General features: G+C 40.4%; 3 protein-coding genes across 10 annotated transcripts in view; 2 read left to right on the forward strand and 1 right to left on the reverse strand.

The window, feature by feature from the left end:
* Nucleotides 1-1,933: 1,933 nt before the first annotated feature.
* ZNF229 (zinc finger protein 229) lies at nucleotides 1,934-29,947 on the forward strand. Of its 5 annotated transcripts, none has more exons than XM_037819163.1 (7): nucleotides 1,934-1,977; nucleotides 2,827-2,914; nucleotides 6,782-6,826; nucleotides 7,031-7,089; nucleotides 21,446-21,572; nucleotides 21,817-21,903; nucleotides 23,142-29,947. In XM_037819163.1, the coding sequence occupies exons 3-7, from the start codon at nucleotides 6,793-6,795 to the stop codon at nucleotides 25,379-25,381; spliced, it is 2,547 nt and encodes an 848-aa protein (XP_037675091.1). In that variant the 5' UTR covers nucleotides 1,934-1,977; nucleotides 2,827-2,914; nucleotides 6,782-6,792; the 3' UTR covers nucleotides 25,382-29,947. The 5 variants fall into 5 exon arrangements, with proteins under 5 accessions (XP_037675091.1, XP_037675089.1, XP_037675087.1 ...); XM_037819161.1 differs by lacking the exon at nucleotides 1,934-1,977 and adding an exon at nucleotides 2,003-2,155; XM_037819159.1 differs by lacking the exon at nucleotides 1,934-1,977 and adding an exon at nucleotides 2,220-2,310.
* A 6,603-nt stretch (nucleotides 29,948-36,550) lies between these two features.
* On the reverse strand, nucleotides 36,551-37,240 carry LOC119521508 (60S ribosomal protein L9). The gene has a single exon (XM_037819851.1). It carries the CDS (start codon nucleotides 37,217-37,219, stop codon nucleotides 36,641-36,643), a length of 579 nt encoding a protein of 192 aa, XP_037675779.1. The 5' UTR covers nucleotides 37,220-37,240; the 3' UTR covers nucleotides 36,551-36,640.
* Nucleotides 37,241-48,993: 11,753 nt separating this feature from the next.
* ZNF285 (zinc finger protein 285) overlaps nucleotides 48,994-53,819 on the forward strand; it is a 10,948-nt gene continuing 6,122 nt past the window's right edge. Inside the window, exons 1-2 of one of the 4 annotated variants that reach the window (XM_037819783.1) lie at nucleotides 48,994-49,077; nucleotides 50,641-50,729. Coding sequence is in view for 1 of the 4 variants with exons in the window: in XM_037819781.1 (XP_037675709.1) it covers nucleotides 49,652-49,656 (5 nt within the window). In the remaining 3 variants the exon portion in view is untranslated. Of the gene's footprint in view, nucleotides 49,078-49,117; nucleotides 49,657-50,640; nucleotides 50,730-53,819 lie in introns of those variants that run through there. The other 3 variants (XM_037819781.1, XM_037819782.1, XM_037819784.1) reach the window with 3 other exon arrangements.

Below are 53,819 nucleotides of genomic sequence, written 5' to 3' on the forward strand. Positions count from 1 at the left end.
AAGATAAGAGATGAAGCCCAGAGTTTGCCCCAGAGAATCTAAGAGAAGACCCCCAGATGCTTAGAGAGAAACACCCTGGGAGAACAAGCAAAGATGCACAGGAGCTGAGAGAGAAACTAAGAGAGACAGAAGTTTAGAGACACTTTGTAGAAAGCCATTTTGAAGCCAGAACCTGGGAGCAAAGGACCAGCATTCACCAGCCATGAGCCTTCCCAGCTAACAGAGGTGTTCCGGACACCATCAGCCCTTCCCCAGTCAAGGTATCCTCTTGTTTAGCCTTAATTTGGACACCTTTTTTGGCCTTAGAACTGTAAATTTGTAACCTAATGAACCCCCTTTATAAAAGCCAATCCATTGTATTTTGCATAATGGCAGCTCTAGCAAACTGGAACACTCCCTCACACATACACTGAAATAAATCATGCAGCAAGTAAATCAAACAATATACGTGCTAGAAGTGAATGGGGGGTGAGTTCTTATTAAGAATCACAGCAAGGAAAGTCTTTGTAATTGTATTGGAAAATAAAGAACCCAAAGAGAAAAGACTGACTGATACATTTGACCAAAGATTTTTTTTAACTTCTTTACTTCATAAAAGACCAAAGTTGGGGAAAAATTCTTCATATAGAACAGAATCAAGGCCATTAGTATACTGTTCCAACCCATCTCTTGAAGGGCTTGGGTTGGCGCACCCCTAAGGCCAAAGAGCACACTAGGCATAGAGTCAGACATGGGTTTATTAGGACTTACAAACAGGAGACGATTCTTCCCATCAGTGGCCATTTGGGAAATGGAAATAGTGCGCCGCAAAGGTCGGGGAACAAAGGGGCAGCTTGTAAGGGTTTGGGACAAAGACATTCCATAGGGTATGAGAAAAGAATTTTATCAGGGTCTCATGGCACTGTGGTCTGGAGATCCATTATCAAGACTGATCAGCAGTGGGGAGTTTCAATGCTTTACAAGATAAATAGTTTACAATACCGTCTGTACATACTTTCTTCCCTGAGGAGGTCTGTCCTGGTCATGCAGGCTGCTACATGCTGCGGGGTCTTATTCCCCATTAGGGAGAGAAGGCCAGGGTCCTGGTTCCCACATATACAAAGAGAAATTATAAATGAATAAATGAAAGATAAAAATGAGCAAAGAATATAAGCAGCAAGTCACCCACCACTGATAATTCAACATCTCCATGAGCAAAGAAATGCAATCAATAATGAGACGGTATATGTGGTCTATCAAATTGGGAAAATTAAAGAAAATGATGTTTTCTAGTTTTGATAAACTTGAGAATGGACGTATAACATCACTGCAGGACGAGGTGGTAATGTATCTAAAACAATAGTGACCACTTTAAAATGATTTTATTATTTAATGACATGGAAATCTATATGCAATGAGAGAAAAAAACGGTTACACAGTATTATGATGCTAGTTCTGGGGGGATGAAGTATACATATTCTCTCATAGTGGTCAGAAAATACATAAACCACGAAATTAGCGATGCTTGTCTACGGGTGCTAGGATTTCAGGGAACTTTAATTTCGTTCTTTGAATTTTTTTTTCCTATCTTCCTTTACACTGAACATGCACTACTTTCGAAGTAAAGAAATTAAATATAATTTACACTAAAAATATCAATGATGCGCTATATCCCCTGGTGTTGGGATTATGGATTTGTCTGTCTGAGAATACTGTCATTTTCTACAACGTGCATCTATCATAACTGAAAAACAACTTTTGTTGTAAGGAAAGAAAATAAAGTCCTACGATGCTAAGAAACGCCAGACTTCTCTAGCCGAAGCACTTCCGTGTCCCTAGGCGGTGGGCGGGGCTCGAAGTGGACGCTCCTTTACGTCATCTAGACCCCGAAGAAGACCGCGTACCGCAGAGGGTTCTGGGAAATGTAGTCCGATTCCTCCGGAGTCGCCCTTTTCCTCTTCCGGTCAGCACACCACTCGCATCGTTTCTTACGCGGTGGTGAGCTGGTTAGGGGGCGTGGGTCTTCGTATGGTCATCGGGTCACTGGAGGAGGGACCAGCTCCCTAGTTTTGGGGGACGGTGGCGGCAAGTGGCGGATGGTCGGAGCTAGGGGATTTCGGGAAGCTCGGCCCTTCGAAGGAAGGACTTAAGGAGACGGCTGCATTGAGCATCCCGGGTGGGGATGGGAGGCGGGACTCGTGCTGGGCAGCCCCGGATCTGGGGGGGGGGGCGCTGCACCCGCACCGTCAGGCTTGGAAAGAGAGGTAGCTGCAGTTCCGGCTTTAGATGCGCATATTTCAAACTTCATTTTGGGAGATTCTACTCCGTGCAGTTAAGGATTGATGATATCTTACATTCTTTCAGGGCAGCCTCCCACCCTCTTCTGTCCTAATATCAGAGTTTGCTTTTCGGTGAAGTCATTTCTATAAAGAGCTGCAGAAGTTGACTCCTCATGTTCTGTATGTAGGCCTGTGAGAATTATTTAACACTGTACAAGTTGTAAGAGATGTTTTGGCGTGCCTTTTTTTGTAGTGTCTGAGGCACACACAGGTTGCATTCCACTCTAAGTATCATACTGAATGAGAGAATCAGAACTCTGAATTCAGATCTTGGGAATGTGTCCTGATTCTCATGGTGTCCTGGAAGCTACAGTGAGTGCAGGTTGCGGCCAGGGCGTCAAGCAGCAACGCCTTGGGCCCTTCTCTCTGAGTCCGCTAGGGAGGGACTGATTCCTTTTTTTCAGGAAGGTGTAGGTTACGTCCACCTGGTTCTCAGAGATTTCCTCTTGTGATGTGTTGGGAATTGTGATAAAATCATGTTATCTCATGGCTCGTTTTTCTTTCACAGCCTTGCTTTCTTGGGACTGTTCCTTTCCCAGAGAGAACTAGCACAAGAGGAAGGAATAAACCCTGGTCTCTTGCCATTAGAGTTCCAGGTGAGTAAAGAGAGCTTTTTTGTTTTGTTTGGGTGCTTTTTTAAATGGCAATGTCTGTTCTCTTCTCAAAGGGAGGCCAGCTTTCCTGACCTCATGTTTTTCGCAAATACCCATCCATGCCTCTTACCCACAGCTGCCTTCTCCCAGAAAAGTGTTTCTTCTAAGGCTGAAGAATTCCTTGTCTTTATTTAGTGTTTTTTCTCTCTAGTCCCTAAGTAGTTGTTCATGTGATCTGTAAAGCACTCAAACTTACACTGTTCCAGGGCTATGCTAGACGAGGAGAAGATATAAATCCAGCAACAGTAATGGAATGCATTAACTGAGTACTTATTATATGCCAGGTGTCATGCTGAGGGCTTTCCCTGCTGTATCTCTGGTGCTAGAAGAGTACCTGACATATAATAGTCCCTCAGAAATTTGAATCAATAAATACATTTCTGTTTAATTTGCTCAGCAACTTTGCAAGTTAGATATTATTAGCTCCATGTTACAGATGAGAATGCTAAGGTTTGGAAAAGTTAAGGAACTTAACAAGTGTCACCTGGCGAGGAGGTGTTACAAAAAAATCAGGGCCTTTGTACTTGCACTTCCTCTGCACTCTTCTCTCCCCTGATCTTTGCACAGCTGATTTATTTTCATTCAGGTCTCAGAGACTGTTGCTGCCAACCTGATTTAATGTTGCTGTCTCCCACACCTGCCACCTATGTTTTATCTGATAGACGTTACATTCTGGTTGGTGAACAAAAGTTTGCCACGTTTGTTTTTATTTTTCTTCATAGCAACCTAAGGTCACCTTATTTGTAGACTTGTTTACCCACCAGAATCCAAGCACAATAAGATAAGAACAAGCACCTTGCTGTATTCCCAGAATATTTATTATAAGGGGAGATGTAGTTAGGCATTGTATGTGTACATGTTAAATGAATGAATGTTTGTGTTTGGTGCTGAGATGAATAAATAACAGCAATGATAATAGTTTGGTGAGGATTTTCTATATTGAGGTACCTCTAGAAGCTTTATTCAAATAGGTGTGTATGTATACGAGATAGAGAGAAGAGAGAGAGCAAGAAAGACTTGATTTTTTCAACTCTGCATGTAAGAATTATCTTCATTTAATAGAAGAAAGGACAGACTCTTGCAGAGATTTGAGTCACTCTTCCATTGTCAATACAAATGCAAAGTGGCTGAGGCGAATTTGAACCCAAGCCTTTTGGCAACTCCAATATTAAGAGAGAAGAATCTGAAACTTTCCATTTCCCTCCTCTGAAAATCCTGCTTCTCCTTTTGTTGTCTTGATTAATAACTTCATAATCTTCCCATTTTCCTCAGACTTCAACCCCAGACTCATAGTTGATTTCTCCCCCTTTTCCATCCCCATATATAATTATTCATCTGTTTTTCCCATAAGAAATTAGGTATGGGGGAGTCAGATAGTGTAAGGTCTTTTGGCCATTGAAAAGACTTTGGTGAAGGTTTTGAATGAAGTGAAGATTTTGGGTAGAGGAGTAACATGGCTATATTTTAGAAGGCTCACTCTGGCTGATGAGTGGGAAATAGACACTTTGGTGGACAAAGGTAGAAGCAGAGACCAGTTGGGAGGCTGTTGCAGTAACTCAGGAAAGAAATGATGGTAGTTTGGTTGAGTGGCAGTAATAAGAATTGGTCAGATTATGGCTATAATTTGAAGGTATCTGCTGATGAATGTGGAGTATGAAGGGGAGATATCAAGGATCATTCTAAAATATTTGTCTTGCTCAAAAAGCAGAAAGATACCTCCAGGGGCAGATCTAGGTTTGGGTTTTGGACATGGTATGTTTGAGACACCTGTTAGACATACAGGAGGAGAAGTCAAGTTGGCTGTTGGATATGAGTCTAGAGTTCAGGAAACAGTTTCCGCCTGGAGACAAAAATTTGTCATGGGCATATAGGTGATGTTTGAAGCCATGAGACTGAATGTGATCACCGAGGGTGTGAATGAGTACAGATAGAGAAAAGCTATGCAGACTAGGTCTCAAGGCAGTCCTGACTTTTAGAGGCCAGGGATACGAGGAGGAACTGCATTGAAATTTTGTACAGATTGGAATCCCCTGGAAACCCTGAAAATCAGCCACATAGGAAGCTAGAACTACTTAAAGTGTGGTCCCTGGTTCAGCCATATCACCATTGCCTGGAAACCCATTCAAAATGCAAATACATGGGCTTCACTGCAGAGCTACCAAATTAGACTCTTTGGAGGGGGTCTCCAGCAATCTGCTTTAATCTCTCATGGTGGTTTTCAAGCACATTAAAGTTTTTGCAGCATTGTCCTAGAGGATCCTGAAGATTTTAGTTTAAACAGCATTTGCATAAAAGGGTGGTTGCACATCTGTCTTCCTCATAGGGGTTAGTGTGTTCCCGAGTATTCAACACTTGCTTCAGAGAACGATCCTTAGTTGAACAGGGTGGATGGGACGGTGCTTGTCAGAGTGGGCTGTGCAAAGGTCTGGGACCTACGGTTAGAGGATACATGGAGACTTGTGCTCTTGAAGCAGTAAAATTCTGGGAATTTTTCTGAGTGGACAACCCAAGTGTTGGTGTGTCTGAACTTGCCCTGTGTTTTGGATCCGAAAATAAAACAGACTAGGCAAGGGAGAGCGAGGAGGGAGCTCAGGCATAGTGTCTTTTCATGACCTCCTGACTAGCTCAGAGCTGATTCCAAGAGAATTTAAAGAAGGCATTGTTGAATGCCAGATTAATTCTGTCTGGTGGTGGCTGGAGATGGCTTCATTGAGAAAATTTTGTTCTTGTGCTGGAGTCCATGGGTATAATTCAGCAGGTCCATGAACTTGAGTGGGAACAAAATTTACACTTAACTAGTCTAACTGAAAACAAGCACGTCCTTCAATTATGATTGTAGGCAAGAAACCACAATAGTATTAGCTGTACCCATGACTTTGTTATCCATATAAATCATAGCTATTTTTACATCATATAGTTTGCACAGATGTTTCAAAATACTGTTTACGCTAATTACTATTTCAAAATATATCAGTTACTTCATCCATGATATTTAATGTGTTAATAAAGAAGCACATATTTGGTGATTTAATATTTTTGAAGGTTGTGTTTCAACATAATTGGGTTTTTAAATTTTATTTTATGCATCTAAAACATTATTCAGAGCAGGAGTCCGTAAGTATTGCCAGACTGCCATTGAGGGCCATGGCACAAAACCAGTTAGAAACCTTACATTTAGAAGTCATTTGCTAACCTATACCCTGCTTTGTAGGATCCTTGAAAACAAGGATATATTATTATTATTTTTTAAAATTTTACGTTTTTGCAGCTTCCATGGTATTGCATTAATAAAGCTTTTATTCTCTAGATTTTTTTTCACAGGGCACAGGTCCCATATGCTTGTGGGGTCTTCCCACCTTTCTGAAGACCCTGAATGTCACTGTGAGACTCCAGCTGTGGGGCTTTCTGCATAGACGCTTCTCTAACTGTCCTCAGCCATTTGCAACACTCTCGTCTCTCTGGACTATGAGCCCCTCCAGTGCAGGGCCTCTAAATACAGCTACTTAGGAACTGTCCATGGAATAAATAGTGTTCAGAAGGTGTGATCCCTGCTGGAGACCCAGAGCTCTGGGGACCAGAAGAAAGGACTCAGATAAAGTCCCCTCTTGAGCCCACAAGTCCCTACCCCATGGCAACCAGTCAGTCTGTGGAGGGTGAAGGTGGAAGCTGGTACTTCTCACCTCAGTATCCATCTGACACTCCTTGCCAGAGCTTGGAGGGTCTCAAATGGAGAAGCCCTGGGTCTTCTGTTTACCCAGCTTAGAAAGATCAGCAAATAAATAAAATAACTGCTGCTTTCTGAAAACCTAGGAGAGGAGACCATGGAGACTTTGACCTCAAGGTGCGGGGAGAGAGGTAAGAATTAATGGAGGATGTGGAGTGAGAGAATCTGAGCTGCGTGTGGAAAGAGAAAAAGTTGGGTGAATGAGGATTGCCTCAGGTGAGAAGAAACCCATGTGTAAAGCTGCACACCTTCCTAAGATGATCTTCCGGGTAGATAATCTGAGAGCCCAAGGCGGGCACCACCTCTTCCTCATGGTTTCTTTCTCCACCCCACAGCTCTTCATTCCCAAGCCTCAGCCCTTTCCCAAGAGGGAGAGGACAAGACCAAGTTTCAGGTGGGTTGAGTTTTCTTTTCCCTCCAGAAATACCACCTCAGATGTCAGACAGTAAACATACCTCCCTTCCTGGATAAAAGCAAAAAGAAGGGAAAATATATCAGGTGAGTACATTACTTTACTCATTGCATTTATCCACAAAATAGCTGTTGAGATAGGTGGTATGATCCTATTTTGGAAATGAAGAAACAATTGATGAATCCTGGATTTGAACCCACATCGGTCGGACTCTGAAATTTGCCTTTCTGTTCTACATTGCTGCCTGTTAATAATAGTTTCATCTAGGGCCTGGGCCCAAATTATGCAGAGGTGAGTCTACACATAATGAAACCTTCTCCTCTGTGGGGCTTTTCTCTTATTTTGAAATGAATTTTTAAAGTAACATTTATGTGTGTTTAGCTATAATTTTTATAGATGTATCTTTACATTTTATATGCAATATTTATAGATGTAATATTCTCCATGTAATACATCCTTACCAAAAAATACACCAGGAACAAAATTAAAAGACAGCATAGTGGGGGCAAAAAGTTTCATCTATGAGAGAATTTTCCTATCGTTACCTTAAAAAGAGAGGTGCAAATAAAGACCTGAGCACTGTGTTCAGGAACAAAGGAAGAAAAATAACTGACCATTGATCATATGAAAAGATGATCAGCCTCACAATTACTCAAATAGAGAGTGAAACAAGGTATGATTATTTTCCTAGCAGATGACCAAAGATTTGACAGATCAGTGTCTACCATTAGCCAGAGCATAGAGAAACAAGTGTCTCCATACAGTTGCAGGGGGAGGGAGAGAAAATCAGTTCAGCCTTTCTGGAAGTTCCGTGTACCTCTGATTGGTATTTTCCACTCTGAGAATTTATTCTAAATCAGAACAAATATTTAAAGAATGATAATTGCAGTGCTCTTCATAACAGCAAAAACAAATAGAAGCAGACTCCATGTACATCCACTGGATTAGTGAAATATGTTCATTCATTCATTCATTCCATTGTCTAGATCTCTGCTGTTATCAAGTGTGATAAAGTGGTTGAAACTATTAGGACGTGGAAATATACTGTTGCTCTCTGTCAGCATCAGATGTGTATATATTAGTTGAGTTTTCCTTTAAATTGACAAAAGACAAAGAAATGAAAGCAATTGCAGAACTTTAAGTACATTTTTTATTACATGAGAGATTATTTTCTAAAGTTTGATTTTATGAAAAGATTATTTAAAAAATTCAAAGGTTTAAGTTGCTTTTAAAACCATATGCTTCAGTTTTAGATATTATTGATTGACTTCCTGCTATGAGAACTGAAAAATTAGCACTTTTACATTCCCATCATCTCCTGATATTATATTGTTATTATTGTCATTATCAGCTTCCGATTTATAACCATCAATTCCCACTGTTCTATAGTGTTAGATCTAAGTATGTAAGTCACTGCTCACCACCTATTCTTTTGCCAATTTGTCCATTCCTGACTTTTTAATTTTGATAAATAAAGAAGTTAGTTGGCTTAATTTTTTTCACGCTTAGTTTTCCGTAGAAGATTTATGGATGCAGTGTCATCTGAGTTTCTCTATGCTTAAACTGTCTGTTACCTATATACCCAAAAGGCAAATTGCCTGCACTGAAAATACTTCAGCCACACTTGCACTCAGGACTTTTCGTATGTTGCTCCATTTTCTTCTGGCATCAAGTGTTGCTTTTTGCTATGGCTTTTCCCTATATATCAGTTGAGTTTTCCATTCATCTTTTAGTGTACTAAGTGCATTCTAGACATCAGGTGAGTCCATTACATTACTCATTGCATTTATCTGCCAACTAGCTGTGTGAGTTACGCAGTATAATCCTGTTTTAGAAAGGAGGAAACAAGTGGTGAATCCTGGATTGGAACCCAGGTCAGTGTGACTCTGGAAAGGCCAGTTGTGTTAATAATCTACAGCAGCTTGACTAGGTGTCATTTTCATGGGTCACACTTTTATTTGCCTTGCTCATTATCTTCTGGCATTAGTCAGTTCTTCTGCCTGGATATCTAAATTATTATTACTATTATTTTATCCATTTGGTCCTACTAAAACTCCTCTTAGATAATCAGTATAACTTCTGAATCTGTTTTCCCCATTCTTTAACTTTCCTTTTGTTCTCTTCTTTGAAATTTTACATTATATTTCAGGAGTTTGCTGTGGTTTCCAGTTCACTAGCCTGTTCTTCATCAATACATTTTATTCTGCTATTTGGCTCACCTGTTGGTTGTTTTTTTCAGTGGTAGCAGCAGTACTATTTTCTATTTCTGAAAATTCAGATGAATTATTTTTCATACAGAGCTTTTTCTCTTCCCTGTTCTTGCCCAAGAAATCTCGTAAATGTAGCTTTTGAGTCCTGTATGTTAAGACTGTCCTCTGAACCTCTTCAAAAGCTGTGTGGTTCCCAACTATGAGACTTTGCTCCTGCCTGACCCACGTTTTATGTGGGGCCATTGTGGAGATGTTTTTGGATTGTCCGCTTTATGAACTTACAGTGTGAAAAGCCTGTATAGTATCAATACAATAATACTAATCTTTAATCTTTTAAGTCTATAGGATAGATTCCTAAATACTGCTGGGATAAAAGGAATACATTTCTTTTTAAAAACCTTAAATAGATTATTGCCAGAGTATTTGACAGAATATCCTAGCATTTCATGCTGTTTGCCCATGTCTTCAACCACAAGGATGTATTACTTGGAAACTTTTGCTGATCCTGGTATAAGAGGGCTTCATCTGATGTGGCAAAGTTCTCCCATTTTGTTTTGCATCTCCCTGGATTTCAGGCATGATAAGCATTTTTCATATATTTATTGGCTATATTTGTATCTCAACTTTGATTCACTTGCAAAATGCTCTTGCCAATTTTTTTCAATTATTTATTTCTTATCATGTTTTAGGAGGTCTTTCAATAGGAAGGATGTTATCTTGTCTGTCAAAAGTAGCACAGTTATTTTCTCTCTGTCTTTAGTTTCTTAATGGTGACTTGATCACAAAGCTTATCATTTTTCCATAGTATAATGATTTATTAGTTCTCTTTAAATATCAGGTTTCAAGTCTAGTTTCTTAAGGCCTTATCCATCCTAAGCATAATCAAAAAAGGCACCTAAATTTTAAAAAATATTGTTCCTGTTTGCTAATGCTGCCGTTATGCAAAACACCAGAAATGGATTGGCTTTTATAAAGGGGGTGTATTTGGTTACAAAGTTGCAGTCTGAAGGCCATGAAAATGTCCAGATGATGGCATCAACACAAGTATATCTTCACTGAAGGAAGGCCAATGGCATCCAGAAAACCTCTGTTAGCTGGGAAGGCATGTGGCTGGTGTCTGCTGACCCCAGGTTGTGTTCCAGCTCCACTCTCAGCTCCTGTGCATTCTTCAAAGTGTCTCTCTTGGCTGCAACAGTGTCTGAGCCTGTGTGGCTCTTTTCAAAGTACTCCAGTGATCCAATTAAGACCCACCCTAAATGGGTGGGGCAACACCTCCATGGAAATAATTCAATGAAAGATCTCACCCACAGTTGATTGAGTCACATCTCCATGGAAACACTGAATCAGTAGGTTCCAACCTATTCAACACTAGTACATCTGCCCCCACAAGATTACATTAAAAAATATGGCTTTTTCTGAGGGACATAATATGTACAAACTGGCACAAATATTTTACGTTTTTAATCTTGAATCTCTAATATAACTTTTTTTTTTTTTAATCATCATTTTATTGAGATATATTCACATACCACGCAGTCATACAAAACAAATTGTACTTTCGATTGTTTACAGTACCATTACATAGTTGTACATTCATCACCTAAATCAATCCCTGACACCTTCATTAGCCCACACACAAAAATAACAAGACTAATAATTAGAGTGAAAAAGAGCAATTGAAGTAAAAAAGAACACTGGGTACCTTTCTCTGTTTGTTTCCTTCCCCTACTTTTCTACACATCCATCCATAAACTAGACAAAGTGGAGTTTGGTCCTTATGGCTTTCCCAATCCCATTGTCACCCCTCATAAGCTACATTTTTATGCAACTGTCTTCGAGATTCATGGGTTCTGGGTTGTAGTTTAATAGTTTCAGGTATCCACCACCAGCTACCCCAATTCTTTAGAACCTAAAAAGGGTTGTCTAAAGTGTGCGTAAGAGTGCCCACCAGAGTGATCTCTCGGCTCGTTTTGGAAACTCTCTGCCACTGAAGCTTATTTCATTTCCTTTCACATCCCCCTTTTGGTCAAGAAGATGTTCTCCATCCCACGATGCCGGGTCTACATTCCTCTCCGGGAGTCATATTCCACGTTGCCAGGGAGATTCACTCCCCTGGGTGTCTGGTCCCACGTAGGGGGGAGGGCAGTGATTTCACCTTTCAAGTTGGCTTAGCCAGAGAGAGAGGGCCACATCTGAGCAACAAAGAGGCATTCAGGAGGAGACTCTTAGGCACAAATATAGGGAGGCCTAGCCTCTCCTTTGCAGCAACCGTCTTCCCAAGCGTAAAACTTATGGTAGAGGGCTCAACCCATCAAACCACCAGTCCCCTATGTCTGTGGTCTTGTTAGCAACCATGGAGGTGGGGCAGGCGAACACCCCCGCATTCTCCACAGGCTCCCCAAGGGGGCACCACATCTTTTTTTTTTTTTTATTCCTTGTTTGTCTTTTTTCTTTTTTTCTTTTTTTTTTTTTTTTTAACTTTCCCTTCTTTTTTAAATCAACTGTATGAAAAAAAAAGTTAAAAAGAAAACAAACATACAATAAAAGAACATTTCAAAGAGACCATAACAAGGGAGTAAGAAAAAGACAACTAACCTAAGATAACTGCTTAACTTCCAACATGTTCCTACTTTACCCCAAGAAAGTTACATAATATAGCAACATTTCAGTGAACTTGTTCCTACTACATCCGTCAGAAATTAACAGACCATAGTCATTTCTGGGCATCCCCAGAACGTTAAATAGCTTATCTGTTCTTCTTGGATTATTGTTCCCCCTTCCTTAATTGCTCTCCACTGCTAGTTCCCCTACATTCTACATTATAAACCATTTGTTTTACATTTTTCAAAGTTCACATTAGTGGTAGCATATAATATTTCTCTTTTTGTGCCTTGCTTATTTCGCTCAGCATTATGTCTTCAAGGTTCATCCATGTTGTCATATGTTTCACCAGATCGTTCCTTCTTACTGCGGCGTAGTATTCCATCGTGTGTATATACCACATTTTATTTATCCACTCATCTGTTGAAGGACATTTGGGTTGTTTCCATCTCTTGGCAATTGTGAATAATGCTGCTATGAACATTGGCGTGCAGATATCTGTTCGTGTCACTGCTTTCCGATCTTCCGGGTATATACCGAGAAGTGCAATCGCTGGATCGAATGGTAGCTCTATATCTAGTTTTCTAAGGAACTGCCAGACTGACTTCCAGAGTGGCTGAACCATTATACAGTCCCACCAACAATGAATAAGTGTTCCAATTTCTCCACATCCCCTCCAGCATTTGTAGTTTCCTGTTTGTTTAATGGCAGCCATTCTAACCGGTGTTAGATGGTATCTCATTGTGGTCTTAATTTGCATCTCTCTAATAGCTAGTGAAGCTGAACATTTTTTCATGTGTTTCTTGGCCATTTGTATTTCCTCTTCAGAGAACTGTCTTTTCATATCTTTTGCCCATTTTATAATTGGGCCGTCTGTACTATTGTCATTGAGTTGCAGGATTTCTTTGTATATGCAAGATATCAGTCTTTTGTCAGATACATGGTTTCCAAAAATTTTTTCCCATTGAGTTGGCTGCCTCTTTACCTTTTTGAGAAATTCCTTTGAGGTGCAGAAACTTCTAAGCTTGAGGAGTTCCCATTTATCTATTTTCTCTTTTGTTGCTTGTGCTTTGGGTGTAAAGTCTAGGAAGTGGCCTCCTAATACAAGGTCTTGAAGATGTTTTCCTACATTATCTTCTAGGAGTTTTATGGTACTTTCTTTTATATTGAGATCTTTGGTCCATTTTGAGTTAATTTTTGTGTAGGGGTGAGGTAGGGGTCCTCTTTCATTCTTTTGGATATGGATATCCAACTCTCCCAGCCCCATTTGTTGAAAAGACCATTATGGCTCAGTTCGGTGGCTTTGGGGGCCTTATCAAAGATCAGTCGGCCATAGATCTGAGGGTCTATCTCTGAATTCTCAATTCGATTCCATTGATCTATATGTCTGTCTTTGTGCCAGTACCATGCTGTTTTGGCAACTGTGGCTTTATAATAAGCTTCAAAGTCAGGGAGTGTAAGTCCTCCCACTTTGTTTTTCTTTTTTAGAGTGTCTTTAGCAATTCGAGGCATCTTCCCTTTCCAAATAAATTTGATAACTAGCTTTTCCAAGTCTGCAAAGTAGGTTGTTGGGATTTTGATTGGGATTGCATTGAATCTGTAGATGAGTTTGGGTAGAATTGACATCTTAATGACATTTAGCCTTCCTATCCATGAACATGGAATATTTTTCCATCTTTTAAGGTCCCCTTCTATTTCTTTTAGTAGAGTTATGTAGTTTTCTTTGTATAGGTCTTTTACATCTTTGGTTAAGTTGATTCCTAGGTACTTGATTTTTTTAGTTGCTATTGAAAATGGTATCTTTTTCTTGAGTGTCACTTCCGTTTGTTCATTTCTAGCATATAGAAACATTACTGACTTATGTGCATTAATCTTGTATCCCGCTACTTTGCTAAATTTGTTTATTAGCTCTAGTAGGTGTATTGTTGATTTCTCAGGGTTTTCTAGATATAAGATCATATCATCTGCAAACAATGACAGTTTTACTTCTTCTTTTCCAATTTGGATGCCTTTTATTTCTTTGTCTTGCCGGATTGCCCTGGCTAGCACTTCCAGGACAATGTTGAATAACAGTGGTGACAGCGGGCATCCTTGTCTTGTTCCTGATCTTAGAGGGAAGGCTTTCAGTCTCTCACCATTGAGTACTATGCTGGCTGTGGGTTTTTCATATATGCTCTTTATCATGTTGAGGAAGTTTCCTTCAATTCCTACCTTTTGAAGTGTTTTTATCAAAAAGGGATGTTGGATTTTGTCAAATGCTTTTTCAGCATCTATTGCAATGATCAATTGATTTTTCCCTTTTGACTTGTTAATGTGTTGTAATACATTGATTGTTTTTCTTATGTTGAACCATCCTTGCATGCCTGGAATGAACCCCACTTGGTCATGGTGTATGATTTTTTTAATGTGTCTTTGGATTCGATTTGCAAGTATTTTGTTGAGGATTTTTGCATCTATATTCATTAGGGAGATTGGCCGGTAGTTTCCTTTTTTGTAGCATCTTTGCCTGGTTTTGGTATTAGATTGATGTTAGCTTCATAAAATGAGTTAGGTAGTGTTCCATTTTTTTCAATGTTTTGAAAGAGTTTGAGTAAGATTGGTGTCAGTTCTTTCTGGAAAGTTTGGTAGAATTCCCCTGTGAAGCCATCTGGCCCTGGGCATTTATTTGTGGGAAGATTTTTGATGACTGATTGGATCTCTTTGCTTGTGATGGGTTGGTTGAGGTCTTCTATTTCTTCTCTGGTCAGTCTAGGTTGTTCATATGTTTCCAGGAAATTGTCCATTTCTTCTACATTATCCAGTTTGTTGCCATACAGTTGTTCATAATATCCTCTTATAATTTTTTTAATTTCTTCAGGATCTGCAGTTATGTCACCTTTTTCATTCATTATTTTGTTTATATGGGTCTTCTCTCTTTTTGTTTTTGTCAGTCTAGCTAGGGGCTTGTCAATCTTGTTGATCTTCTGAAAGAACCAACTTTTGGTGATATTTATCCTCTCTATTGTTTTTTTGTTCTCTATGTCATTTATTTCTGCTTTAATCCTTGTTATTTCTTTTCTTCTACTTGGTTTGGGATTGGTTTGCTGTTCATTTTCTAGCTTCTTCAGTTGATCCATTAGTTCTTTGATTTTGGCTCTTTCTTCCTTTTTAATATATGCGTTTAGTGCTATAAATTTCCCCCTTAGCACTGCTTTTGCTGCATCCCATAGGTTTTGGTATGTTGTGTTCTCATTTTCATTCGTCTCTATATATTTAGCAATTTCTCTTGCTATTTCTTCTTTAACCCACTGATTGTTTAGGAGTGTGTTGTTTAACCTCCAGGTATTTGTGAATTTTCTAAGTCTCTGATGGTTATTGACTTCTAATTGTATTCCATTGTGGTCAGAGAATGTGCTTTGAATAATTTCAATCTTTTTAAATTTATTGAGGCTTGTTTTATGTCCCAGCATATGATCTATTCTGGAGAAAGTTCTGTGAGCACTAGAAAAGTATGTGTATCCTGGTGATTTGGGATGTAATGTCCTGTAGATGTCTGTTAAATCTAATTCATTTATCAGATTGTTTAGGTTTTCAATTTCCTTATTGGTCTTCTGTCTGGTTGATCTATCTATAGGAGAGAGTGATGTGTTGAAGTCTCCCACAATTATTGTGGAAACATCAATTGCTTCCTTTAGTTTTGCCAGTGTTTCTCTCATGTATTTTGTGGCACCTTGATTGGGTTCATAGACATTTACGATTGTTATTTCTTCTTGCTGAATTGCCCCTTTTATTAGTATGTAGTGGCCTTCTTTGTCTCTCAAAACATCCCTGCATTTGAAGTCTATTTTATCTGAGATTAATATTGCTACACCTGCTTTCTTTTGGCTGTAGCTTGCATGAAATATTTTTTTCCATCCTTTCACTTTCAGTTTCTTTGTGTCCCTGTGTCTAAGATGAGTCTCTTGTATGCAACATATTGATGGTTCATTTTTTTTGATCCATTCTGCGAATCTATATCTTTTAATTGGGGAGTTTAATCCATTTACATTCAACGTTAAAACCGTGAAGGCATTTCTTGAATCGGCCATCTTATCCTTTGGTTTATGTTTGCCATATTTTTCCCTCTCTCTATTAATATCCTTTATTGTACCCATACCGAATCTCTTTAGTACTGAACCTTTCTCCAAGTCTCTCTGTCCTGTCTTTGTTTCTCTGTCTGTAGGGCTCCCTTTAGTATCTCCAGTAGGGCAGGTCTCTTGTTAGCAAATTCTCTCAGCATTTCTTTGTCTGTGAAAAATTTAAGCTCTCCCTCAAATTTGAAGGAGAGCTTTGCTGGATAGAGTATTCTTGGCTGGAAATTCCTCTCACTCAGAATTTTAAATATATTGTGCCACTGCCTTCTCGCCTCCATGGTGGCTGCTGAGTAGTCACTACTTAGTCTTATGCTGTTTCCTTTGTATGTGGTGAATTGCTTTTCTCTTGCTGCTTTCAGAACTTGCTCCTTCTCTTCTATGTTTGACAGTGTGATCAGTATATGTCTCGGAGTGGGTTTTTTTGGATTTATTCTATTTGGAGTTCGCTGAGCATTTATGATTTGTGTATTTATGTTGTTTAGAAGATTTGGGAAGTTTTCCTCAACAATTTCTTTGAATACTCTTCCTAGACCTTTACCCTTTTCTTCCCCTTCTGGGACACCAATGAGTCTTATATTTGGACGTTTCATATTATCTATCATATCCCTGAGGTCCATTTCGATTTTTTCAATTTTTTTCCCCATTCTTTCTTTTATGCTTTCATTTTCCATTCTGTCATCTTCCAGGTCACTGATTCGTTGTTCAACTTCCTCTAGTCTTGTACTATGAGTGTCCAGAATCTTTTTAATTTGGTCAACAGTTTCTTTAATTTCCATAAGATCATCCATTTTTTTATTTAGTCTTGCAATGTCTTCTTTATGCTCTTCTAGGGTCTTCTTGATTTCCTTCATATCCCGTACTATGGTCTCATTGTTCATCTTTAGTTCTTTGAGTAGCTGCTCTAGGTGCTGTGTGTCTTCTGGTCTTTTGATTTGGGTGCTTGGGCTTGGGTTATCCATATCGTCTGGTTTTTTCATATGCTTTATAATTTTCTGTTGTTTTTGGCCTCGTGGCATTTGCTGAACTTGATAGGGTTCTTTTAGGGTTTGTAGACCTACTGAAGTCCTTATCTCTAATTTATCAGATCTACAGCTTCGTGGAGTACACTTTCTCTAACTAACCAGCAGGTGGCGTCCACGAGCCACCTGTTCTCCACAAGCCAGTTCTCCCCTGCTTAGCCTTTTTGGTGAGTGGGGGAGTGAGTCTTGTGGGGCCCAATTGGTGTACCAAGCTTGCGTGTGTAGTTGGTGTTGCCTGCCCTGTATGTGGGGCGTGTTTCTGGGCAGTCGGGGAGGGGGGGTGGCCCTAACAATCAAATCTCCCTGATGATCCTAGAGTTTTAAAGCTGCTGCAATAGTCTAATCCTTCAGTTCAGTCCTGCCACAGTTTGTCTCTGCCACTGACCCACAAGTCTTTGGTATTGGCGTATGGCTCCTGAGACTTGCAAGTGGGCCCCTCTTCCAGGCTGTGCACCCCGGGTCCTCTGTTGAGGGATGACTGTGCTATGTCACAGGTGAGTGCCGTCCCCCCAGGGCAGTTCTGGGCTGCTGGGCTGTGTAGGGAGGCTCCCAGTCTGCTCAAATGATGGCTGAATGGGGCTTTGTTAATTCACACTGCTCCACCTTCCCAGTTCTGGGACATTCAGCTGAGGTTGCAGGGAAGGCTAATGTCATGCCCAGTTTTGTGGTGTGTACCTGTTATTTGAAGCACTTCCGTCACACTGGGTTGTCTGGGGCAGCTCTGGGCTATGGGGCTGGCGATGGGCAGGAGTGTTTCCTGTCCACCAGGATGGTGGCTGTGAGCGGACACCCCCCTTTTCTTGGGAAGTTGTGTTGTTTATTGAATTTTCTCAGCCACTGGATTATTGCCTTTTGTCTCAGAGCTCTCTTAGTTCTGCTCTTGACTTGACGTGCCCAAATTGCAATTCTTTGAAGCTTTCTGTATTGGGCTTCTTAGAGTAATTGTTTTAGAAAAAGAAAAAAGGATTTAAAAAAAAGAAAACAAAAAAAAAACGGCCCTCCTCAGAGATCTAATGGGTTATTGAAATGCTAATAGACGAAGCAACCAGGGTCATTAAGGAAAGGTCCACAGGGCAGAGAGATCAGCTTTTCTTCGGGATTTGCATATGCGCCTCAGGGCCTGAGCTCGGGCTTGAGCTCTGCCCTTCCCCCTTCAATGTTCACCAGAACTCCAAAAATCTTCCGCTTTTATTTTGGAGTTTTTCGTGTTGTTTTTTTTCTATACCTGTCTCCTCTCTGCTGGGCTGGCTGCTCTCAGAGTCTCTGGTGTCTGGTCTCAGTCTATCTATGGTTGGAGTTTGAATCAGTAGAATGAGTTTCCGATAAGAGCAGCCACTGCAATTCTCCCTTCTCCTTCCCGGAGCTGACAGCCCCTCCTCCCCCGGGACCGAGCCTGGCAGGGAGGGGCGCGGGTCCCCTGGCTGCAAAAACTTACAGATTTCGCTGATCTCAGCAGTTCCACGTTTTCATGAGTGTTGTATGAAGTATGCCCAAAGTCAGATTGCTCTGTGGTGTCCAGTCCACGCAGTTCCTGGCTTTTTACCTACTTTCCTGGAGGAGTAACTAAAACTTACAGCTCACCAGTCTGCCATCTTGCCCCGCCTCTCTAATATAACTTTTTGTAAATAATATGAGACATTTACAAACATTTTCTTTGTAGACGTTTAATGTCATTTTCTTTAAGATGAATAGCTAATTATGACAATGCCATTAATTAAATTAAATATTATTTTCCAGTCAACCAAAATATCACCCATTTATGTGTTTATGTCTTTATATACGTAAATTGTGTGTGTGGAGAGAGATATATCAGTTGATTCACATTTCATATTTCATAGGTTTCTGGATTCTGTACTCTGGTTCCCTGAATTACATGCACATCTCTGCATTGTTTACTATTTATAGTGGACACATACTTTTGAAATTTTAAATTTTGAAGAGAAAAAGAATGTTGGGATTCAAATTTGGCAAAAATTGAGCTGTAATGTTATCCAAACCTGGTTCCCCTTGTCATGGTAGATCTTGAACACCTTTTTTTCGGTTACTTCTTGAATTCATTGGTATCTTCAACTTTTCTTTCATTTATTCATTTAGCAAATATGTGTTAAATACCTGCTTCATGCCAAACATTATTCTAGGCACTAGCAGTATAGCAGAGATAAGACAAATAACATCCTTGTCATCATGGGACTGACATTCTAGAACAGGGACACAGTAAGTTAAAAACAAAATTTTATCGAGTATTTTATGGACATAGTGTGAACAAGAGAAAGTCTTTGCAAATATACTGTGTTTTGGAATAACAAACAGGTACTTTTCAAAAAAGAATCATATATGAGAAATGAGGAAAGGGGAAGAATCAAGGATGATTCTAAGGTTTTCAACCTGAATAACAGAGTAGCTGTATACCCAGATCTGGAAGACTAGGGGAGAACAGTTTTGGGGGAAACAGTCAATTCTGACTGAGCTGTTTTAGGTCTGAGATACCTTTTAGCCATCCAGGTGATGTTGGATATACTGAGACTCAGTGTAGAATGCAGGGATGGATATAAAGATTTGGGAATGTCCAGCCGAGCCACCTCTGCTCCAAGCTTTCTCCCAGTCATACTGCCTCTAGTCTTGGAATTAATCTAGGATTCTTCTGGGAATCCTCCATACTCCCTTTTGTCAAGAAAATAGCATTTGATTCTATAAACTTTCGTTATATAATATTTTTAACACCCTGAATATCTCCATCATAACTGGACCATAAGTGTGACTGTAAATATTCAATATTTTCCTCCCTTCAGTAATTTAAGCCTTGGGCAGACAAGGGTTAACCTAGCAGGCCCAAGACTACTCTCCTTTGAAGGTCCTGCTCACAAGGTTGGGCCTTGATGGTCAGTGGGGAATTTAGATTTTGGGAGGGTTTCCAACCTGGTAAGAATAGCTCTTGCCTAGACCGTTTGTGCAAACAATATGGTTTATGCTGAATGCCTGCCTTCATTCTGGGAGTCTGGAATTTTGGTACATGGGGGTCCCTAAGTGACCAGCCCCCAGTTAAAACCCTGGGCACTGAGTCTCTAATGAACTTCCCTGGTAGATGACATTTCACATGTGTTGTCCCATCTCATTGCTGGAAGAAGTAAGTGCATCCTATGTGACTCTGTGGGGAGAGGATTCTGGGAATCTTGTGCCTGGTTTCCTCTGGACTTTGCTCCATGTGCCTTTTCCCTTCTCTGATTTTACTTTGTATCCTTGTGCTGTGATAAATCATAGCTGTGAGTACAACTGTATGTTGAGTCCTGTGAATCCTCTCAACAAGTCCTCAAACCTGGGGGTGGTCTTGGGACCTGGTGACACCAGTCCTGTGACAAGAAGGCTCTGTATTTCTTGCTTATCTCTTTAATCCCTGGTACCTAACACTGGTTTGTAGGTACAAACTGTTTCTCAAACGGGTAATGTGTTCACCTGTGTGCACTATACCTTTTGATAGCTACCTTGCCTTCCTTCTTAAAATGTATCCATGGGTTTTTTGTTTTTTTTTAAGTGAAGTATCCGTGGAATCACAACTCACTCTTACTTGCAGTACTTTGCCACCCATATCCCAGGGACAGGCTGAAGGCAAAGTGTAATTCTGAAGGCTCATGTCTACAACTGTCTCCCTCTCAAGAAAGCAAATATATTACAGTTCAAGTGAATGACATTGATGGTATTATAGGAATAGAGTTGATTGCCATATTTCAACATACAGAACTGCCATTTTTCCTCACTAGAACTGTTAGGTTAAAGAAACTTGTGCCACACTTCATAACTGAGGATGACACAGCATGGTTTGAAACTTCATGGTTTGAGCTGCTGCTTTAGAGCACTCACCTGGTTGGGGAGATGGTTGCAAACAAACATTAGTTTCTTTCTCCCAAGTGCTAACATGGAAGCCAATAAAAATGTAGGCCTGGGACAGCAAAGAGCAAGATTTGCCCAACTGCTTGTGGGATGAGGGAATAATTGGTGAAGAACTATCATTCTGGCAGAAAAATTTTCACTTTGGGGTATGTGTAGACATGGGCACTCTTGATCAGTCACTGTTGGAACCTTAAGTTGTCGCAATCTTATTGAAGGAAAAGTTGGTAATGTGCAAGTTAGAGTCAAATTGTAAAATGTGCAGACCCTGAGAATCAACCGTTCCCGTTCCAGGAAGTTCTCACAGTGAGCAAAGGATGTTCCTTGCTTTCCTCTTTGGAAAACCATGGAAGATCAATTGTTAGAATCAAAAGTATTGGCACCAAACCCTTAATAAAACTTGATTTCACTCTCCAAACTGAAAAATTGCCCTCCTTATGGTCCGCTTTTCATGGTGAAGCCAAATTTACCTTTTGTTAAGTGGATGTTTAGGTGATGGTGCTTTACTTTTTAGGAACCGTTGACCTTCAAGGACGTGGCTGTGGCCTTCACCGAGGAGGAGCTGGGGCTGCTGGACTCTGCCCAGAGGATCCTCTACCGAGATGTGATGCTGGAGAACTTCAGGAACCTGGTCTCCGTGGGTAAGGGGAACCTGCTTGGGTAGTTAAAACTTAACTAACTGCAGTGTTCTTGTTCCCTGGAGAGAGGGCGTTTTGGTCTTGGTACCCAAAACACTGTTATAAAGTTTCTTCATTTGGCTGGGTCTGGATCTTTTTCTTTGTCTGTCCTTCAAAGGCCTGAAGGTCAGGGCATTAGGACTACATTTTCAGATTATTTTTGTGTTGAGAAAATGAGCCTAAATCTGACATCTTCTTGCATTTTCAGGGCAAATGGAGGATTTGATATCTACTTTGGGACAAGACAAAGAGACTTGGGTGACAGAGAGAGAGACTCCAAAGAATGCACATCCAGGTGAGAGTGATGGAGCCAAGAGTCCTTGAGTTAGGAGCCTGCCTAGGCAGTGAAGGGGCGAGTTTGCCACACAGATGTCCCATTCCCCACCCTGTGTCTTGCCTGTGGCTGCTGGTGGTGCCACTGAAAATAATAGTTGTGAAACCTCCATTCTACTTCTCTGGCTCCGCAATCTCATGGTTCCTTCATAGTTTTCAGAGAAAGTCATACCTAGAGTGAGTGAGGGACCTCTGGGCTTCCCTCCCTCTGATAGCAACAGCCAGGCAGTGGAAGGGAAAAGTGGCAGAGAGACTATTCCAGAATATTGAGAGTCCTGTGATGAATTTCTCAAACTGAACTCCAGAATCCTTGAAGCCCCTGGTTATAAACAGCTTCTTGTTACCTCAGACCTAAAAGATAAAAACAGCCAACAGAGTATTTGAAAATATGGAAATATTATTTAATTCATTGAAGTATATGGTAAATATGATAGTTTGGTAGGTCACAACCAGTAATATGCATAAGTTGAATATGTTTACGTCTACATGTCTTAACAATATCATCTGGATTTGTATTTAGGAAGACACAGAAGACACAGAGAGGACTGGTGCTCTTTGGAGGATTTGGTGCCTTGTTCCCCCCCCGGAGTTCAGAATTAGAGTTACTCCTAGGAGGCAGTGTACTTACAGCACCAAGTGTGAGCTCTAAAACCAGTCTTCCTGTGTTTGAATTTTAGCTCCATCACTTCCTAAAAGTGTGGTGGAGTAACATAGCTGAGTACTTACCCTCACTGTGCCTTGGTTTCCTCATCTGTAAAGTGAAGATAATAATAGTTCTGACCTTAGTATTATTCTGAGGATTAAATAATATGTGTACATTGTTGGCACATAGGAAGTATTACAACAGTAATTAGATATTATTATTATCAACAGCATTATTAAGTAGAGAAGTGAATTTTGTCTGTAAAAGTCAGACCAGATTTTTTGGGGGGTGGGGGGTGGGGATGGGAATCTTTATGATGAGAGAGAGATTGTCACTGTTCAGATCATTTTGGCATTTAGCTTCAGTGTTATTTAATAAGAACCTCCTCCTTTTCTCAGACATAAAATAAATGGTTTGATAGTTAAGACACATAAAGCTGAGTCTTTTCTCTTTTGCCATTATGGTCTTGAACAAATCTCGGTCCAAGTCTGAAACATGAAATTCCCTGAGCCAATCATTAACTTATTCTCATCTCTGAATTGTCTTTAACTCTGTAGGTGAAAAGAATGAAAAAGATATGGTGTATACTCAAGAAAAAGAATCAAGTTTCTTTTCACACAAAGAGCTCTCCTACTGGAAAATCTGGGAACAGGTGACTGGTGAATTAACTGAGGGTCAGGACCGTAGAATAAATCTTCAAGAGAAAGTTTTCCATTTCTCAGAGAGTGTTTCTTCCTGTCAGGAGTGGGATGGAGACTCTACTTGGGGTTCTCAAACTGAGAATTTGGTGAACGGTCTTCAAGGGAATGTTCCCATCAATTTCGAAACTCAAGAGTTTCCAGCCTGGAAAGCTGTAATACCAGTCTCCGTTCAAGAATCTGGGATGAAAGCCTTTGTGAATGAGCCACGAAGTATCCAAGGAAGATGTAAAAAACTTGACATGGAAGATGCACAATATAAATGTGATTGGAATGATTATGGCTTTAGCTGGATATCACGTTGCTGTGATGATTACAGACTACCTGAAAGAGAGACACCTTGTAAATGCAGTGGTAGAAAAGGCTTCATTACAAAGTCAATACTTTATCACAATAGCCCTGGTGAGAGTGGCTTTAAAAGTAATGAATGTGGACATGGCTTCAAGGATGATTCAAACCCTTATACTCATCCCAGAGTGCACTTGAAAGAGAAATCCTATAAATGTCCTGAGTTTGGTAAGGGTTTGAGGCAGAGTGCCCATCTTGACAGACATCAAAGAATCACCACAGGAGAGAAAGCCTTTAAAAGTACTGAGTGTGGTCAGAGCTTCAGGCAGTACACACACATTCACAGACATCTCAAAGTCCACACAGAAGAGATGCCCTACAAATGCGATGTATGTGGGAAGAGGTTCAGGTATAACTCAGTTCTTCTCATTCATCTGGGAGTGCACACTGGAAAGAAACCCTATAAATGTGAGGAGTGTGGGAAAGCCTTTGGTCGAAGCTCCAATTTGCTTGTCCATCAACGAGTCCACACTGGTGAGAAGCCCTATAAATGCGGTGAGTGTGGGAAGGGCTTCAGTTATATCTCCGTGCTTCAAGTCCACCAGAGGTTGCACACAGGAGAGAAGCCCTACATGTGTGGGGAGTGTGGCAAAGGATTCTGCACAAAGTCTGCACTACATAAGCATCAGCATGTCCACCCGGGAGACAAACCCTATAACTGTGGCGAGTGTGGGAAGGGATTTAGTTGTAGCTCACATCTTAGCAGTCATCAGAAAATGCATACAGGAGAGAAACCCTACCAATGTGACAAATGCGGTGAATGTTTCAGTCACAACTCATACCTTCAGGCTCATCAGAGGATTCACACAGGGCAGCACCTCTATGAATGTGAGGTGTGTGGTAAGGGTTTCAGTTACAGTTCAGGGCTTCTCTTGCATCAGAGACTGCACACAGGAGAGAAACCCTATACATGTGAGTGTGGGAAGGGCTTCGGCCGAAGCTCGGACCTCCGTGTCCATCAGAGAGTCCACACAGGAGAGAAACCCTATAAGTGTGTTGAGTGTGGGAAAGGCTTCCGGCAGAATTCAGACCTTCATAGTCACCAGCGAGTCCACACAGGAGAGAGGCCCTACATCTGTGATGTGTGTGGTAAAGGCTTTATTTACAGCTCTGACCTCCTCATCCATCAGAGAGTCCACACCGGAGAGAAACCCTATAAGTGTGTTGAGTGTGGCAAAGGCTTCAGTTATAGCTCAGGGCTTCTCATTCACCAGAGAGTCCACACAGGTGAGAAGCCATATAAATGTGAGGAGTGTGGGAAGTGCTTTAGGTGCACCTCAAGTCTTCACAAACATCAGCGAGTCCACACAGGAAAGAAGCCCTATATGTGTGATCAGTGTGGCAAGGGTTTCAGTTATGGCTCAAATCTTCGCACCCATCAGAGACTGCACACAGGAGAGAAACCCTACACGTGTTATGAATGTGGAAAGGGCTTCAGATATGGCTCAGGTCTCCTCAGTCATAAGAGAGTCCACACTGGGGAGAAACCATACAGATGTGAGGTGTGTGGAAAGGGCTATAGTCAGAGTTCACACCTTCAGGGTCATCAGAGGGTCCACACTGGAGAGAAACCCTATAAATGTGAGGAGTGTGGGAAGGGCTTTGGTCGAAGTTCCTGTCTTAATGTTCATCAGAGAGTCCACACTGGAGACAAACCCTATAAGTGTGAGGAGTGTGGGAAAGGCTTCAGTTATAGCTCAGGTCTGCAAAATCATCAGAGAGTGCATTTGAGTGGGAAACCTTATAAGTAGACATGAGCTGAGGACCTCTAGCTAGAACTCGAAACCATATTTATCTGAGAGTCAACACAGGAGAAAAACGGTGAAAATAGTATGTGTAAAGGGCTGCAGTAGTGGCTGAATTTTTCATAGCCATCTGCGAGTCTGCTTAGGAATCAAAGATCTGAAAATTTGACAGGGTGTAAGCATTTCAGTCTTCATCAATTGTCAGTTACACAGCAGAATCACAGAATTGTCCTTTAGGGAGTGAAGTGTTAACAGCTTCAGTAAAAATCACCACTTTCATCAGAGTTGGCCTTCGGGAGCTTTTACAAATGATAGGAATAGTGAAACTGCAAATTATGGACATTCTGGATTCCTTGTGAGGGAAAATACCTATGAATGGGACAAATGTAGGAAAAAAATTGTTGCCTTCCTGAAATCAAAGTCATATATACCTTTTAGAGATAGTTTTATAAGAATTAAAAGATAGTAGCATTTACTGAAGGAGGTAACTTTTAGAAGGCTCAGAACAGTTATAGCAAAACTCTTCTCCTGGCAAGACTGATGTATCTCCACTCTGTTTTCATCATGTTTTTCTGATTGTGTATTACCTCATGGAGGTAAACCTCTCTCATAGAGAGGTTGTGGTACACTTCAGGGTATTTTATTTAATCAAGTTTAAAAAAATCCTATTGGGCTCTTAATTGGGATTGCATTGAATGTATAGGTTAATTTGCAAAGATCTTTCATCTTTGTAATGCTGATTTTTTTCCATTTTGAAAATACTCTTTGTTTCTGCTTACTCGAGTATTTTTTATGACCCCATGGTAATCTTTTTTAGAGATTTCTAAAATAGGTTCTGAATATTCTTAAATATATTTCAAGGAATTTGTTTTATTGCTATTCATGAATATAATGTTTCAGCTGACTGCACTTCATCCCATGCATTTTTTAACATTCACGAGAAATGTTAGAATATTTTAAAAACTTGAATTCCATTTTTAATGGAAACATGCACTATTAATGAGAATGAAAATAGGTACAGTCTTTTTTGAGAGAGTGTGCACTAAGTCTAAGCCACACTTAAGGGGAGAGGAATTAGTCTCCATGTCTTGAAGGGAAGAGTATCAAAGAACTTGTGGACATTTTTAAAGCACCACACATGGAAGATTAACAAATGAAATGATGGAGCCAGTAGTCTATCTTCTTTAGATGTGTGCTAATCATTCTCCTTTGCCAATTTGGAGTCTGCTGGAGGATGCCTTTGAGGTTCCACTGGGTTGCTTGAAGTTTACCTACTTACCAGCTGCTAGGATTTCAGTGGCAGCAAGGGATACAAGAAAGTTGAGAGAGCTGCAGCTGCTGTGGAATGGGTTGCTGTGAATGTAGGAGTGCAGTGCATTTATGCAAATCCAGCATTAACAAGTGAGACGAGATGGGGTGTTGGCCTCTGTTGTCGTCTTTGAATGTTCTATGTAGAAGGTTAATTCAAGTTTAAGGGGATTTGGAGAGTTGTGAAAACATCTGGGGTATAATGAGAAACCAAATAATTGGTAATACACAAAGATGGAAAATGTTGAGCAAGTTGACTCTAACTGATGTGGGTTGGTAGGGAGGATGGGTCTGATGGAGAATATAAAGTTCATCATGATGGTAAGGTTATACCCCATCAACAGGTTGATGATGTACCTGTTTTGTAAAGTGGAATGAGAGACCTAATACAGGATACCTACATCTGAGGAGCTTTTGTGGTTCCAAATAGGTTGCATCTGTTCCTCAGGACACTCCTCAGCCTGAATACAAATATCTTAATTATAATTCAGGGTCTAATGCTGTTCTATCACCAGGAGAAAAATGAAGCATACCAACTTGATGAGGTGATAGATGAGTAACCATTAGGATGAGGTGGTATGATTGTAGGTCAGAAATTAAATTCTGGCTATTCATTCTCGGGAGTTCTCTTGTATCCACATATGGTGCTGTGAGCACCAAAATATCTAAACCATTTGTTACCTTGAAGTCCAGAGTCAGAGTGTAATATGTGCAATTTCGCCATCAGGAATACCTGCATATTTTCAACATCTTGAATTCCTAGTACTGACTGACATTTGGTCAATTAAAAGATATTTCATGCAAGGTTATGTTTAAGCCATGGAGATACAACCATTAAACCCTCATGGATCTGGTTTTTTACTTTTGGGGGAAATTTGGAGAAAGACAAGTGGATTAATTACAGAATGCACCAAGTGCTTTGAAGGTGAGAAAAAGGGTAATGTCTGCCTCCAGAGATGACATTGAATCAAGACCGGAAGGATGAGAAAGATCCAAGCGTTCAAAAAGCTAGAGGCAGAATGGAAAGTGCAAAGGAACTAAAGTAGGACCCTGTTTTATGGCAATAGGAAAGAAGCCAAACTGATGGAAACATACTGAATGGGGGAGAGTGTATGAGATGTGGTTGGAGGAGGAGGTTAATGTGGTAGAATAATAATGACTGCTAATTCTTTCCTGTTACTGTTGTTCAGAGGTGGAGTCTAGTTCCCATCCCCTTGAATCTGGGCTGGTCTTAACTAATTTGACCAACAGAAGACAGCAGAAGTTATAGTTTCCAGTTTCTAGGGCCAAGTCTTAAAGTCTGCTTCTTGTCTTCTGGAGCACTCATTCTCGGAGCCCTGCCATACCTGCCAAAGCATCAGGCATGTGAGTGAAGCTATTTTGGCCCATCAGACCAGAACTACTGAATACCTCTTGGTGATTCCAGTGGGTGCCATGCAAAACAAGTCAGCCCTGCCAAGCTTGACCTGAATTCCCCACCCATAAAATCATGAGATACAGTAAAATGATAATTATGAACCACTCAGTTTAGAGGTTGTTTGTTAGGCAGCAATAGATAACTCCAAAGGTGAAGAACATTATGCAGGGGTTTGTAGGCCCTGAAAGGGGTTTTTAAGCAAAAGAATGATAGTCCAATTTGTGATTTGAGAAAAAAATCACTGACCTATGTGTGGAGAATAGATTTGTGGAGGGACTAAGCTAGAAACATGGAGAACAGTTAGGAGGGTATTCCAGTAATCCTGATGAGAGAGGGAAGTAGCTTGGACTAGGGTAGTGATGGAAACAGAAGTGGACAGTTTTGAGACATATTTTGGAAGCAAAATGGAAATTTCTGGCAGATTGGATGTGAAGATTGAGGGAAAGCATGGAATCAAGGATGATTCATGAGATTTTGGCTTTAGAATCTAGGTACATAATGGTGATATTTGCTGAGTGACAGAGAAGATAGATGAAGGCAGATGACAACTTAGTTCCATTTTGGACCTAATAACTTCAAAATTCTTATTAGACATCCAAATAAAGATGTCAAGTATTTACTCTTCATCTTACAATGTTTTCTCTGGTCTTTTCCCAATACCTGAATCATTTGATCCTATAGTTAGCAATTAGTCATTTCCGAATAAAGACAAGTGGGAAAGCTTTTAATGTTTTCTTTTAGTAGCCATCTAGTGTTATAATCATGGCACCAGCATCCTATAATACATAGCATCTTCTGGCTAACCCTGTAAAAGTCCATCTGGAATGTAGGAACCTAAAACAGCCCTAGTTAGCAGGAATGTAGCTAGCTCTCTGCTAGAGCCTACTTCTTTGGAAAGTAGATGCAGGTAGAGGGTCAATAAATGGGGTAGTCCTCCTTAGAATGGTACCCATTGACCAAAAGGAGTCTGAGATCTCAAGTGTAAGGCCGAACTAAGCATGTGTGCAATAAGATCAGGGCAGAGTAAACCATTTTGACCAGAAGACTGGAAAGACTTCTTCAGGAAGTCACTAGGGCTATTATGGTCTCAGAGTGGTGAATGAAGTGATGATACCATCTTGTGAACCCCAGAAGTCACATGTCTGAGAGTATCTAGGAGATGAGAGAAGGAAGAAGTGAGACTCCACCACCGCCCCCACTTCAACTCCTGAGCCACAAGTATCTCATGCATATCATGAGGAGATCAGAACATGGTTCAAAACTCCTTCACAACTTAAAAAATTCAAGATACACAACAATTTAATATGTTCTCATTTGTGGGGGAATAAATATTTGTGCAGCTACATGTATACAAAGGGGACTTAGGATGGGAAAGGAAACTTATTTTTCATTGTACACATTTGCTGGATTTTTAACTCTGAAAAAAAAAACCATCTAGCAAATAAAATATTCGTTTGGGTCTAAAAAAGCATTCCAGCGCTCTCCAATATACAACCCTCAGGGTTGGGGCGGAAGTATTATCACAAAAGGCAACTAGGGTCTGTTGGGATCAAGGCATCAAGGGCCATCAGGTCAGGGAAATAGACCAGGATTCTACCTAATTGTCACATGTTAGGTTCATCAACTGCTGAAAGAGCCAGAACATTATAGCAGTCAGATGGCCTCTCACGGAACAAGGTGTCTAGAAGGCTGTGCCAGTTTGGATCTGTTATGACCCCCCACAAATGCCATGTGTTCTTTAATGCAGTCTTGTGGGGGCAGACTTGTTAGTCTTTTGATTAGGGTGGGACCTTTTGATTAGGTTGTTTCCATGGAGATGTGACCCACCCAATTGTAGGTGAGATATTTTGATTAGATCATTTCCTTGGAGGTGTGGACCCCACCCATTCAGGGTGAGTCTTACTTAGATCACTAGAGTCCTTTAAGAGAGCTCACAGAGAGGAGAAGCTCAGAGAAGCTGAGAGAGACATTTTGGAGAGAAGCTAAGCAAAATCCAGAGTTTGTGCCTGGGAGAAGCTAAGAGCCGACACAGACCAGATCCTTGGAGATGCTGGAAGATGCAGACAGAAGGACATTTGGAGATGCTAAGCTAAGGGATAAAGCCCAGAGTTTGCCCCGGAGAAGATAACAGATGTCTCCCAGTTAGAGAGAAACACCCCAGGAAAACCAAGCAGAGAGTTGAGAGAAGCTAAGAGAGACAGAAGCCCAGAGACATTTTGGAGAAAGCCATTTTGAAATGCAAACCAGGAGCAAAGGACCAGCAGATGCCAGCCACGTGCCTGCCCAGCTGACAGAGGTGTCCCGGATGCCATCGGCCTTTCTTCAGTGAAGGTATCCTCTTGTTGATGCCTTAGTTTGGACACTTTTATGACCTTAGAACTGTAAATTTGTAATCTAATAAATCCCCTTTATAAAAGCCAATCCATTTCTGGTATTTTGCATAACAACAGCTTTAGCAAACCGGAACAAAGGCCAACTTAAACATGTTTTCTTTCCAGATCCTGGAAAATCTGATGTCTTGTGTGCAACTGGTTTTATAGAAACTTGGGCCGAGAAGATCATTCTAGACTCTATATTGATTCTAGAGTTTTTCAGATCAGGAAAAGTACTTAATGGTCCCAGGTGGTGATTGCACTAACGTGACAGCAGTCTTGACAGAAGCAAGTACTGACATAGATTGTCTCCCCACCAAATCGCGAGGGCCTCCAAAAAGAAGGTGGGTGTCCTCTGTTAGCTGGTTGGACTGCATCTGAGGGATGTCCCCGACTGTGTAGTAATAAGCAATATGAATTATGTTGCCCAAGGATGGCACAGTCCAATAAAAATATAATGGGAGCCACAAATGTAGTCTTAAATTTTATTATGGCCACATTAAAAGGGTAAAAAGAAAAAAAGTGAACTTAATTTTAATAACATTTTATTCAACTTTGTGTATCCAAAATACTATCATTTCAATGTATAACCAACACAAAAATTTACTGAGATATTTAACCTTTTTTTTTTTGGTACTATCTTCAAAATCTGGTGTGTTTAACCCTTACAGAACATCTTAGTTTGGACTAGCCACATTTCAAGTGCTCAACCACATGTGGCTAGTGGCTTACCATACTGAATGCCCAACTTTAGGAGGTTAACACTTCTCACCGTATGGGTTGATGGATGTGATCTTGTGCCACTGGCTTCCTCCAACCGGAGGATCCTATCAGTCATACCCTATCTGTACTTTTGCTGCCCTTTGTTACGTGTTGAGCTTGTGTTTTGAAAGACAGACCAAGAGTAATTTAATTCCCCGCAGGGTGTTTTGCCCCTGTCATTGCCTTAGGTTTTGATGTCCAAGAGTCATAGGTAAGAAGAAACAGTGATTTCATAGCAATTCAATTTGAATCACCAAATTCTGTACTCTAGATTCCTAGAAATAGAATAGCTAAGTTGAAGGCAATACTTACTTCAAATTTTGCTGGATTCTATTTATTTAATCAACAAGTATATTATAGGGCTTACTTGGTGCCACACACTGTTCTAATCTAAGTACTTCACAAATAGTAATTCATGTAACCCTCCGAACAACCCTGTAAAATAGGTAATATTATTATGCCTATCTTACAGATGAAGAAAGCAGGTAACAAAAGAAGTGTTTTGGCTGGGGTCACACAGCTAGAAAGTGGTGGAGCTGCAATTCAGACCTAAAAGCCTGGCTCCAGAATTGGTTCTCTTAACTGCCATGTCACATGGCCATCCAAGTGAGAGTTTCCCACAATCTCATCCCCACTCAGTGTTAATTATTTGGAGATTATTAGAATTAATTATAAATAATATAAGAACATTAAGTAAAAAATTGGACCTTACTTTAAAAAGTATAATGAAATTAGTCCACCCATCTTTTGTGGATTCCTGCCCTGTGGTAACCACTGTTAACAGTTTTTCAATATGTATTTCAAGGAATACTGTTTGTATACTATATAAATATAGTATTCTCTTATACAAAAATTGGATTTTTTTTTTACCATATGTTCTAGTTTGCTAACGCTGCCAGAATGCAGAACATCAGAAATGGACTGGCTTTTATAAACAGGTTTTATTTGGTTACACAGTTACAGTCTTAAGACCATAAAGTGTCCAAGATAACACATCAGCAATTGGGTACCTTCACTGGAGGATGGCCAGTGGTGTCCGGAAAACCTCTGTTATCTGGGAAGTCACATGGCTGGCGTCTGCTCCAAAGTTCTGATTTCAAAATGGCTTTCTCCCAGAACGTTCCTCTCTAGGCTGCAGTTCCTGAAAAATGTCACTCTTAGTTGCACTTGGGATATTTGTCCTCTCTCAGCTTCTCTGGAGCAAGAGTCTGCTTTCAACAGCCGTCTTCAAACTGTCTCTCATCTGCAGCTCCTGTGCTTTCTTCAAAGTGTCCCTCTTGGCTGTAGCTCCTCTTCACAATGTCACTCACAGCTGCACTGAGTTCCTTCTGTTATGTCAGCTCATTTATATGGCTCCACTGATCAACTTAAACCCGCCCTGAATGGGCGGAGCAACACCGCCATGGAAATTATCCAATCAGAGTCATCACCCACAGCTGGGTGGGGCGCGTTCCAAAGAAACACTCAAAGAATTACAATCTAATCAACCCTGATAACGTCTGCCCATACAAGATTACATCAAAGATAATGGTGTTTTGGGGACATAATACATTCAAACTGGCACACCATATTTCTGCACTTTTTTCCATTTAAACTTTATTTTAGGTATCTTTCCCCAAGGCACATGTAGATCTAACTTACTCTTTTAAAGGTTGCAAGAGTATTCTTTTATATGGCTGTACTATGACTTATTTAATCTGTCCTATTTATTGATGGGCAGTTTAGTTGTGTGGAGGTTTTTAATCTGGCAAATAATGCTTCATTGTTCATCTCATACATACATCTTTTAAAAAATAGTTTTCCCAAGATTATTTGTAACATCAGTCCTAGAAATGTAATCATTTCAAGGGTTATGTAGGTTTAAAATTTAATAAATGTTGCCAACTTTTCCTCTGAAGATTTTATACCAATTTGTATATTCTTATAATGTAAAAGGCTCCGTTTCTCACACAATTAATGACCATTTGATTTACAATAAAATGTTTAATTTTTGTCAGTTTCATATATGGAAATATCTTGTTTTAATTTGTATTAAGAATAATGAAGTTAATCATATTTTTATACTTTTTGCTATTTTTCTGTTAACTGTCTTTTTTTTTTAATCATCATTTTATTGAGATATATTCACATACCACGCAGTCATACAAAACAAATTGTACTTTCGATTGTTTACAGTACCATTACATAGTTGTACATTCATCACCTAAATCAATCCCTGACACCTTCATTAGCACACACACAAAAATAACAAGAATAATAATTAGAGTGAAAAAGAGCAATTGAAGTAAAAAAGAACACAGGGTACCTTTGTCTGTTTGTTTCCTTCCCCTACTTTTCTACACATCCATCCATAAACTAGACAAAGTGGAGTTTGGTCCTTATGGCATTCCCAATCCCACTGTCACCCCTCATAAGCTACATTTTTATACAACTGTCTTTGAGATTCATGGGTTCTGGGTTGTAGTTTAATAGTTTCAGGTATCCACCACCAGCTACCCCAATTCTTTAGAACCTAAAAAAGGTTGTCTAAAGTGTGCATAAGAGTGCCCACCAGAGTGATCTCTCGGCTCGTTTTGGAATCTCTCTGCCACTGAAGCTTATTTCATTTCCTTTCACATCCCCCTTTTGGTCAAGAAGATGTTCTCCATCCCACGATGCCGGGTATACATTCCTCCCCGGGAGTCATATTCCACGTTGCCAGGGAGATTCACTCCCCTGGGTGTCTGATCCCACGTAGGGGGGAGGGCAGTGATTTCACCTTTCAAGTTGGCTTAGCCAGAGAGAGAGGGCCACATCTGAGCAACAAAGAGGCATTCAGGAGGAGACTCTTAGGCACAAATACAGGGAGGCCTAGCCTCTCCTTTGCAGCAACCGTCTTCCCAAGGGTAAAACTTATGGTAGAGGGCTCAACCCATCAAACCACCAGTCCCCTATGTCTGTGGTCATGTTAGCAACCATGGAGGTGGGGTAGGCGAATACCCCTGCATTCTCCACAGGCTCCTCAAGGGGGCACTACATCTTTTTTTTTTTTTCCCTTGTTTGTCTTTTTTTTTTCTTTTTTTTTTTTAACTTTCCCTTCTTTTTTAAATCAACTGTATGAAAAAAAAAGTTAAAAAGAAAACAAACATACAATAAAAGAACATTTCAAAGAGACCATAACAAGGGAGTAAGAAAAAGACAACTAACCTAAGATAACTGCTTAACTTCCAACATGTTCCTACTTTACCCCAAGAGAGTTACATAATATAGCAACATTTCAGTGAACTTGTTCCTACTACATCCATCAGAAATTAACAGACCATAGTCATTTCTGGGCATCCCCAGAACGTTAAATACCTTATCTGTTCTTCTTGGATTATTGTTCCCCCTTCCTTAATTGCTCTCTACTGCTAGTTCCCCTACATTCTACATTATAAACCATTTGTTTTAAATTTTTCAAAGTTCACATTAGTGGTAGCATATAATATTTCTCTTTTTGTGCCTTGCTTATTTCGCTCAGCATTATGTCTTCAAGGTTCATCCATGTTGTCATATGTTTCACCAGATCGTTCCTTCTTACTGCCGCGTAGTATTCCATCGTGTGTATATACCTCATTTTATTTATCCACTCATCTGTTGAAGGACATTTGGGTTGTTTCCATCTCTTGGCAATTGTGAATAATGCTGCTATGAACATTGGCGTGCAGATATCTGTTCGTGTCACTGCTTTCCGATCTTCCGGGTATATACCGAGAAGTGCAATCGCTGGATCGAATGGTAGCTCTATATCTAGTTTTCTAAGGAACTGCCAGACTGACTTCCAGAGTGGCTGAACCATTATACAGTCCCACCAACAGTGAATAAGAGTTCCAATTTCTCCACATCCCCTCCAGCATTTGTAGTTTCCTGTTTGTTTAATGGCAGCCATTCTAACCGGTGTTAGATGGTATCTCATTGTGGTCTTAATTTGCATCTCTCTAATAGCTAGTGAAGCTGAACATTTTTTCATGTGTTTCTTGGCCGTTTGTATTTCCTCTTCAGAGAACTGTCTTTTCATATCTTTTGCCCATTTTATAATTGGGCTGTCTGTACTATTGTCATTGAGTTGTAGGATTTCTTTGTATATGCAAGATATCAGTCTTTTGTCAGATACATGGTTTCCAAAAATTTTTTCCCATTGAGTTGGCTGCCTCTTTACCTTTTTGAGAAATTCCTTTGAGGTGCAGAAACTTCTAAGCTTGAGGAGTTCCCATTTATCTATTTTCTCTTTTGTTGCTTGTGCTTTGGGTGTAAAGTCTAGGAAGTGGCCTCCTAATACAAGGTCTTGAAGATGTTTTCCTACATTATCTTCTAGGAGTTTTATGGTACTTTCTTTTTTTTTTTTTTTTTTTTTTATCTGAGATTCTGTTTTATTATTGCTTCTACCAAAATCCCTATACAAAATTAAATTAGACAAATGAAAAGTGGGGGCACATTCTCAATATCAAAATAAAATCTTAAAAATTACCCAAACCCATGAATCTCGAAGACAACTGTATAAAAATGTAGCTTATGAGGGGTGACAATGGGATTGGGAAAGCCATAAGGACCACACTCCACTTTGTCTAGTTTATGGATGGATGAGCAGAAAAATAGGGGAAGGAAACAAACGAACAGACAAAGGTACCCAGAGTTCTTTTTTACTTCAATTGCTCTTTTTCACTTTAATTATTATTCTTGTTATTTTTGGGTGTGTGCTAATGAAGGTGTCAGGGACTGATTTAGGTGAATGTACAACTATGTAATGGTACTGTGAACAATCGAATGTACGATTTGTTTTGTATGACTGCGTGGTATGTGAATATATCTCAATAAAATGAAGATAAAAAAAAAATTATCCAAGAGGCAACACTTATTCTTCCTAGGTTTACCTAAATCATTGACAATGGAATTAATACTTAAAAACTGCCAGTTATAAATACATTTTTGGTTCCACTTAGATAACAAAAAAATAAATATAATAATAGGAAATTTCTGTAGTTAAAGATGAACATCTAATCATAAATACAATGCTAAGGTTCTCCCAAAATGCCTGAAATTCTAGCCTGGAATTCAGTGTAATTAGATTTCTATTAAAAAAAAAAAAAAAAAAAATTCATGGTTCAGCAAAATTACAGACACCGTTAGCATCTCCCAGTTCCAGATATGATAATAAGCACTCTCGTGTCACCTGTCACCGGTACTATACTATTCCTTGTCTGAAATATCATCCACAAGAACCAAATTCAAGCCATGTCACCCATTAAGTCCTAGTTACAACAGAGAATGTTTTAAAAATAATAATTAAAAAAAAAAGCCTGAAATTAACAGATGAATTTTATTGCATCTTTAAAATCACAAATAGGTCTGGCATCTTGTTGTTTCCATTGCTGCACAACTCTTAAGATCTTATTCATCAGCCTGCTGAACTGTTCCTTTTTCAGAGACATAGATACCATCCAAAAATTTTCTTATATCCTTGTTTTTAACTGTTGTTGCTTGCTGAATCAAAGCAGCTGAATTTGATACAAGTTCAATGTCATTTCCTTCAAGAATTAACTCATCTTTCTGGGCTTGAGATACTGAACAGGCAACACCTGGCCTCATCCGAACCCTGCGGATATATTTTTCACCCAAGAAATTTCGGATTTCAACCAGAGATCCACTCTCCTGAATAACAACGTTGATGGGGAAGTGAGCATACACAGACCTCATCTTGTAACGGAAGCCCAGTGTAACACCCTTGATCATGTTCTGTACATGACTACAGATAGTGCGAACTGTAGCCAGCTCTTTTCTATTTCCCCACCATTTGTCAACCCGAAGCCTCTTCTTTTTCTTCCCAAGTAAACTGAGCTCGACATTGATATGATTGAAGTCTCTCCGCAGGGTTCCTCGGGGGCCCTTCACAATAACTGTGCGTCCCTTCAGCGTGACGTCGACATTTTCTGGAATGTCGACAGTCTGGTTGCTGAGAATGGTCTTCATTCTCGCAGTAGATGCGGCAAAAAGAGCTATGGTACTTTCTTTTATATTGAGATCTTTGGTCCATTTTGAGTTAATTTTTGTGTAGGGGGTGAGGTAGGGGTCCTCTTTCATTCTTTTGGATATGGATATCCAACTCTCCCAGCCCCATTTGTTGAAAAGACCATTATGGCTCAGTTCGGTGACTTTGGGGGCCTTATCAAAGATCAGTCGGCCATAGATCTGAGGGTCTATCTCTGAATTCTCAATTCGATTCCATTGATCTATATGTCTATCTTTGTGCCAGTACCATGCTGTTTTGGCAACTGTGGCTTTATAATAAGCTTCAAAGTCAGGGAGTGTAAGTCCTCCGACTTCGTTTTTCTTTTTTAGAGTGTCTTTAGCAATTCGAGGCATCTTCCCTTTCCAAATAAATTTGATAACTAGCTTTTCCAAGTCTGCAAAGTAGGTTGTTGGAATTTTGATTGGGATTGCATTGAATCTGTAGATGAGTTTCGGAAGAATTGACATCTTAATGACATTTAGCCTTCCTATCCATGAACATGGAATATTTTTCCATCTTTTAAGGTCCCCTTCTATTTCTTTTAGTAGAGTTATGTAGTTTTCTTTGTATAGGTCTTTTACATCTTTGGTTAAGTTGATTCCTAGGTACTTGATTTTTTTAGTTGCTATTGAAAATGGTATCTTTTTCTTGAGTGTCTCTTCAGTTTGTTCATTTCTAGCATATAGAAACATTACTGACTTATGTGCATTAATCTTGTATCCCGCTACTTTGCTAAATTTGTTTATTAGCTCTAGTAGGTGTATCGTTGATTTCTCAGGGTTTTCTAGATATAAGATCATATCATCTGCAAACAATGACAGTTTTACTTCTTCTTTTCCAATTTGGATGCCTTTTATTTCTTTGTCTTGCCGGATTGCCCTGGCTAGCACTTCCAGCACAATGTTGAATAACAGTGGTGACAGCGGGCATCCTTGTCTTGTTCCTGATCTTAGAGGGAAGGCTTTCAGTCTCTCACCATTGAATACTATGCTGGCTGTGGGTTTTTCATATATGCTCTTTATCATGTTGAGGAAGTTTCCTTCAATTCCTACCTTTTGAAGTGTTTTTATCAAAAAGGGATGTTGGATTTTGTCAAATGCTTTTTCAGCATCTATTGAGATGATCAATTGATTTTTCCCTTTCGAGTTTTTAATGTGTTGTAATACATTGATTGTTTTTCTTATGTTGAACCATCCTTGCATGCCTGGAATGAACCCCACTTGGTCATGGTGTATGATTTTTTTAATGTGTCTTTGGATTCGATTTGCAAGTATTTTGTTGAGGACTTTTGCATCTATATTCATTAGGGAGATTGGCCGGTAGTTTTCCTTTTTTGTAGCATCTTTGCCTGGTTTTGGTATTAGATTGATGTTAGCTTCATAAAATGAGTTAGGTAGTGTTCCATTGTTTTCAATGTTTTGAAAGAGTTTGAGTAAGATTGGTGTCAGTTCTTTCTGGAAAGTTTGGTAGAATTCCCCTGTGAAGCCATCTGGTCCTGGGCATTTATTTGTGGGAAGATTTTTGATGACTGATTGGATCTCTTTGCTTGTGATGGGTTGGTTGAGGTCTTCTATTTCTTCTCTGGTCAGTCTAGGTTGTTCATATGTTTCCAGGAAATTGTCCATTTCTTCTACATTATCCAGTTTGTTGCCATACATTTGTTCATAATATCCTCTTATAATTTTTTTAATTTCTTCAGGATCTGCAGTTATGTCACCTTTTTCATTCATTATTTTGTTTATATGGGTCTTCTCTCTTTTTGATTTTGTCAGTCTAGCTAGGGGCTTGTCAATCTTGTTGATCTTCTCAAAGAACCAACTTTTGGTGATATTTATCCTCTCTATTGTTTTTTTGTTCTCTATGTCATTTATTTCTGCTTTAATCCTTGTTATTTCTTTTCTTCTACTTGGTTTAGGATTGGTTTGCTGTTCATTTTCTAGCTTCTTCAGTTGATCCATTAGTTCTTTGATTTTGGCTCTTTCTTCCTTTTTAATATATGCATTTAGTGCTATAAATTTCCCCCTTAGCACTGCTTTTGCTGCATCCCATAGGTTTTGGTATGTTGTGTTCTCATTTTCATTCGTCTCTATATATTTAGCAATTTCTCTTGCTATTTCTTCTTTAACCCACTGATTGTTTAGGAGTGTGTTGTTTAACCTCCAGGTATTTGTGAATTTTCTAAGTCTCTGATGGTTATTGACTTCTAATTGTATTCCATTGTGGTCAGAGAATGTGCTTTGAATAATTTCAATCTTTTTAAATTTCTTGAGGCTTGTTTTATGTCCCAGCATATGATCTATTCTGGAGAAAGTTCCGTGAGCACTAGAAAAGTATGTGTATCCTGGTGATTTGGGATGTAATGTCCTGTAGATGTCTGTTAAATCTAATTCATTTATCAGATTGTTTAGGTTTTCAATTTCCTTATTGGTCTTCTGTCTGGTTGATCTATCTATAGGAGAGAGTGATGTGTTGAAGTCTCCCACAATTATTGTGGAAACATCCATTGCTTCCTTTAGTTTTGCCAGTGTTTCTCTCATGTATTTTGTGGCACCTTGCTTGGGTGCATAGACATTTACGATTGTTATTTCTTCTTGCTGAATTGCCCCTTTTATTAGTACGTAGTGGCCTTCTTTGTCTCTCAAAACATCCCTGCATTTGAAGTCTATTTTATCTGAGATTAATATTGCTGCACCTGCTTTCTTTTGGCTGTAGCTTGCATGAAATATTTTTTTCCATCCTTTCACTTTCAGTTTCTTTGTGTCCCTGTGTCTAAGATGAGTCTCTTGTATGCAACATATTGATGGTTCATTTTTTTTGATCCATTCTGCGAATCTATATCTTTTAATTGGGGAGTTTAATCCATTTACATTCAACGTTATAACCGTGAAGGCATTTCTTGAATCGGCCATCTTATCCTTTGGTTTATGTTTGCCATATTTTTCCCTCTCTCTATTAATATCCTTTATTGTACCCATACCGAATCTCTTTAGTACTGAACCTTTCTCCAAGTCTCTCTGTCCTGTCTTTGTTTCTCTGTCTGTAGGGCTCCCTTTAGTATCTCCAGTAGGGCAGGTCTCTTGTTAGCAAATTCTCTCAGCATTTCTTTGTCTGTGAAAAATTTAAGCTCTCCCTCAAATTTGAAGGAGAGCTTTGCTGGATAAAGTATTCTTGGCTGGAAATTCCTCTCACTCAGAATTTTAAATATATCGTGCCACTGCCTTCTTGCCTCCATGGTGGCTGCTGAGTAGTCACTACTTAGTCTTATGCTGTTTCCTTTGTATGTGGTGAATTGCTTTTCTCTTGCTGCTTTCAGAACTTGCTCCTTCTCTTCTATGTTTGACAGTGTGATCAGTATATGTCTCGGAGTGAGTTTTTTTGGATTTATTCTATTTGGAGTTCGCTGAGCATTTATGATTTGTGTATTTATGTTGTTTAGAAAATTTGGGAAGTTTTCCCCAACAATTTCTTTGAATACTCTTCCTAGACCTTTACCCTTTTCTTCCCCTTCTGGGACACCAATGAGTCTTATATTTGGACGTTTCATATTATCTATCATATCCCTGAGGTCCATTTTGAGTTTTTCAATTTTTTTCCCCATTCTTTCTTTTATGCTTTCATTTTCCATTCTGTCATCTTCCAGGTCACTGATTCGTTGTTCAACTTCCTCTAGTCTTGTACTATGAGTGCCAGAATCTTTTTAATTTGGTCAACAGTTTCTTTAATTTCCATAAGATCATCCATTTTTTTATTTAGTCTTGCAATGTCTTCTTTATGCTCTTCTAGGGTCTTCTTGATTTCCTTCATATCCCGTACTATGGTCTCATTGTTCATCTTTAGTTCTTTGAGTAGCTGCTCTAGGTGCTGTGTCTCTTCTGATCTTTTGATTTGGGTGCTTGGGCTTGGGTTATCCATATCGTCTGGTTTTTTCATATGCTTTATAATTTTCTGTTGTTTTTGGCCTCGTGGCATTTGCTGAACTTGATAGGGTTCTTTTAGGGTTTGTAGACCTATTGAAGTCCTTATCTCTAATTTATCAGATCTACAGCTTCGTGGAGTACACTTTCTCTAACTAACCAGCAGGTGGCGTCCACGAGCCACCTGTTCTCCACAAGCCAGTTCTCTCCTGCTTAGCCTTTTTGGTGAGTGGGGGAGTGAGTCTTGTGGGGCCCAATTGGAGTACCAAGCTTGCGTGTGTAGTTGGTGTTGCCTGCCCTGTATGTGGGGCGTGTTTCTGGGCAGTCGGGGAGGGGGGGTGGCCCTAACAATCAAATCTCCCTGATGATCCTAGAGTTTTAAAGCTGCTGCAATAGTCTAATCCTTCAGTTCAGTCCTGCCACAGTTTGTCTCTGCCACTGACCCACAAGTCTTTGGTATTGGCGTATGGCTCCTGAGACTTGCAAGTGGGCCCCTCTTCCAGGCTGTGCACCCCGGGTCCTCTGTTGAGGGATGACTGTGCTATGTCACAGGTGAGTGCCGTCCCCCCAGGGCAGTTCTGGGCTGCTGGGCTGTGTAGGGAGGCTCCCAGTCTGCTCAAATGATGGCTGAATGGGGCTTTGTTAATTCACACTGCTCCACCTTCCCAGCTCTGGGACATTCAGCTGAGGTTGCAGGGAAGGCTAATGTCCATGCCCAGTTTTGTGGTGTGTGCCTGTTATTTGAAGCACTTCCGTCACACTGGGTTGTCTGGGGCAGCTCTGGGCTATGGGGCTGGCGATGGGCAGGAGTGTTTCCTGTCCACCAGGATGGTGGCTGTGAGCGGACACCCCCCTTTTCTTGGGAAGTTGTGGTGTTTAGTGAATTTTCTCAGCCACTGGATTATTGCCTTTTGTCTCAGAGCTCTCTTAGTTCTGCTCTTGACTTGACATCCCCAAATTGCAATTCTTTGAAGCTTTCTGTATTGGGCTTCTTAGAGTAATTGTTTTAGAAAAAGAAAAAGGATTTAAAAAAAAAAAAAAAACGGCCCTCCTCAGAGATCTAATGGGTTATTGAAATGCTAATAGACAAAGCAACCAGGGCCATTAAGGAAAGGTCCACAGGGCAGAGAGATCAGCTTTGCTTCGGGATTTGCATATGCGTCTCAAGGCCTGAGCTCCGCCCTTCCCCTTTCTGTGTTCACCAGAACTCCAAAAATCCTCTGCTTTTATTTTGGAGTTTTTCGTGTTGTTTTTTTTCTATGCCTGTCTCCTCTCTGCTGGGCTGGCTGCTCTCAGAGTCTCTGGTGTCTGGTCTCAGTCTATCTATGGTTGGAGTTTGAATCAGTAGAATGAGTTTCCGATAAGGGCAGCCACTGCAGTTCTCCTTTCTCCTTCCCGGAGCTGACAGCCCCTCCTCCCCCGGGACTGAGCCTGGCAGGGAGGGGCGCGGGTCCCCTGGCCGCAAAAACTTACAGATTTCGCTGATCTCAGCAGTTCCACGTTTTCATGAGTGTTGTATGAAGTATGCCCAAAGACAGATTGCTCTGTGGTGTCCAGTCCACGCAGTTCCTGGCTTTTTACCTACTTTCCTGGAGGAGTAACTAAAACTTACAGCTCACCAGTCTGCCATCTTGCCCCGCCTTGTTAACTGTCTTTTAAAGTCTTTCACCCATTTTTCTGTTTGTATGTTTTTTTCCCCTCATTGTTTTGTGACCACCCCTCTTAAGAAAAGTACCTACTATCTGTCATGTGAATGGAGAATAGTTTTTCCCAGTCATTTGATATATAGAAGTCTTAATTTTAAGGTGAAATCAAATTCATAGTCTTTTACTTTATGGCACCTGGGTTGAGAACTTCATATATATATACACATATATATTTTTTAATTCAGATTTTTCACATACCATACAACTATCCAAAGATCCAAAGTGTACAATCAGTTGCCCATACCATCATACAGCTGTGCATCCATCACCACAATTTTTTTTCAATTTTTAGAACATTTTCATTACTCCAGAAAAGAAATAAAGACAAAAAAAGGAGACTCAAATCCTCCCATACCCCTAACCACCCCCCTCCATTATTATTTTTTTTTACATTTTTTATTGGGAAATATATATACAGAACAGTGATAACTTTCAAAGTATGATTTAACAAGTAGTTAGCAAATTTCAAAAAATGTTATGGGTTACAGTTCCACCATTTCCAATATTTCCTTCTAGCTATTCTAATACTCTAGCATCTAAAAAAAAAAGAAATTATATAAAGATTCAGTATTCATATTCCTTCGTTAAATTCCATCTTGTCTGTTGCTACCCCTTCCTCTTGTTTAATCACTTCCTCGATCTTCAGGGATGTCTAGGCAGTGACCACCCTAACTTGTTCATGTTGAAAAGGGGTGTTGACATTATGGGGAAGGGAGCTACATCTGGTTGATGTTCTTGAAGAGGCTGTTGCCTCTGGGTTTGGGGACTTATCTGGCATAGGAACACTCTGGAGGATTTAAGTTTCTGAAAAATAAACTTAGTGAAACTTTTTTTATAGAGTCTCAGATAGGACTGTATTAGTTAGTGTTCTTTAAGGAAACAGAATCAACAAGAGATATCTATAAATATAAGATTTATAAAAGTGTCTCATGCAACTGTGGGGATGCACGAGTCCAAATTCCATAGGGCAGGCAGCAAACTGGCAACTCCAATGAAGATGTCTGATGAACTCCTCAGGCAGCAAACTGGCAACTTCAGTGAATGTGTTCCATGAACTCCTCAAGAAACAAACCGGCAAATTCAATGAATTCAGGAAACACTTTTCTGGTCAGCTGAAGAAGTGAAGGTCCTCTGTCTGTCTGGCTTAAAAGTCTTCAGTTGATTGGATTAAATCCAGCTGATCTCATACTCTCATTGTGGAAGACATGCCCTTCGTTGATATCATCAGTCACAGCTGCAGCCAATTGACTGACGATTTAACAAAACCAGCCTTCTGGTTTATCAAGCAGCCACCAACATCCTCACAGCAATGGTTAGGCCAGTGTTTGCTTGACCAGACACCTGGTTACCATCACCTGGCCAAGTTAACACATGAACCTAACCATCACAGGGAACTTGTTTAGTATTTTGGGGGCTGCTGTTGGTTAGGGCATGGCATACTGTGACCATTTGGGATGTCTAGCTGGAGCTTGCACAAGAGAAACCACCACCATAGCCTCTTGACTCTATTTGAGATCTCTTAGCCACTGTAACCTTATTTTGTTACCTTTCTTTTCCCCCTTTTGGTCAAGAAGCTTGAATGAGCATTTAAGTTGCTCTTTCAGGACTGTAGAGTTTGGGTTAAGAGCCCTGGAAACTGGCTGCCCGTGTTCAGATCCTGGGAAATCTTGGCTTACTTACTTTACCTCTCTGTGCCTCGGTTTAATCTGTGAAATGGAAAAAACAGTACCTACCTCAGAGGCTTGTTTTGAGGATTAAGTGAATTAACTCAGGTAGAGTGCTTTTGCATAGTGCTCAAAATGTTCAACAATGTATGTATTGAGTTAAATAAATTGGATTGTCACAGTCTCAGTGAATGAAACCAGGAATTCCAAGGGAGGCTGAGCTTAATCAGGAATCTCCATGGCTTTTTTTAAAAATTCAATTTTATTGAGATATATTCACATACCATGCAGTCATACAAAGCATACATTCAGTTGTTCACAGTACCATTATACAGTTGTGCCTTCATCAACAAAATTAATTTTTGAACATTTTCATTACCATACACTCAAAAATTATAAGAATAAAAATTAAGGTGAAAAAGAATAAGTAAAGTAAAAACACCGGGTGCCTTTTCTCCCCCAATTTTTCTACTCATCCATCCATACACTGGACAAAGGAGAGTGTGGTCCATATGGCTTTCCCAATCCCATTGTCACCCCTCATGCACTACATTTTTAAACAATCATCTTCAAGGTTCAAGGATTCTGGGTTGTAGTTTGATATTTAAGGTATTTACTGCTAGCTATTCCAATTCATTAGAACCTAAAAAGGGTTGTCTATATTGTCTGTAAGAGTGCCCACCAGAGTGACCTCTCGGCTCCTTTTGGAATCTCTCTGTCACTGAAGCTTATTTCATTTCATTTCACATCCCACTTTTGGTCAAGAAGATGTTCTCTATCCTACGATGACGGGTTTAGATTCCTCCCCAGGATTCATATTCCTTGTTGCCAGGGAGATTTACTCCCCTGGGTGTCAGATCCCACATAGTAGGGAGGGCAGTGATTTCACTTGCCAAGTTGGCTTAGCTAGAGAGAGAGGGCCACGTCTGAGCAACAAAGGGGCATTCAGGATGAGGCTCTTAGGCACAATTATAGGCAGGCCTAGTCTCTCCTTTGCAGCAACAGTTTTCCCAATGGCAAGTCACATGGTAGAAGGCTCAGCCCATCAAACCACCAGTCCCCTATGTCTGTGAGCACATCAGCAACCATCAAGGTGGGGAAGCCCAACACCCCTGCATTCTCCACCAGCTTCTCAGGGGGGCTTTGCATATTTTCTTCAGTGTTGTTTTTTTTTTTTAAATTAACTCTTTTTTTAAAAAAAATTAACTATTAACTATATCAAAAAAATAAAAAAATACAATAAAAAACATTTCAAACAAACCATAACAAGGGAGTAAGAAAAAGACAACTAAACTAAAATAACTACTTTGCTTCCAGCATGTTCCTACTCTACACAAGAAAATAACCTAATATAGCAACATTTCTGTGAACTTGTTCCTACCATACCCACCAGAAATTGACAAACCATAGTCATTCCTGGGCATTCCCAGAATGTTAAATTTACCCACAATAGCTTATCTGTTATTATTGGGTTATTGTTCCCCCTTCACTAATTGCTCTCTATCGCTAGTTCCCCTACATTCTACATTTTAAATAATTTATTTTACGTTTTTCAATGTTCACATTAGTGGTATCATATAATAGTTCTCCTTTTGTGCTTGGCTTATTTTGCTCAGCATTATGTCTTCAAGGCTCATCCATATTGTCCTATGTTTCAGAACATCATTCCTTCTTATTGCTGCATAGTATTCCATCATGTGTATATACCACATTTTATTTATCCACTCACCTGCTGAAGGACATTCGGGTTGTTTCCATCTCTGGGCAATTGTGAATAATGCTGCTATGAATGTTGGCATGCAGATATCTGTTCATGTCACTGCTTTCAGATCTTCTAGGTATACTGAGAAGTGCAATTGCCTGATTGAAGGGTAACTCTATATCTAGTTTTCTAAGGAACTTCCAGACTGACTTCCAGAGTGGCTGAAACCATTATACAGTCCCACCAACAATGAATAAGAGTTCCAATTTCTCCATATCCTCTCCAGCATTCATAGTTTCCTGTTTGTTTAATGGCATCCATTCTTATTGATGTGAGATGGTATCTCGTTGTGGTCTTAATTTGCATCCCTCTAATAGCTAGTGTTCCTTTTGTTTCTTGGTCATTTGTATTTCCTCTTCAGAGAACTGTCTTTTCATATCTTTTGCCCATTGTATAACTGGGCTGTCTGTACTATTGTCATTGAGTTGTAGGAGTTCTTTATATATGCAAGATATCATTCTTTTGTCAGATACCTGGTGTTCTATTTTGCTAATGCTGCCAGACTGCAAAACACAAGAAATGGATTGGCTTTTATAAAGGGGGTTTATTTGGTTACAAAGTTACAGTCTTAAGGCCATAAAGTGTCCAAGGCAAGTCATCAACAATCGGGTACCTTCACTGGAGGATGGCCAATGATGTCCGGAAAACCTCTGTTAGCTGGGAAGGCACGTGGCTGGCATCTGCTCCAAAGTTCTGGTTTCAAAATGGCTTTCTCCCAGGACACACCTCTCTAGGCTGCAGTTCCTCAAAAATGTCACTCTTATTTGCTCTTGAGGTGTTTGTCCTCTCTTAGCTTCTCCGGAGCAAGAATCTGCTTTCAATGACCATCTTCAAACAGTCTCTCATCTGCAGCTACTCTCAGCTTCTGTGCATTCTTCAAAGGGTCCCTGTTGGCTGTAGCAAGCTCACTCCTTCTGTCTGAGCTTAAATAGTGCTCCAGTAATTTAATTCAGACCCACCCTGAATGGGTGGGGCAACACCTCCATGGAAATCATCCAACCAAAGGTCTTGTCCACCGTTGATTGAATCACATCCCCAAGGAAACACCCAAAGGATTCCAAAATCTAATCAACACCTGCGGTCGTAGTTGATTCGTCTGGGGGGGGGGGGGGGTGGCGGCCGGTTGCTAAATCCTAGGCTCTCAGGACTGCTCGGAGGGTACCGGCGGCGGGGGCTCTTTCCCGGAGGCGAGGGCGAGGCGGGGGACTTGGCCAGGTCCCCGGCGGTGGCGTGCAAAGTATGGAGGGCGGCGAAAAAGGAACAGGCGGGACACATTTCTTTTAGGGTAAAGAAGCCAAGAGAGTTTATTAGGGGAGAGTACAAGCTTATATCGGGCGGTTTAGAGGGCGGGGTAGCTGTAGAGGTTAAAGGCTTGGATTGGTTCTGAGAGGGCGCGGAGGTTGTTTGAAAAGGGGCGGGAGTTGCTCCGGTAACGGGGAGTGGGCGGGCAAGGTAAAGGGGGCGGTTTTTTCCGGCAAGCTTCCCCTGACGGTTTTACTTTGGGGTGAGGAAATGGGGCCTGCATTCGGCTTCACTTTCTCAGGCCCGGGGGGCCGTGGAGGGCGCTACCACCCTTGCCCCACTACCTTTCCTAGGGGCTGATCAGTTCCCCTGGCCCAGGCCCGCCAAGTTGGAACTCGATAACAGTGTCCCGCAAACACCAATATGTCTGCCCACACAAGATTACATCAAAGACAGTGGAGTTTTGGGGGACATAACACATTGATCTGGCACACATGATTTCCGAAATTTTTTTCCCATTGAGTTGGCTGCCTCTTCACTTTTTGACAAATTCCTTTGAGGTACAGAAACTTCTAAGCTTGAGGAGTCCCCGTTTATCTATTTTTTCTTTTGTTGCTTGTGCTTTGGGTGTAAGGTCTAGGAAGTGGCTACCTAATACAAGGTCTTGCAGATGTTTCCCTACATTATCTTCTATGAGTTTTATGGTACTTTTATATTGAGATCTTTGATCCACTTTGAGTTCATTTTTGTGTAGGGTGTGAGGTAGGGGGTCCTTTTTCATTCTTTTGGATATGGATAGCCAACTTTCCCAGCCCCATTTGTTGAAAAGACTGTTATGTCCCAGTTCAGTGGCTTTTGGGGCCTTATCAAAGATCAGTCAGCCATAGATCTGGGGGTCTATCTTGGAATTCTCAATTAGAGGCAGGCCTAGCCTCTCCTTTTCAGCAACAGTCTTCCCAAGGGCAAGTCCCATGGTTGAGGGCTCAGCCCATCAAACCACCAGTCCCTATGTCTGTGAGCACATACAGTCTGTGAGCACATAAGTTATGCATAAGTTGTGTATTATAAAATTAAAAGGTATGTCCACAGATGAAGACGTTATAAGAATTTTCACTAAAATGTTAACAGTGCTTATCTACAGGTGGTATGATGACGACTGTTTCCTCTCCTTTTCATTTTAATTATTACTAATATTTCACTGTTGTTTTTTATCCCTATTATTATTGCTATTTCTATTTAAAATAAATGTACAGCGTTTGGGTCTCCTAGAAGGCACTGCCAAAGTCCTCTGGGAAGTTCCGGGTGCGACCACTCCGGCCGTGCAGGGGCTTCTGGGGATTGTAGTTCATAGTTTCCGCTGCGCGTGCGCTGTGGTTCCGGTCGCGCTCTTCGGGCGACATTGTTTGCGACGCTGAAGTGAGTCTCCCGCTGGGTCGCGCCCCTTTTGGAGCCGGCGCTGGGCCTAGGGATGGAGGTTGGGGAGCAGTGACCCGGTCCGGTTGACTGGAATAAGAGTTAAAGGCAGTGATGGTGACTGAGGACGAGGGCCTTCTCGGCGGGGTGGGGTCGTGAAGGACTCCGGCCCGGCCTCCCTGGGATGGGGCGGGGAGAGCAGCTCCAGGCTCGGAGGGGGAATGCGGGTTTCGGGATTGCGGCTTGGGCTGTGCGACCCTGGGTCGGGGTTGTTGGCAGTTTTGGGACGTGCATTTCTGGTCCCGAGCGGGGCAGGGATTCGTTGACAGAGACTTCGCATCGCCGGTTGGGGAGATAATGGCTTGGGCTGGGCGTCCCTGACTGGGAGGTGGGGTTGGCCCAGGCAGTTCATCACTGGGTTTGGGGGCGGCTTGGGCTGCTAATCCCCTGTCGGGGGTGGACATTTCCGGCCCAGCACTCCTTAATTTTCTCTTGGGAGGGGAACCGGCTTGGACCCTGAACTCCGAGTTTGGGATTTGACAGCCGACTCCAGCGGGGGTGTTCTTGGCTAAAGAACCGAGGGACAGTAGACTGTATATCCCATCTCTCGAGTAATAAAGCTGGAGTTTTATATCTCAGAATCCATTTTGAAAAGAACTATCGAAGATAATTAACCTCATCCTTACTCTACATGAGGTGCGCCAAGGAGTGCGAACTTTGAGGATTTATAATACACATAACAAATAGTAAATTGTTAAATTGCAATCAACAAATTGGAAATTTGAACAGACTATATTTAATAAAATTAGAGAATTAATGTTAATTGTTTTAGGTGTGATAATAGTATTTTATAAAGAATTTCATATCTTTTAGCGTGACATAATGAAATGTTTATGAAATAAAATGTCAGGGATTTGTTTCAAAATAACATGTGGGGCTGATGGTCATGTAAGATGATGCAGCCTCTTTGGCAAAAATTATGGCAGTTCCTCAAGAAGTTAAACATGGAGTTACCCTGTGAACCAGCAATTCCACCAAAGAAATGAAAACATATACACCACAGAAAAACTTGTATGGGAATGTTCATAGCAACACTACCCATAATAGCCAAAAGTAGAAGCAACTCAACTGTTTATCAGCTGATGAAGGGATAAATAAAATGGAATATAATGCATTATTATTTGGCCCTAAAAAGGAATGAAGTACTTGTACATGCTACAGCATGGGTGAACCTTGAAAACATCATGCTAAGTGAAAGAAGTCAGTCACAAGAGACCACATATTATACGATTCCATTTATTTTAAATGTTCAGAATAGGGAAATCTCTGGAGACAGAAAATAAATCAGTGGTTGCCTAGGGCTGGGGGGATTGGGAAGAGTGACTGCTAACAGATATATTTCTTTCTGGGATAATGAAACTGCTCTAAAATTGATTTTACTGCCTTCTAATATGGTATGCAATTTACCTTTATTACTATACTTTTTTTTTTGTATTTTTTTTTTGTCTTTCTGCCCCTCACCGGTGTAACCTCCATAATGGCAGGGGTCTTTGTCTATTTGTTCCTTGCTGAATCTACAGAGGATAGAATAGCTGCTGGCATGCAGTAGGCCCTCAAAATGTATGTGTTGAGTGAATGAATGAAAGAATAATCACTGGTGACCCATTTTTCTCCCCTCAGCCCTTCCTCTTCAGTACATACTTCTTTCTAAGGAGTACTGCATAAAAGAGAAAGGAATGACTTTAGTCTATCCTGCAAAACAGTCTCAGGTTAGTGGCAACTTAACATTTGCTGTACTCAGTATAGAGTAGGGGTTAAGAATGTAGAACTCTGGGTTTAAATCTTTGTTCAAATATTGACTTTGAGCAAGTTATATCTGTGCCTCAGTGCCTCTGTAAAATAATAGTCCCTATCTCACTGGTGAGAGTCAAATTAAATGAAATAGTACATTCTCTGTGCTGAGCCCAGTGCCTGGCACGTAGAGCTTAAAGTTGTCATGATTTTCTGAAATGTTTCTGCTTCTGAATAGAAGACACATTTTATTAGCTTCTTTGGAACTCTCTGTGCCTCAGAGCTTCTGGAAAATTCTCTAGAAACCCTTTTCTTAGGTTATGGGGGTTTCTTGAGAATTCTAATTCTGTGTCTATTGACCTCATTGATTAAACAAATTATTCTGACTGGTATTATTCCCAGGGCTATGCTAGTGGGGCTCTGAGGAACTAGCAAGGGACATTATAATACTACCACTTTTTAAGGTTTGGTATTTGTCACCGAAAGTTCTGAGCACTTTAAAAGACATTATATCTAATTCTTACTACACTGCTGCAAGGTATATATTATTATGCCTCCTGTACCCCTGCCTCAGAACCCACTGTCCGTCTGCCTGGATGTGTTCCCCCAAGATTTTATGTGACTTGCTATCTCACTGTATTCTGGTCTGCTCAGTTGTGGGTCATCTCTGAAGTAGCCCTCTCTGGCAGCCCTGTCTTCTGACCCTTTCTGATATTTTTGTTACAGTTCTCATCACCACTTGACATATTACATAATTATTTGTTTGTCTCCACCCAGTAGAAAGTAAGCTTCACAGGGGCAGTGATTTATTTTTTGTTCTTGGTCATTACTGGTGCTTGGCAGTATGGTGCTTGCTGAGTGAACATGGAGCTCATTGGAGTCAGATGATACTGCTTCAAAAGCCAGGTTCTGTTACTTCCTCACTGTGTGATCTTGGGACAGTTGGCTTCTCGGTTTTCTCATTTGTAAAATTAGGATAATAATACTATTTACCACATAGATTGGTGATAAGAAGTATATGAGTTAATCCATTTACAATACTTAGGAGAGTGCCCAGCATTTAATAAGTGCCCAGTTAATATTACCTTCTTTTAAAGCATATCATTACATTATACATATTTGTTTTGTCTCTTTTTGGGCTTTGAGCCTCTCATATAAAATATCCCTTCCTCATTGATTTTTTCAGCTGCACCTGTACTTAGTAAACTTAATGCCTAGCACACAGTAGGCACTCAAATATTTGTTGAATGAATACATGGTAAATTTAAGGAGTAGCTCCAGGTAGATGAGAAGTAAAGTTCAATAAAGGGGTTCATGGGAGTAAGGTTGGAAATATTGGGAAAAAATCATAGATTTCTTTGACTATCATGCTCCATTTCACCTTCATTGTAAATAATAGTAACTAATAACAAAACAAGTGATATTTATTGAGCAAGGGACTGTGTATGGGCTTTACAAACATTATCTTGCTAGAGGCTCACACCCCTCTTATGAGGTAGGTACCACTGTCTACATTTTACAGGTGAGAAGAAAGCTTTGGAGAGGTTACATGCCTTAGATATCTTCTGTTTTCTCCTCCTGAGCCATTCTCTACTCTTCTTCATCCTGCTTTCTGCCTCAGGAGGCTGACCTCCTGTTAAAACGTAAGTCAGATCACATCACTCTTCTGCTCAAAATGCTCTCATTTAACAAGAGTAAAAGTTTCAGTCCTTATAATTGTCTGCAAGACCATATACTATCTGACTCCCCATTTACCTGGCTTCACTATATCACACTGGCTTCCTTGCTGGTTCTGAAACATGCCATGCATGCTTGCACCTCAGGGCCTTTGCACTTGTTCCCTATGCCTGAAATACGGATATCAGTATTGCCTGCTCCTTTACTTCTTTAAGTCTTTATTCATATATCACCTTCCCTGGCCACCCTATTTCACTCCCTCTCTCCCTCCTTTTTTCCTCCGTAGCACTCATCATTGTTATATCTTTAGGGTAGATCACTGTCTGGCACACACATAGTAGGCAGTTAGTAAATATTTGTTGAATGAGAAAATTGTAGTTCCTGACCTCTTTAAGTTTATTGCCAAAGGCAGAAGGTAAACAAGCACAATATAGTGCTGTGATAGGGCAAGTGTCAGCCACAGTAGGTGCCTAATATAGTAGAAGTTGACAAGGAGGGCTTCCTAGAGGAAGTAACATCTAAACCAAGACCTGAAGGATAACAATAATAGCAACAAAGTGTTCAAACTTTTTGTGTGGCATCCAAGATTCTTCAGGATTTGACCTCTTATGATGTTTCTGGCATCATCTTACCAACTCTGTCCTGTGATCCCTGTGTTCTGGTCCATACCCAAGTGCTTCCTGTCCTTTGATTGGGCCACATTATTACACACATCTCCTCTTTTGCTCACATTGCCATTGTTGCATGTCAGTGTTTCCTTCCTTTTCAACTTGGCAAATGCATACTACTCCTTTAGGCATCACAATTGTCATCTCTCTAAAGTCTTCCCTGACTACCTGGACCTCTCTCAGGATGTGTTGGGTTCCTCTTCCCTTATCTTTATATAGTTGTGGAATGTCTGTTACAGGAATTATCATGTTCCAGTGAATTAATTTGCTCACCTATCTACCCCACAAGTAGGAAAGAGAAGAGTGTTGAGTGTGTATGGAGGGGCAAGCTTACAGGGCTTCTGTCTGCCTGCTTCTGTCCACCTGGAGTTGTAGAGCTCAGTATCCTGTGGGCATTTCCAAAGCAGACAAGGTACCTTACATGCCGTAGATGTGTAGTCAGCATTTGTTAAAGTAATAGGCCTTCAGGGTTAGAATGAGGGCTTGGAGATAGTTTCGGAAGGCAAGAGTTAAGGTCATAGATAACTTTTACTTTTTAAAGTATTTTTTCTTAGTAAGTTTATTTTTTCAGAAACTCAAGGCTTCCAGATCAATTCTATGCCAAATAAGCCCAGAAACCCAGAGGTACCATCTCTCCAAGAACATCAATCAGTTTCATTCCTCTATCCCAAAAGGTTAACACCTCTGTCCAGCAATAAGAAGTTAAAATGGTCATTGCCCAGA

Source organism: Choloepus didactylus, chromosome 27, assembly GCF_015220235.1.
Source record: "Choloepus didactylus isolate mChoDid1 chromosome 27, mChoDid1.pri, whole genome shotgun sequence".
NCBI classification, from domain to species: Eukaryota; Metazoa; Chordata; class Mammalia; order Pilosa; family Megalonychidae; genus Choloepus; species Choloepus didactylus.

Bases quoted from the DNA above. Each gene is read 5' to 3' on its own strand.
- ZNF229 (XM_037819159.1), top strand. From the start codon at position 2,266: ATGCGCATATTTCAAACTTCATTTTGGGAGATTCTACTCCGTGCA. The intron at 2,311-2,826 runs GTTAAGGATTGA...TTTCTTTCACAG, and splicing joins GGGAGATTCTACTCCGTGCA to CCTTGCTTTCTTGGGACTGT. The intron at 2,915-6,781 runs GTGAGTAAAGAG...CTGAAAACCTAG, and splicing joins TCTTGCCATTAGAGTTCCAG to GAGAGGAGACCATGGAGACT.
- LOC119521508 (XM_037819851.1), bottom strand. From the start codon at position 37,219: ATGAAGACCATTCTCAGCAACCAGACTGTCGACATTCCAGAAAATGTC.